The 60,948-nt window shown below is 37.0% G+C and overlaps 6 protein-coding genes across 7 annotated transcripts in view; 4 read left to right on the top strand and 2 right to left on the bottom strand.

Moving 5' to 3' along the window:
* Nucleotides 1-337: 337 nt before the first annotated feature.
* cyld2 (cylindromatosis (turban tumor syndrome) 2) lies at nt 338-6,133 on the top strand. Its single transcript, XM_082155578.1, has 13 exons — nt 338-802; nt 1,174-1,300; nt 1,580-1,824; nt 1,924-2,086; nt 2,199-2,331; nt 2,432-2,539; nt 2,710-2,789; nt 2,912-2,978; nt 3,862-3,994; nt 4,087-4,195; nt 4,317-4,435; nt 4,571-4,775; nt 5,630-6,133. The coding sequence occupies exons 1-13, from the start codon at nt 380-382 to the stop codon at nt 5,821-5,823; spliced, it is 2,106 nt and encodes a 701-aa protein (XP_082011704.1). The 5' UTR covers nt 338-379; the 3' UTR covers nt 5,824-6,133.
* A 2,320-nt stretch (nt 6,134-8,453) lies between these two features.
* Nucleotides 8,454-22,726, top strand: top1a (DNA topoisomerase Ia). The gene is made up of 21 exons (XM_082155517.1): nt 8,454-8,607; nt 9,010-9,034; nt 12,150-12,246; nt 12,483-12,603; nt 12,756-12,802; nt 13,803-13,892; nt 14,059-14,140; nt 14,240-14,337; nt 14,530-14,645; nt 15,003-15,124; nt 15,209-15,331; nt 15,422-15,609; nt 15,691-15,835; nt 16,566-16,709; nt 16,953-17,138; nt 19,491-19,559; nt 20,379-20,493; nt 20,600-20,727; nt 20,861-20,955; nt 21,065-21,214; nt 21,310-22,726. The coding sequence occupies exons 1-21, from the start codon at nt 8,575-8,577 to the stop codon at nt 21,410-21,412; spliced, it is 2,277 nt and encodes a 758-aa protein (XP_082011643.1). The 5' UTR covers nt 8,454-8,574; the 3' UTR covers nt 21,413-22,726.
* Nucleotides 21,468-34,231, bottom strand: zhx3a (zinc fingers and homeoboxes 3a). The gene is made up of 3 exons (XM_082155516.1): nt 33,996-34,231; nt 25,036-28,151; nt 21,468-24,499 (listed from the first exon to the last, which is right to left on the bottom strand). The coding sequence occupies exons 2-3, from the start codon at nt 27,987-27,989 to the stop codon at nt 24,466-24,468; spliced, it is 2,988 nt and encodes a 995-aa protein (XP_082011642.1). The 5' UTR covers nt 27,990-28,151; nt 33,996-34,231; the 3' UTR covers nt 21,468-24,465.
* A 1,792-nt stretch (nt 34,232-36,023) lies between these two features.
* fam83d (family with sequence similarity 83 member D) lies at nt 36,024-40,876 on the top strand. The gene is made up of 4 exons (XM_082155518.1): nt 36,024-37,111; nt 38,406-38,573; nt 38,712-38,836; nt 39,193-40,876. Exons 1-4 carry the CDS (start codon nt 36,638-36,640, stop codon nt 40,115-40,117), a joined length of 1,692 nt encoding a protein of 563 aa, XP_082011644.1. The 5' UTR covers nt 36,024-36,637; the 3' UTR covers nt 40,118-40,876.
* Nucleotides 40,877-56,257: 15,381 nt separating this feature from the next.
* On the bottom strand, nt 56,258-57,915 carry mafbb (v-maf avian musculoaponeurotic fibrosarcoma oncogene homolog Bb). Its single transcript, XM_082155708.1, has one exon. It carries the CDS (start codon nt 57,693-57,695, stop codon nt 56,748-56,750), a length of 948 nt encoding a protein of 315 aa, XP_082011834.1. The 5' UTR covers nt 57,696-57,915; the 3' UTR covers nt 56,258-56,747.
* Nucleotides 57,916-59,346: 1,431 nt separating this feature from the next.
* Nucleotides 59,347-60,948, top strand: part of LOC309487830 (DEP domain-containing mTOR-interacting protein) — a 3,752-nt gene continuing 2,150 nt past the window's right edge. Inside the window, exons 1-3 of one of the 2 annotated variants that reach the window (XM_082155706.1) lie at nt 59,347-59,597; nt 59,800-59,978; nt 60,141-60,264. In XM_082155706.1, the coding sequence (XP_082011832.1) occupies nt 59,515-59,597; nt 59,800-59,978; nt 60,141-60,264 (386 nt within the window). In that variant the 5' untranslated portion in view covers nt 59,347-59,514. The remainder of the gene's footprint in view (nt 59,598-59,799; nt 59,979-60,140; nt 60,265-60,948) is intronic. The other variant, XM_082155707.1, reaches the window with a different exon arrangement.

Below are 60,948 nucleotides of genomic sequence, written 5' to 3'. Positions count from 1 at the left end.
TTAGAACACTATAAAATGTTATAGATTTTATAATTATTTACTTGGTCGTTGTGATCATGCAATCTCTGTCACATTGTTATGTTTTCCTATATTTCTATATCTTATAGAGATGTATAGAGATGGAACACTTTATATGTATGGATTATTTAAAAAATCTCTCACTAATCTGATAAGTGAATGCATTTATTAGCCTATATTAATAAACCAGTGCATACCGAATCGATTTGTATTCCACTTTTTGTATTAGCGATTTCCTGTTTGGCACAGATGGATATCTTAAAGTCACATGTCAGCGATGAAATGCATGACATCACGACTGTAGATAACTAACTCCTCTGTCTTGATAAAGCGACCGCTGAACACACACTCATCATTTAACATGGAGCTGGACATGGAACGACAGGAGAGCTACTTTATTGTAGTGAGGAGAACCAAGAAGGGTTTATCTCGCGGGTCAATTTTGCGCGCGGATGCGGAGACAGCAGCAGGAGATCTCATAGGAATGGTTTATGGAGGAGGTGGCAGTGCCAGGAGCAGTGGTTCGGTGAAGAAACACGACACATACCCTCTCTCACGCCATCAAGCTCAGCTACTTTTGTTCGTTTCTCCTGCCAGCAAGAGACTGGAGCTCCTGTGCAACGTCCAGCTCTTCAGTGCAGTCTGTGACCTTACTCAGGATGATCTTGTTGTGGTCAAACACAAGAAGGATTTTCAACCATGCCTGGTCAAGAATCTGATTCAAATAGGCAAGAAGGACAAACCAGGAGTCTTGCAAATGCTGGGATTTGAGCTGGAGTTAATGGTGAGGAAAGGCATCTTTTGCTGCCGTGTTGTACCTATTAATTCATGCAAAGAAATGTGCTAAAATATTGAAATAGACTATTTAACTAAATTGTTTGAAATAAAATATTTTATTATTGTACATACAATTTTGCATATAGAGGAAATGTTTGTCTGTAGTTTTACTTTAATGGGAAAGTCCCTTATCAAAATCTGAATCAACATGACATGACTGTAACATTACATAATCTAAACATGCATTTTTCTGCTGTGACGTAAGTGTCGACCTTTTGATCACATAGATAAAATACTTGAAATGCAAAGAAAACAGTCACGTTAATGGCGTAAAGAATCCACTTGGATCTGCTGACATGCAGTTGAACTTTTTCACAGGACGCTGAGCAGGATATTTTGTCGAAGAAGACTGTCCCTCTTCCCTTCTTCAGTGCAGCTGACATTCTCCAGGTGGTTCCATCACATTCAAACACCAGGCAACCGCTGAGAATCAGCATTGATTTGGGTCAGTTACTCATCTTATTAGCCCTTAAAACATATTGAAAGTATCTAGGATATTGGATTGGGTACTTTTGTAGATTAAAAGAGAGATCCTATGACTAGACTGCGGAAAAGATTGCTATCTTAAACTGGAAAGACTGTTCCTGTCAGACTCGAAGCTTGAACAACTCATTGAACTAAATCATGCTTTATATCAATATTTAATGGTGTCATTCATATGACTTGAGGAATGTCAGGTGATGATATCTGCAATAATATGATTTACATGTTATTCCCTTTTTAGGTTTGAACAGGAAAGCAGTGTCACGCATAAATTCCATGCCAGCTCTTAACTTACGTAATGCAAAAAAAGGAAGTACCTTCTCCAACAACGATGTGTCCAACTCCATTCAGGCCTTGTCCCATTATTCTTTGGAGGTGGGGTCCATGGCAGAGGCCATATCTTTGAATGGACTGACTGTATATGGGGTGATCAGGTGGATTGGTGTTCCAGATGGAAAGAAAAATGACTGGGCAGGACTTGAGCTGGTGAGCATCTACATTTTTTCTCTCAGTACAGAGCATAATGCTGATTATGTTGTGTTTTGTGCATGCAAATGATAAAAAAAATCTCTCAAATCCTTTTAGGACAATGAAGCGAAGACTTGTTCGGATGGGACGTTTGGTACAATACGGTATTTTACCTGTGAAGGAAACAAAGCCTTGTTTGTGCCACTGACCAACTGCAAACCAGACAGTAGATTTCTGTTCATTCCAAATGAGATTCAGAAACCACTTGAACCTCCCTCAGGTGAGGCCTTTCATTCTGCTATATTATTCCACTTCTAGAAACAGAGGAATGTCAAAGGCCTCAAGAATTGTTTGTGTGTTTTTTTTTTTTAAGTACCTTTTTTTCCTCTTAGTACCACTCCTGGAAGATTTGGATGAAGATGTTCCCCCTGTTGCTGAGCAAGATGTTTTGTCTCATCTGGTGGGCAGAATGAGGGGGATCCAAGGTCACTTCAACTCTTGCTATTTAGATGCCACTCTCTTTAGGTAAGCCTCTTAAAAAACGCACGTTATGTCTGTTATTTCACGTTTCATTATTTTTGTCCGCATGTACTGATTCATTTTCTTTTATTCTCTGCTTTTACAGTCTCTTCACGTCATCCATAGCTTTCAGCAGAATTTTTAACAGATCAGCCGATAGTGAGGAAGGCATTTCACACATTTTAAGACGGGACATTGTGAACCGTTTACGCAGGTAAAAGCTCCCAAACCCCTTGATGTATGATAGTGTGATAGTACATAACAAAGCTAATGCACAGCCATATTTGTAGAGCTTGAGTAAACACTCATGCTCATGTGGGCATGTGTTTATAGTCATCAGGATACTCACAGTTCATTTCATATGACCTCTGCCTCCCTCGACAGATCGGGCTTTGTTCCAGCAGAGAGTGTGATGAAGTTTCGTAAACAGTTGGGCTGCAAATCTTTTGCTACAGAGGAGAAAGGTATTACTTGTCCCATAGCGGCTATTTACTTTTTTAATGTAGAGCTGCAAGTTTTTCATATATGGCTTAGAGGGAACGTTACTCTGATACTAAAATGAAATATTGTTACTGCTATCCTTCAGATCCAGAGGAGTTCATCACCCTACTATTAAAGCATGTTTTACACATAGAGCCATTGCTCAAAATCAGGTATGTTTCAGTTGCACTGCTTTTCCATCACTCCAGATTTGTTTATCTGAGAAACATTTTTACATTTTACTGCAATTACACAACCCTTGAATGAATATGAATGTTTTGCACACAGGTTAAAAAGTATTTTTAATATGTATTTATTAAAACATTATATTATTATACTGTATTATATTAAATTATATAATGTTTTATTTATGTTTTTGAATGTATATATACACTATGGTTCAAAAGTTTGGGGTCAGTAAGTTTTTGAAAGAAATTAATACTTTTATTCAACAAGGATGCATTAAATTGATCAAAGTGGAAATACAGTACATTTGTAATGTTACAAAAGGTGTCTATTTGAAAATAAATGCTGTTCTTTTGAGCTTTGTATCCATCAAAGAATCCTTATAAAATGTATCGTGGTTTCCACAAAAATATTATAACTGTTTTCAACATTGCTAATAATTCTTTCACAAATGGTCGCAGCAAGGGTGAGATGAGCAGGATCTGTATGCACTATGCAGCAGTCATTTTATTAAATACAAACTAAAAGAAATAAAACACTCAGAATACGCAGGAATAGCAAAATACAAACAGAACAACCATTATACTCGGACGAGATCAGACCATGAACAGAACGAACGAAAAAAAAAAAGCAAATCAGCATATTAGAAAGATTTCCACTTTTTGAAAAGTTTAATTGATTCACCAGAATGATTGACAATTAGGAGGACCAATAGTATAGGTTACCCACCAGGAAGTAAAACATCCTCCGCTATACCTTTAAGTGACTTTCAAAAACAAATTTCACTGACCAATCTCTTTTTAACGGTAGTGTACATTCTGTGTAAACAAGTTTAAACTGTATATCTTAACACCTGTGTGTTGTTTTTAGGTCACATGGAGAGTTGTCACAGGATGCCTATACGCATCAGATCATTGTAGAGAAGAATCAGCTGGGAGCCGTGCCTTCAGTTCAACAGCTGCTTGAGATGTCTTTAGTATCAAGTGATCTGAAGTTTGAAGAGGTTTGTTAATTTCTTAGACTACTCAGCCAACTACCTAGTAGATATATTGCAAACAAAAGTATGCATTATTAATCAAAACTTTTTTATTTTAGATTCCATCTTGCCTTATAGTTCAGATGCCACGATTTGGTAAGAAGTTCAAGATGTTTCCTAAAATCATTCCCTCAACGGAGCTGGACATCACTGATGTCTTACATTGTTGTGAGTTTAACAAGCATACTTCCAAATGAAATCTCCTCCTGATCATATTTGTTTAGTGGAAGCAGATATTGGATTGTTGCAGATACAATATCTCTCATGCTTCTCCTGTTTTCTCTGGCAGCTCCTCGGGAATGTTTTCTGTGTGGTCATCTAGCTGAATATGAGTGTGGCCAGTGCTTGACGGACCATAAGCTCCAGCCAGGCAAAATTAAGCAATATTGCTCTACCTGCAACACACAGGTAGTGAACCTAATGCTAAAATCTTATTTATGTACTTTGTATTCCAACAGTTCTGTGATATAATGCATTTTGCATGCTTTTTTCATCCACATGCCTTCTCCCACAAACAATCGAATATGTTTGCTCTTTCTACAGGTTCACACTCATACTTCCCGACAGGAACATACTCCTCACAAACTTACAGTTCCAGATCATCTTCCAGAAGATGCATCAGTACAGAGGCACCAGATGCAACTATTTGCAGTTCTCTGTATAAACACCAGCCATTATGTGTCTTTTGTCAAATATGGACCTGACCCACGGTCCTGGATCTTCTTTGACAGCATGGCTGACCGATGCGGTATGTCATATATGCTAGATTTCCAACATATTCAAATGTAGGTTGCGTTCGAAGCTGACAAATACTGCTTCTGCAGGCAACATACGGAAGTAGGAAGATAACCAGGCGCGTCCGAATCCAATGATCATGTCACATCCTATCTATCTACTGAGATACCTTCATCTGATCGATTTATGAAGGCAGATAGATAGATGTCGCTGCCTTTGATTTCCTACAATCCAGTGCATTCCATTCCATTAAAGTTAAGCTAAAAAATAGGGGAGTCTCTATTTACACCAAGTGCAAATAGCAGAGGCTATTTACACTAACTCCGCCCACCACTGTCTGATTGAGCCAGACAAAATGACAAAAGAAAACCCACTGCATAACATGATCAGTGGCGTGGAGAGTAAGGCCGGTGGCGTTAGCTTTTGACAAGACGAACCCGAGTTTCCCATCGCATATCAGCTCAGAGAGGTGTTTGTTTTAAATAGAAATTAAGGAACTATTCGAAAAGTGAAATTAAAGTGCATAACCTGTATTTTATAGTAGGAATAAAGTGTTTAACGGTAGGGTTAGGTGTAGGGCTTTATATGATTTATAGGATCATATACATTGATACTGTTTTATAATTTACAACAATACACTGAGGTGCAAAATAGTATCTGCCATAAGTATAAATAGCATCTAACAACTATTTACACTTAGTACAATTAGAATCAAACTACTATTTACACTTTTTATGTCATTTGCACTGGATCACTTCACTGAGGTTTCACAAGCCCCCTCCATTACTGACCAGATAAACCCAGATAAAATGCTAACATAGGTGTTTTAATTTAGTTAATTCCTAACTATCTTATTTTTATCCTTAGGTGATGATAACAATGGCTACAACATTCCCGTGATCAGGTCCTGCCCTGAGGTTGGAGACTTCCTTTGCCAGTCTGAAGAGGAGATCTCCACAGCAGATCTGAGTCAGTGCAGTGAGCTGGTGCACAGACTGCTGTGTGATTCATATATGTGTCTATATCAGAGAACAGACAATCACCCTCAGCTTCATCAATGAGCAGAGACATTTCTGATATCTTTGGACTACTGTGTCCTACTATATCTATTGTGTCATTGCATCATGAGAGTTGACACATGAAGGATACTGATGTTTTGCTTTGCTCTGCTCTGTTCTTTATCAAATTGTTCTTGTGATTTATAATGGAAGGTAATTTGTATATAAAAGAGCTCCCAGCTGTACATTAAGACAGTTTATCAGGCAGAGATATGCATTTATAAACAATCAACAATATCGTTTGATTTAATATGATAAATAGTGCCAGGATGTCATAGGCCTATGAAGGTTCAGTATGAAAAAATAAAAATATTGTTAGATAATTTAAGTTTATTTGTACTTTATTAACATATTCTATTTTTATTGAATATTATTAAAGTTGTAGGATGTTTATATTTGCATTAAAACATTGTTGTACCAATCTCACATGTCTGTATTCATTTTATCCATAGTAGATATTATGTTATACAGAGTTTGAACTCTTTCTTAACTTTTACTCTTTGGGTCATATTTGTATATGTTATGCTTCATTGTTTACAAGTATAGGTTACAGAAACGAATTACCTAAAAAAAAATGAACTAGAAAATATTAGGAATATATAAAACCTGGGAGAATTATGAGTATTGGTGGGATTTAATGTATTGTAAGGTCTAGCTGAATAGAAGTAGGGGCGATGACGCCCTCTGATGGAAACACCAGCATTGACTCTCCGATTACGATGTTTACAAAGACCCGTTCTAAACTGTGACGTCTGATTCTTAAATGAATCGTTCTTTTGAATTGATTTGCCAAACAATTGAAACGAACTTTTGATTATATTATATTATATCATAGCCTATTATATTATATTATATTATTGTAACATTAAAATATCGTTTCTGAAACAAACCAGGAAATATTATTATACTGATTTGTCGTTCATGCACAGCTGTAAGCTTAAGTTTTAAAAATAAATAAAAACCAATGTACAAAAAACAGTTTGCTTTTTGGCCCAGTTCCAGTCACACTTTATATTAAGTGGCCACTATGTACTAATATTAAAGGTATAGCGGAGGATCTTTCCAAATTTTCGATAAGACCCGCCCTCTCCACTTTTTGAAAAGTTTGATTGATTCACCAGAATGATTGACAATTAGGAAGACCAATAGTATAGGTTACCCACCAGGAAGTAAAACATCCTTCGCTATACCTTTAATACCTGCAAGACTATGAGTTCACTAAGTACATGTTGTTCTAGAAAATGTCCAGATTTACTGCTAATGATTTTGAGGTTAGGTTTAGGGTTAGGGCTAGGGTTATTACAAATATTAATTACATGCACATACTTTAAATGTTATTACCATGCAACAACATGTATGTACATAATAAGTATATTGTAGCCTATCAAATGGTTAAGTATTAGATAAGGCCACCTTATATAAGTTGTGACCCAAAATTCTGTTACTGGTCATTGTCCTTTAAATAGTTAACTGTGAAAACTATATCATATTTAAGTTATAGAATACATTTATCATGACAGTTGCCTCATGAAGATCATAAATAAGACGTGGTTGTGAAATGCGAGTCTTCGCCTTTGGACATCTGTTGTCTGGACAGAGATAGGCCTACTGCCGGTTTAAGATTAATGTGGCCATTGAGAAGCACGGCATCATACTTTTTAGTGATTACACACACACACACACACACACACACACACACACACACACACACACACACACACACACACACACACACACACTCACACACTGTCTGGTTCGCTATTTTTGTGGGGACTCTCCATAGGCGTAATGATTTTTGTACAAACTGTATTTTCTATTCCCTAACCCAAACCCTACCCCTAAACCTATACCCATCACAGAAAACGTTCTGCATTTTTACATTTTCAAAAATATATTACTTATTATGTTCATAAACCCATTCCCCTTGTGGGGACCGCTGGCTGGTCACCACAATGTAGATGAGCAGGTTTTGCTATAGCCAACTTGTGGGGACGTTTGGCCTACACACACACACACACACACACACACACACACACACACACACACACACACACACACACACACACACACACACACACACACACACACACACACACACACACAAAATGCCATTCAACAATAAGAGAGTCATTGAAACAAATACTTCTAAAATAACTGATTTGTTAAAATAACAACAACAACAAAAATCTACGAACACAGCTTCTAAAGTAAGTGTATATGGACATGTTAACTGTAAGAACTGCGATGTCGAGGCTTATTGAACTTGTTAAACCAATCAATGATGTGCCAAAGGTTTCTTGATGCCTTATTACTTTAATATTCTAGAGTTTAAAAGTAAAATAACTATGTGACAGTCAACTTCATTCCATCAGAGAAGGCTTTGTAGCTAGTATTTTGTTAATTAAATGTTAAAAATGTATTGTTTATTATTATTATTACTATTATTACAATTATCATTATTATTATTGATAATAATAATTGTTTTAACAAGCCACTCTTTACTTGGTACCACGTGGCTCTTACCACCATAGTAAATGAGGGGTGACGACACAGAGCGGAGCTGTATGGGAGGAGTCAGGGGCAGGAATAACGCCTTTTTTATCCTTTTAAACGCGTCTGACATGCGCAGTGCTGTAAATTTCGGGCTTGGTCTGTTACACAACTGTGTCTTTCTTCATTCTGCCCACAGCTCCTCGCCGGCATTTTACTTTAACAGGCTTTTAACTGTGTTATTTTATAATAAGACACATAGAAATGAGTGGGGACCATTCCCACAACGATTCCCAGGTAAAGTCTTTGTGATTTAACGTTGTCAGTTATTTTTTTTCTTTCTTGATGGTTTGTAGTCACTAGCTCGGCTGTTTAAATTCCATCCGCAGCGGCAGTTTTCCCCAAGCATGCTAAGCTAACAGGCACCAGAAGTCGGCTTTGAATGTAATAATTTTGTATTTTCAGCCCTTGCTGTCCTTTGCCGCTTTTCTTACGTTAACGTCCACTAACAAATGCTTAATTTTGGGAATAAAAACTTTAAACAGTCCCCTGGCCTCCGCAGCGGTGGTGTTTAAACGCTGTTTTATGAACAGGCTTGTTAGCTTGTGCGCTAACTCCGACTAGCATCAAGTTGAAAGTTAGCAGCCTATTGACATGGCACGGTTTAACATTAACTTATACACCACTGTTTTTCCGCAGATCGAGTCGGGATCCAGATATAATGGTGAGTGGGCCTTGTCTAATCACCACATTATGATAAAACACATACGTTTATACATTTAACGTGATCGCTCAGCAGCTTGCCTGACGGCCAGTTAGTTTTAAGGACAGAAATGGCGTCCCAGAGACTAAGTCCCCTCTCGCTCTCTGACAAGCGCCTATTGTTCACATTGAGCCCTTCTAAATCGTATTTATACTGCTTTTAAATAAACGAAAAACGGCGATTTTGAAAGAGAAAGAGGTTTTTTGTCAGTTAATGTAGCTTGATCGTTTTTAGAGTTAGAAAAATGGTCAAACGGGGCTTGTGAAAGTGAGGGTTTGGGGGTTGAGGACTTAGTCTCTGCGCCATTTTCTTTTTCTCTGTCTAGCGGTCTGAATGTAGTGAACGTTAAGTGCACATCGACATGATTATGGAGGAGAAGGTTGGAGAAACGCGTGTGACCTGTTTCGAATCCTCGCACGAAAATAAGCACTCGACCTCAAATACACTTTAATTCGATGAGATCTCATGAAAAATGGACTTTACTATTTAAGCATTAACTGCAATTATGCAGGTATTTAGTATCTATAAAACTCATCTTTTGTTATGGTGTATTGTATACTGTAATCTAATCTGCGTCAAATGAACAGTCACAACCAGATTTAATGAACTTAAATGAGCCAGTAGTGTAGGATTTAGTTTGTTTGTACCTAAACCTGGTTTCACACAACTGTCATTGGTGATATTAGTTTGGTCTTGCAGGTTCAAAACATGGCCAGTCAGAGAGACTTTTTTTTTTTTTTACTGACCTCTTTTCTTTTTTCTTTTTTTACCTCCAAAAGATCAGTGACTAATGAGAGTATTTCCTATTTCTATGCAGTTCAAAACTTTTTAGCATGACATGACAGGAAATTCCACTTAGGCACCAGACACTTGTTTCTTTTTGTGTTACGCAATGCATTATAAGAGTGCCAAATTTAGTATAGTTCTTTAGTAAATAAGTGCTTATTTAATTGACAAAAATGAAAACTCATGATTTTTAATTATTTTCATATTTCTGACACAAACACGTAAATGATAATCAGGTTTGTTATGCACTTTATTTCACAGGGCATCAGTAACATTTCTTCCACTGTCTATTATAAGTGCAATGATGTTAGTAGTTTAATGGTATAATTTTTATTCAAATATATTTTTCAAATATAATTCAAGTTTCAATCTGGATTTCAAAACAAAACTGCTGAACTTAGTCATCATGCATTTTGATTGTAGTTTGATAATTAATTTTGTATTCCATTGGGGTATAATAAATACAACAATGAGGGTGGGTTAAGGATTTCTGCCACAGCGTTTTATCCATTTTGTTTTTTTCCTTTTTTCTGCAACTCACCTAATATAAATGCTTTTTGAATATATTTTTCTTGCTACACTTAAATCCACACAGTCCATTCTTTGTGCATGATGCTTCTGGTAATCAATTTTGCTCCCCACTATAAGAGCATTTAGGATGTTTAACTGATGCACGAGCTGCCTGTTTACACCATGCCATTCCATTGAGCGTCCACCAACTGCTTGTCAGGGTTTGGGGATATATTAAAAAGCCATGCACAGCCCTGGAAACAATAAAATGAGACCGTATATTCAATAAAACAGTGACACGATGTGTAGAAATTTCTTTTTTTCTTCAAATTTTGTGTGTCTGCCCATACTTTACTACATTTGCATGCATGAGATGTACCATAAACAATGTTATATATCTGGTATCATAGTGGCAACTTTTTGAAATCACACATGAGGAATGTGTGTTGACCCATCAATCTTAGAAAATATATGTATATGTATTTTGCATTGCCCTAGCATGCACTAAATCTAATTGTCCATTGGCCGGTCATTTTAGTATATGCAGCTTTTCTTTTGCGTTTCCTTTGTTTGGTTCGCTCAATGCATTCACTTTAGTCAAAAGGCTTATTTCAGACTTCATTACTGACTGTGGATTTGCTTTTTGTAATGAAGCTTCAGCATGTAACAATTCTGCTGACAGTGAACTTGTCCACTAGAGGGAACAGTTCACAAATAAGTTCTCCCACAGTCCCAGATGTGCATGTTTTGCTGAAGGGCAAAATGGACATGGTGAATGGTTGGCCCATAGTGAGTGTTTTTAAAACATGTAATTAGCACAAAGCTAACATGTAACCCCACACTTATAGATGAATAATATGCCTGAACAGAAGTTCTAGTAAGGATGCATATCTAGAGGTAGAGGAAGGTTTGTCGCATTTGGTAATGCGCTCATGCGTACTGTAGAAGATAAAGGATTTGATTTCACGTCCTAACTGAGCACTCCTGTCCCTCTTAATGCTTGAATGCACCCTACTGTAACATGAGGTTCATTTTTTCTCTGTGCTCTTAAAGGATGACATTTAAGTTTGTTTGGATTCTGAAGCCTCGTATAATTCCCGTTCTTTCCTTTGGTCCTCGCGATAGAAAGGGAGATCGTTTTGCTTTTGCCTTTTGGGAAGCCTGTTACAAAACACCTCCAGCTTTCTCACTGTCCGATACAGTGTCAGTAGGATAATGCCTGGCTCTCTTGTTGTTACCCAATCCAGCCTACCAACCTACACATTTCCTAAAGCAATAGTCCTCTCAAAGTAAACAGTCTTAGCTGAACCCTGCAAAGAATGGCGTGTCTATAAACACCATGCATAGCTGAGAGTGAAAACTGGACACTTCACCTCAAGAGGTAAAGTGCCAAAATCTACAAGGTGTGATTAATGTGTCTGCAGTAGGTCAGCAAGGACTACCCAAAATGTGTCATGCTGTACTTATTTCAAACCATTTGTCTGTAAATGGTCTTCAGCATTTGACCATTTTCAAATGGATTTCTCATTTAGGTGTGAGCAAAATTAACCGACATGGTGTTTGCAGGTTATTCTTTGCCTCGTTTTTGTTTGTGAACACCTAAAGCACCAGAACAATTTCAGTGTAGAGGACTGTTTGATTTAATTCTTTTGAACCCTTTCTAACCCCCAGTTTTGCTTTTGAATCTGTCTTTCCTGTTCCAGGGACATACTTTTGTTGCCAGGTGTTCGTGGCCTTTTGAATGTGCTACATAATTTCTTAACAATTTCTTTGTTGGCAGATTCTCACAAACACAAAGATAAATACAAGGACAAAGAACACAGACACAAGGACCACAAGAAAGACAAAGAACGTGAGAAATCAAAGTACAGCAACAGGTATGACATCACTTTTATTCTACAGTAGATATATAGGCGGTTTATAGCCCAGTTTGCTCTTTATGGAGTGTGTTTGATAAGCAGGGCGTGGCCTTTAGTGTTCAGACCACAGGAAGGAATGTTGGCTTTACTGCAACTTCCTTTGTAAACACTATCATCTATTTGGAGCTGATTTTGTTGATGGACCAGACCATTGTGGCAATTAGATCACGACATGTTTTATTGCATTTTGGCAGCGAACACAGGGACTCCTCGGATAAAAAGCACAGAGATAAAGATAAAGAGAGGCTGAAACTCAAAGATGGATCCTCAGACAAGCAGAAGGACAAACACAAAGAGAAGAAAAAGGAGGAACGGGTGGGCAGAATCTTCTAACTTTTACATCGCAGCATTTTTATCTGACCTGAATCCTCTGGCTATGGAGGAGTTGTAAATAGTCTTTTGTGATTCACACAATTTTGAATGCTTTTATTGACCGCTTTCTCTTTTTTTTTTTTTCTCTCCTCAAGTCTTTTGATGGCAAGCCCAAAAAAGAGAGGGAGAATGGATTTGCAAGGTGAGTGAGAATCCTAAATCTGACGTAAATGATGCAACTGTAGCCATAAGAGTAGATGGTCATTTTAAAGTGGTCATCATATCACAACTTTTTTCTTTCTCCACTATTTTGACGTGACTGGTTCAGAAAAGTTTGTACTAAAATAAGCCACACAAAACAACCCTCTACAATGCGAGTAAATTACTCGCATATGCGACTAAATCTTCACAATCTTCTAGTTGTAGTGGTGGTAGTGTTATCTTAATATTAATTTCTAATATCTATTTTTATTTTATTTTTATTTTTTACAGAAACAGTGAATGACCAGCAATAGCTTAACCACCACCAGTCCTAAGTTTAGTTAAAATGACAAATATGCATTCATACATGGTTACCACGTTTTAGTTCTAATTACTAAAGTTTTATCATTAAATAGAACTTGATTATCATATCATACTATAATGCTTGATTGACTGATGTTAAGTGTACGTTGATATAATTAAAAAGCCGTGCCTTTTTACAAAGATAAGCTGATTTGGTGGAATTGTATATATTACATTAGTGTGTTTATATATTAGTATATAGTGTGTATATATATTAGTTTACAATACCAGTCTGGCAAGTAAACTAAAACATTTTCCAGCCAAGGTGTGCGTAGAGGGTTGCAAAAGATCCTACTTAAATGATCAGCAATCTTGGTATACATAAACTTCATCTGCCAATATTGGGACTTATTCAGCTGCTACATACACCAGGGTTGGCAAACTTTTTAGACCGTATTATTACTCGTGAACTTCTGTTTTGTATAATAGTATCTATACTGCTTCCTCTGAACACTGAGTTTTGTTTATCTTAAAAGATTAAAGAAAATTGTTTCTTCATATGATCCCATTAAGACCAATGGCATGGTTGTAATCACATAAATCAAAACATGAATTTATCTTGAGACAATTTAAATGGGTTCTCAGTTTTGATCACATGAGCAAGAAAACAAATAATGAGCGTCTCATCTTTTATACAGCCCTTTAATTAAGTCTGAACCCGAGAATGATGACTTCTACCTCTCTCCTAAACACGAGAAGTCTCTGAAGAGAGAACGCGATGATGACGAGTAAGTGTTCGCAGGCCATTTTAAACTGTAATCACAAATGCATTGATTCTTTGTTTATAACGTTAAGCTTTTGTGCAAATAGGAAGTGATTACATGGTAACTGAAAGGTGTTGGGTGCCAGACCATTTAAACAAACATTTTTAAATTTTTTATATTATTCCTTCAGTGCTGAGTTCAAGCCCAAAAAGATTAAAACCGAGGATGACAGAAGTGAAAAGAAGGCAAAGAAACGGAAACAGGTAGAAGAGGTATGTTTAAGGAGTTGGCTTATTTCTCCAAGTTAGACTTTCCAAGAATGTTTTTTATTTTTTTAACATTGATAATTTGAATCTTCTGTTTTGCCATAGGACATAAAGCCCAAAAAGAAGACAAAAGACAAGAAAGGAGAAGTTGCCACAGATGGCAAGAAAAAAGCAAAAAAGGAGCCAGAAGATAAGTGGAAATGGTTAGTCTCACATCCTCTCATGGTCAAGTAATTGTAGTCTGACTCTCGTCTTGAGTCTGTTTTGATTTTATTCTGAGATATGGTGCAGATCACAAATGTCCTTGTTCCGGCACTTTGCAAGGCCATTGTGGTTGACTGTATTGGGATGTTGGTTTACTACCTTCCATTTATGTGCTTTTTCATACCATTTAGGTGGGAGGAAGAGAGGTACACAGATGGCGTGAAATGGAAATTTTTGGAACACAAAGGACCCGTCTTTGCACCTCCATATGACCCTATTCCCAGCAATGTCAAGTTCTATTATGACGGTATGTCTTTTAACGACTCAATGGCAGTGTGTGAGGTGGGTAGACCATCCTGTTCTGGAGTTATTCTAATTGGATGGCCATCAAAACTGGCGGAGAAGCAGATGTTGGATTGTGTAAACTTCAAATGTTTTAAACAACTCTGTTCCTTTGAGTTTGGGTGGAGTCTTTAGCAATATACTAATGGAACAAAATCACAGTGTGTTCAAAAGTTCTTTACAATGTATATCTTCAGTAATTGGCTTTGTATTAGAAAGGTTCAGACGCTGAGGCTTTAGTAACATTGAATGATCTTGATGAAAAGATGGATTTAGCTCTTTTTGCAGCTGTCCTGAACCTGCTTTTATGGTCTGTCACCAGGTAAACATATGAAACTCAGCCCTGAGGCAGAGGAGGTGGCCACCTTTTTTGCAAAAATGTTGGACCATGAGTACACCACCAAGGATATATTTCGGAAAAACTTCTTCAAAGATTGGAGGAAGGTAATGTTGCCATGGTGTCATCCTCCCTTCTTGCTTTTTAAAAGTTGTGACTTTTATTAATCTTGCATGATCTTGTCATTTTAGGAAATGACGTCTGAAGAGAAATCCAAAATCTCAGATCTGAATAAGTGTGACTTTTCTGAAATGAGCGAATATTTCAAAGCTCAATCCGAAGCCAGGAAGGCCATGACTAAAGAAGAGAAACTGGTAAAATTAAACATCAAAATACCAAAGTAATTGTTGGTAAAATATCGGGGTGTTTTGTCTTGATTCAAACGTTCTTTCTTCCACCTTAAGAAAATTAAAGCGGAGAATGAGCGCCTTCTGCAGGAGTATGGCTTCTGTGTTATGGACAATCACAAAGAGCGCATTGCCAACTTCCGTATTGAGCCTCCAGGCTTGTTCCGTGGCAGAGGTGACCATCCCAAAATGGGAATGCTGAAGCGTCGTATCCGACCTGAGGACATTATCGTTAACTGCAGCAAGTAAGGAGCATTCATCATAGCGCAACATCAGCCCATCTGCTAAGATTATTTTTTTTTGTAATCCTATGCTTCTCATTGTAGGGACTCAAAACATCCTAAACCACCTCCCGGGACGAAGTGGAAGGAGGTGCGTCATGACAACAAGGTGACGTGGCTGGTGTCCTGGACTGAGAATATTCAAGGCTCTATCAAATACATCATGCTGAACCCCAGTTCAAGGATTAAGGTAAATTATAACAGGCATCTCATATGAATAGAATTAGGATTGCAGTAGCACTGGCTTTGATTTGGTCTATACATTTCAAAATGTATATTATACATTCAGATGTACACTACCATTGAACATTTTGCTGTATGATTTTAATTGTTTACGTTTTGGATAATTTTCTTATGCTCACCAAGTCCGCATTTATTTGCTAAAAAAAAGATAATATTGTGAAAGTTTTTCTATTCGGCAGCCATTACTCCAGTAATCAGTGCCACATGATCCTACAAGTAACATTTCTTTCCAAAGTAGAAAACTGTTGTGCTGCATAGAAACTTTTTTTTGTTTCTGAATTTTTTAATTGAAAAGAATATTCAGAAAATGCAGAACAGTATGTCTTTATGGAGCTCTTTTGAAAAAAAATTACATCTTCACTACTTTTTATCAATTTAATGCATCCTTGCTGAAATTTAAGTAAGGTTTTCAGGATGAATTTCCTTTAAAAAACAAAACCTTAGTGATCCCAAACTTTTGTGTGGTAGTATATATTGGTATAATCAGCCTTTTTTTAATTTATTGTTTAGATTGAAATTTCAGAATCAAAGATTTTAGGTTGGTTTTATTTTTAAATAGACAAAATGGTGTAGACTTCAGCCATTTTAAATATCAGACATAATGTGAAGTATTTATTGACTTATATGAATTATCGGATTATAATATCAGTGCGTCCCTTGTGTTGTGTTTCTTGCAGGGAGAGAAGGATTGGCAGAAATATGAAACAGCCCGTCGGTTGAAAAAGTGTGTGGAGCGAATCCGTTCGCAATACCGCGAAGACTGGAAATCAAAAGAGATGAGGATCAGACAACGTGCTGTTGCTCTTTACTTCATTGACAAGGTTTGCATTGCTTAGATCAATGTAACATCCTTCACTTCAAGCTCATGACCCTGAAAGCATGTGATGAATGGGTTCATTCAGATGTACTCTATAAAAGCTCTTAAAGCATTTGGTACATTTAAAAAAAAAAAATTGTCCATGGTTGTACATTTTAATGCAAGGTTTGTAATATCTTTTTGAGCTAAAAGCAGAAGTTGAAAAGCAGAACTATGTTCTACCTTTCCTTTTTTCTATGCGCTGTAGCTGGCTCTGAGAGCAGGTAATGAAAAGGAGGAAGGAGAGACCGCTGACACAGTGGGCTGCTGCTCACTTAGAGTGGAACATCTATCTCTCCATCAAGAGATGGACGGCCAGGAGTTTGTCGTGGAGTTCGACTTCCTCGGTAAAGACTCCATTAGATACTACAACAAAGTCCCGGTTGAGAAGAGGGTAAGTGTTTTTTTTATATTTTTTATTTATTTATTTTCTCTCCCGTTCTTCTTTCTATTACATTTTCTACATTCCGAACAATGCTTTAAGGCATCATAGGTACACATCTGAAGGCAAATTTTTGGTGAACCATAAGGCAGCATCACATGTATCCTTCACATATAAAGTGAGCTTTTTGTACCCTATAAGAATCTATCTATCCTAAACGTTGATTTATAAGTTCTTGAAAAGATTATGCAGAGGGTCTTTTGTGGTGTGCAGTTTGCTGATGTAGGGCGTTCCAAATCAGTCACTTGTAAGGTTTTTTCAGTTAGGATGCTGCCTGAGGCATCTCATTAGGTTTTTGGTACTCAGCTAATATATCCAAAACTCTGCAGCCTGTACCCTTACACCAAAAAGTCCACTCGTATCATTCTTCAGCAACTTCACCGGTTACTAAACGCATGCAATAAAGTTCTAATTACAGTTTTTAATCAGGGTTTCCGCGGAGTCATAAAAAGTCATAAAACGTCTTAAATTTAATAATCAGAATTTTAGGCCATAAAAAGTCATAAAAACGTCCGGATTTTCCATACAAGGTCATAAATTTCATTTAGCCACGTCTTAAATTGATATGCTCGTTCATTCGTTGGTTCTACCATTGCTTTTTCCCCCTGAAAATGCGCTGGCGGCATAATGTTAAATGCACAGGTTAAATGCGCCAAAAGCGGAACGCTCATTTGAAACGCGCGCCACACGAACCATTTACCCGCTCGGCTCCAAGTCCAAACGGCAGCGCAGCGCGAGCTCAATAGAACTGATGCGTTTACTCTGATCGTCTCGGTCACAAGATCCAGTGAGAAGTGCTTGAATTCAGCGAAGAACACACTGTCTCAGTGATTTAAACCAGTTTAAAGGCAGATTGAACAGCGCTGACCAACAGGAGAAACTCTGCACAACGATACAGTCTGAAGGCTTTTCCGTCTACAATCTCCCATCATTTATCATGGATTTACTGTAACGTTAGCCTAGTAATATTAACTGCACCATGTGGGATATACATATTGAATTTTATTATATTATTAGTGCTGATAATGTATTAAAGGACTAATGGAATATTTACAGTATTTAATAATGTATTTAGGCTACTGTTTTTCATACATTTCCTGAAGATATGTGCCATCAAAGTTAGGCAACACAAACCTGTTTCAAGACTTGGCCCCTATTAGCACATGCAGAAACTAAGTAATTATTTTCCCAATAAAGATATTTATTTTGTTAAGGACAAATGACAAATGTTTGAATGTCCTACCTCAGATTTGTGAAATGTTCACCTGTTTTAGCAAGTGTTTGTCATTATATTTTCTGACAATAAAGAGTAAAGTTAGTTTAAAACCACAATTAAAGCTCTGGTTTCTACAACTTTCACTTAGAAGCAACAGTCTGCCTTTAAACTTGAAAGAAATAAAGATTTGACATTTATCGTGATAATTATCGATATTGACTAATATAAAACAATTATCGTGATAATTGTTTTTGGCCATATTGCCCAGCCCTAACTGAAATCTCCCGGTCTATCACAATGGGAAAGTGTACATTTAACGAGCCATGGCTCAAAGATGGTGTGTTTAGTAGTTGGCTCAAGCCTGTTGCAAATAATCAGTATCAAGCATATTGCACACTGGGTAAGAAGGCGTTGGAGCTGTCTTTAGGCATTTAAATAATACATCTTGTTACTTTCAATGAAAGTCAATTAAAAAAAAAACTTTTGAAAGGAATTTTAATGATTTTTCGTAATTCGTGTAGGTCATAAATTTCAATCATAATGGTCATAAAAAGGTCTTAAAAAGTCTTAAATTTGACTGACCAAACCCTGCAGAAACCCTGTTAATGCTCGTCATGGGATATTGAACTGAATTGATTCATTTTAATGCCGTTGTGCACACTTTGAACCTCCGTTGCCAAGATATTAACTAAGTTTTGATTGTCCTTCATGGGCATTAGATGCTTCTAGGTGCCTATAGACTTGGGAGTGCTTTCCTTCAGCATCTGTGAAGTTTTGTCCCCCCATATTTGAATTGTTAAACCAATGTTGATTGCTTCTCATACTGCAGTCATCAATTCATGCCAGTTACTCTTTCCAATCCACTTTTTTGTATTTTGTTGTCTAACAAAAAAAAAAAAAAAAACTTTTGACAGTCTTTTGTACATCGCAAGTGTCCTTGGGTTTGTGAAAGGCGCTTTATAAATCAAATGTGTGCTTCACCAATTTACTGTGCCATGTTCAAATGAAAACTCCTTATCTGAGTGCTATTGATTAGCAGTTGTGTGTTGGTTCTGCCTTTTGTGAAAATCTCATTTAAAATGTTACAGGTTTTCAAAAATCTCCAGCTGTTCATGGAGGACAAGGAGCCGGAGGATGATCTCTTCGATCGTCTCAATGTAAGCGGCCTTTTTCACCAGTCTGTTTATTGCTTAGAATACCAAGTGAAATGCTTATGCTAAATGCATCAAATGAAAGGTTTAGTTCACCCAAAAATGAAAATTCTGTTAATAATTACTCGCCCTCATGTTGTTCCAACCCCGTAAGACTTTCATTCATCTTCGGAACACAAATTAGGATATTTCTGATGAAATCTGAGAGCTGTCTCACTCCTTCATAGGCTGCTAGGTAATCTAGGTAATCGATATCCAGAAAAGTTAGTAAAGACATCGTTAAAATAGTCCAAGTGACTACAGTGGCTCAACCTTAAATTTATCAAGCGACGAGAATACTTTTTGTGCGCAAAAATAATGACTTTATTCAACTATTCATTTTCTTCTGTGTGGGCCTCTGAGTGAGTTCATGTAGTGTAACAGCGCAGCGCTTCTGGGTTGTACATCAGAACGTAGGCTCACACAGAAAAAATAGTTAGTCATTATTTTTGTTTGTTTTTTTGCGCACAAAAAGTATTCTCGTCACTTGATAAACTTAAGATTGAGCCACTGTAGTCACTTGGACTATTTTAACTGTTTTTACTAACTTTTCTGGGATGGCAGATATAGATTACCTTGCAGCCTATGAAGGAGTGAGCCAGCTCTCAGATTTCATCAAAAATATCTTAATTTGTGTTCCGAAGATGAACGAAAGTCTTACGGGGTTGGAACAACATGAGGGTGAGTAATTACTGACAGAATTTTCATTTTTGCGTGAACCCTTCTTAAACCCTAACCCTTTAAGACCAACATCCTTAATTGTAAAATGACTTTCCTCTATTGCAGACATCGATTTTGAACAAGCATCTTCAGGAGTTGATGGATGGCCTTACGGCTAAAGTGTTCCGTACTTACAACGCCTCCATCACACTGCAGCAGCAGCTGAGCGAACTCACAAACTGTAAGTTCCATTCACTGTAGATAAAGAATTAGATTAGGGTGAGTTACCAGAAATGGAGTCCGTTATGTACAAGATGTGACTTAAGTTTATTATTAATTGTTTTTAGCGGAAGAAAATGTTCCTGCGAAAATCCTCTCCTACAATCGGGCCAACCGAGCAGTAGCCATCCTGTGTAACCACCAGAGGGCACCACCCAAGACGTTTGAGAAGTCCATGCAAAATCTTCAGACAAAGGTATGAGACGTTTGTGACCTTGTCCTCGTTGTCTTTAGGCTGGTATTTTTCTGGTATTTTTTTTGTTAGTGCAGGGTCTGTTGGACCATCTAAATGTTTGCCTTTCCTGCATTCACTTGTTCATTAAAACCAGATTGACGCAAAGAAGGAACAGCTTGCTGATGCTAAAAGAGAACTGAAAAGTGCCAAGGCTGACGCCAAAGTACGCAGAGATGAGAAATCCAAGAAGTGAGTGTCAAAATATTTGCTTGAAGGGCGCCCAACTGAATTTGGCCCCTCTTTGTGCGTTTGTATGTGATTGTATGCTGCTTTAATGTTGATGGTTTTGGCAACCCAGGGCCGTGGAGACCAAGAAGAAAGCTGTGCAGAGGGTCGAGGAGCAGCTGATGAAGCTGGAGGTACAAGCCACTGACCGGGAGGAAAACAAGCAGATTGCCCTGGGTACCTCCAAGCTCAACTACCTGGACCCACGCATCTCAGTAGCTTGGTGAGATGACGTTTTCGTAGGTTGTGCAGTAAAAGTCTTGAGGATTTATGCCCCTTTTTAATTTTGACGTCTTGTTTCTTTTTATTTCCTTCCAGGTGCAAGAAGTTTGATATCCCCATAGAAAAGATCTACAACAAAACTCAGCGTGAGAAATTTGCCTGGGCTATTGACATGGCTGAAAAAGACTTTGAATTTTAAATCCTCTTTGCGATTTTACTTTTCCCTCCACCCCATTCTTTTTTTTTTTTTAATAATTCTTTTAGTCTAAGTGATTTCCGGCAGGATGTGAAACGAGCATAGTGTCGAGAGGAGGCCTAAATGCCATGGGTAACTGATTTTGATTTTTATTTTTTTAGGCTGTGACCTGTAATCTTGTAGGTTTTATTGGGTCGTTCTTTTAAGAATGAAGTATGGAGAGTCTGTACACAAGGTTGTATGGTCTTTAAGCCATGAACTGGAAAATCAGCGGCTGACCTATTGAACACTTTTACTGTCTCACTCCCCTTCCATCTCTGGACAAAGGGGCCCAAGGATGTCTGAACTATGAACTTGCGTGGTCCGATAGCTACTGTATTCAACTACAAATTGCTTTGTGGATCATTTCATTTTTAGTTTTGCTGTATTTTTAGCCCTCCTGTATTAATAATGAATTCTATATTTTAATAGAAGATAAAAAAAAAAAAATCAAAGAATTGCTTAAGTACACCCACACGCCTTTTTAGGAGAAGAAATGTGTACACCAGGTGTGATATTTTATGGGAAATATGACCATGTAAAGCTGTGTGTTTGAGTGAGTGTTACATGAACTGTTCACTTTTAAACTGGAGTTGGAACTCTTGTGTAAACTATATCCAGACCACAAAGTAGGATGCTTGGATGAGCTACAGGGGATTACAGCTTCAACTATTATTTCCTTAAACATGCAGAATGTGAATTGCTCTTTTTTTTGTTTTTTAACAGCGTATATATCAGGGTCTTGTTTCCGGTGTAAATGTGAACCAATTTCCCCCACCCAACACACACACACACACACTTTTTTGTCTCCAGTATCCTACAGATTGTCTTCATGGCTTTGAGTCTCCATCTGGTTTTAACTTAATGTGTAATGACTGTTTCCATAAGATAAAAAAAGATAAAAAACCTGTATCTGTTACTTGAAGATATCACTATTAGGATGTATTATTTCAGGGTATGGCAAAAGGGTTTTTTTTTTTTTTGCTGAAGGGTATGTGAGGGAAATCAACTTTGCCAAAAACAAAAGTCTGTGTTCTGATTTTAAGCTGTTTTATTTTGTAATTGTTTTAAGATTTAAGGATAGACTTATTTTAACATTAACTTGAACAGAATCATTATTTTGTTTTCCACTCCAGTCTGGAAAGAAATGTTAGTGACAGCCATGTAACTTTTTCCAACTTATCAAGCTCATGCCATAACCTCTGATCATGTTTTTTTGTTTTGTTTTTTGTTTTGCTCATTTGTAGGTTATTTAAAAAATAAAACCCTACAACATGATTTATACGTTGTTTTCAAAGAAACTCGCTTGGTTTTAGCTTTTTTAAATCTCTTCTAAAATCTGAACATCGTTTCATCGACGGGTAAGATCTTGCGAGAACTCAATGCTTTAAGATGTTTTCTGCTTCGAATAATGGGTTGAAGAACTTCCTGTGTTCCCAGAACCGCGTGAAACGAGCACCAAGTCTTGCTTTGAGAACAGGCCTCAGGAAGAACTCGGAGGGGGAGCGTAAAAAGACCCAGCCTGTTTGTCTTGGAAGAACGGCCTGTATGATGTATTAGCCAAGCTGTAGTCTTAGGCAAGGTTTCATTCCTTTTGAAAAGTGCACCGGGGACCTCTCTGTGACTCTTGTGCTCCGCAAAGTATTCTAATCATTTGTTCCCTCGGTTTCTTCTCAGATGGCTTCATCTCCCGCTTCAACGTTAATGAAACCGATTGAAGCGACAGCTGTGTTGGTCATTTTCATGTGCTTCATTTTAGCCCAAGAAAGCGGCAATTAACGTAAATCCTACCAATTGTGCATTTGCATTACTACATTGGAACTTTTGTTGGAATAGACCTTTGCCAAGTCATTGTGTATAACTTTCAATGGCATGAAATGCATTCAAGACGCCAGTTCTTAAATTTGACATTCTCCATTTATTACCAAAAGATTTGTAATGTGTAGAAAGGATAACACTCCAGTGCACTGTGTTCTTTTAGACAGACCTGCACAATGGGAACGGACGGGAAGGTAATACTGTTAAGTCCAGATATTATCTTTACGCGTTAACTTTTAAAAGAGAAACCACGTTTGATACAAATGCAAATAATAAGGGATGAAAAGCACCTGTTATTCATTTTGGATGGTCTGAACTTAGCAGCATATAAATGATGCATAATGTGTGTGAATATATACTATATATATTTATATTTATATCGTAGCCCAACTCAAAACACAGGGAATATCCAGTTAGCAGAGCACTTGATTTGACTGTCTGTGAGAACTGTAATACCCCTCAGATTCTAAGCACAACATTTTAAACTTTCTCCACCATAAATTAACATTTCTTCTTTTTCTTTTTTTTTAAGCTTTTCACATATATAATAGTCTTGCTAATGCTTATTAAAAAAAAAAACACCTCCGAAGATATAGCAGCAGTTCTGTTGGGATTTCAAACCCCCAATTTATACACACATCAACACAGTTGCTGAAAAGCTTGTTTGTGCAGCCAGTCATAGAAATAGAAAGGTGACGTTTAAGGCAATGTCTGGCCAATTCGTTGTGTGTGCAGACAGACACCACTAAAGCGAGTTATAGTGCATGATTTGTCACTAACTGCTCGATGTTGTGTGGAAAAATAAGCCATGGAGAACTTATTTGATCTGGACATGAAGGAAAACTGGTTGGAATATCCCAACAAATATCATAAAACCCAAGGCATTGCAGAAGTGCTGATCATCTGACATATTACAAAGTATCACAATATCTAACTGACATTCCTAACGTCCAGTACACCCTCGATAGTGCAGTTTCAAGCATATACATCATAGTTTCCTACACAGAATTTACCTAAATCAAATCAGACCTACATTTGGAGCGGCTACTCTCTGGATTGGCCGTCTTCCAAAAACTCAAGTCCATTGACCATCACAAATTGTACAATCTCATCTGCTGTCATATTTAAAGAAAACAAGAAATGTAATGTCCAGGATGAATATGGGATCCTCTGCCTTTTCATCTTGCGGAGTGAAGTCCTTAAACTTTCAGAAGCTCGCCTCTCAGACAGTCCCTGTAGAAAAAAAAAAAAAAAGTGTTAAGACCAGCCCAAACACAACGAACAGTATCACACCATGAACTCCACAAGAGAGCCGAGATTCCAGCACTTTGCTACACACAATTTTCATTATTTATTCACGTTAAGACACACTTTGAGTAACTCTATAATTCATAAGCTCTGCCTTCACTAACACCAAAAATAGCTTTTTAAATAAAGCACATAAACGTTCGTGCCAGTGACTAATTCAAAATACTGTATCAAAAATCAGTTGATCAAAAAGCCAAATGCTGTTAATATGCACATAATTTAATTCACATTTCCCAATTAAACTAATTTTAAAATTTGTGTTACTTTGATTACCTTAAACAAAGTAATGTGATGTGACAATCCAAGAGTAGTAGACAGCAGTTGAAGACTCAGTCAGTCTCAACAAGTCAGTTGCTAGAAAAACTACAATGGGTCTCTTGGGAAAATGCTCCAAATTAGCTTTTTTTATTTTTCTTAAAAATAAACTGATTAATGGTCCATCAATAGTCTGCAGCTATTACCTTGATTGACTGTCTTGCGCTTGATGCCCCCTCAAACTCTGGTTGCCCATTGGTTGCTGATGCTCCTCATCCTTTATCTCCCAGTAATCTTGTTCTCCCGCTGTTGATTTGTCTAATTCCGCCATAGCCTCTTTTGATTTTTTCTTTATCGGCAGCATTGGAGTTTCAGAATCTAGACTCTGAAAAATACTTTTCTGCTCCGGGCGCAGATCAAGTTTAACTTGCTCTGTTTCAAGCCCCACAAGGATATCTGATTGATGTGGTTCGGTGTTACCTATATCAGATATACGCTCTTCAGCCTCCACCGGTATGTGCTGATAGCTTTCGTGCCATTCTGAAGAGTCGTTTTTATGGCTGGGACCACTGTCATTGATCAAGTTTTCCAACGGCTTGCTGATTAGCTGCTTGCTGTTGGTCTTGTACAAACTATCTTCATTGTTCAACGCTATTACGTTTATCTTCATTGGGCTCACGCTTGACTCTTCAGGATAGTCGCTGTTTCTTTCCCATTGGTCCACTTCTTGTATGTATTGACGTAAAAGCGGCATGCCTTGTTTAGCCTTGTTAGTGTTATCATTTGTGAAGCTATGTAGTGTGTTAACAAGGTTGTTATGCTCGTTCTTGTCAGACTTGTAAAATGTATTTGTAATTCCGCTGTGCTGTTCAGAAACCCTTCCTTCGTTTTCTTTTTGTGTTATGTTTCTGTGCAACCTTTCTTTATCAAAATTTGATTGCTTGGAGTCTTTGTCTAAGGCAGGTAAGTGCTTGGGGTCATGTTCCTTGTAGTGAATGGCAGTAAAGTCTGTGGACTGGACCTGAGGTGCTCCCAGCAGGATTTCTGGAGGATGTTGCTCCTGAGGAGCAGAAAGGGATGGAGAGGAGTGCTGATTCTGTTCTTCCAGAAGATGCGAACTTGCTGCAGGGTTAATTTGGAGGGAGCTCTGGGACATGTTACTAAACGGTCCCCCCAAAGCAGACTGGGAGTCTGTAAAAGCACGTACATGGTATAGTTGACCTTGGGGAGCAAGAAACTGCTTTTGTTCTGGGAATGAGTTTTGGATAAAGCTTTTTCTCAGAGTGCCTGGTTGCTCAGGTAATACCTTGCCCTTTCCAAGGGATGGGTCTATGAGACTTCCAGGCTTTGGGACCAGGCTATGGGTAAGGGGTGGTATGAACTCTTTAGTTCGTATGTTGCTGCTGCTGCTACAAATGGCACTAGTGTCAGAGTTGCTTTTGCTGGTGTGATCTAAGATATTTCCCTCCTTTTTAGTGCAAATAGTACTGTGGCTGGTGCTTTTATAAGTGCTTCCATTGTTATATTTGCTGGTGGTGGCGAAGCTGCTGTTACTGCTTTCTTTTGCATTACTGGATACTTTCTGTTGGCCATAAATGGAAGTTGGACTGAAGTGAGATTTGCTGGTGCAATTTGTGTTCCTGTCATTGACTTGACAATCAATTTTCCTGACTATGTTCGTCAGATTCATAATGCTGCCCTCACTGTAACTGCTGTTTTGACTCTTGGGAGTGCCAGGCAAGCAGCTAATGTTAGTCTTGATGGACGAGCTGAAGCCAGTCTCACCTTTTCCAGTGTGTCCATGATTGCTCACGCTACCTCCTCGGCTTGCAATGTTGCAGTTCTCAGCTGTCCGACAAGATAATTCATTTCCAGTTTCCTTAGTGATGACAGCATGATGGATATTTACCTGTGGCGCCTGGACCACTGAATGCTGCTGCTGCTTAAGGGATGTGGCATGGGTCACACTAGGCTGGCTGACTATGACCCCTCCTTTCCAACCCATTATACTTCCCTTTGGTATCTGTTGTATATAGTTAGAACTCAAAGAAGCGGACTGGACAGAAACACAGTGTTGAGAAATGTGGTGAGGCGACTGATTCTGTGACGTTTTCGGTGTGGCTTGGAATACAGTGTTGAACATTTTTCTACGTGTGTCCTCGATTTCCTCAGGAGACCAACTGATACCTTGCTTTAGCCTTTGGGCCGTGAACCAGAGCTTGATCTGCTCCTCCGGGAAGCCAGAGACCACTGTCAAGTAACAGAGCTCTGCTTTGGTAGGGTAAGGAAACTTACCAAATGACGTCTTAAGAAAACTGCTTAAATCCATGGCTGGATCATAGGTGGGGATGCTACTTAGAGGGATCATGACCTTTGGGAGATCAATGTTTGAATCAGGTGACAACGGATTAGAGTTCCACAGAGGACCACGGTTACGCATTCCTGGTATTCCATGTGTGTTTGGGATTTTATGGACCGGAGGGGCAATAGTGCCACAGATGATATCTGATGTTGTTAGGGGTAAGGTCCTTACTGAAGTGCCATTGGTTACAGTTGCAGGCTTTTCGCTGCTAGGGACGGCCCGATGTACCTCAACAGTATGGGAGACGACAATTTTTTTGTGCCCCCCTTTGGTCATTTTCATTATGGGTGTCTTGGTAATGGATATTCCAGATTCACTGAAATCCTCTTCTGTAAACAGGGTTTGCTCCACTGTGATAGCCCCATCTCTTTTGGTAACCTGCAAGGATACTCTCTTGTGCGTGGTATGGAGTTCTGGATGTGATTTTGCATTATGTAAAGCAAGACCTTCAAACTTCACTGCTGAAACCTTGCAAGACAGGCAGTAAAAGTTTGGTTGAGCATGAAAGTCCATGTGACAGTTGTCCATATGGTGTAGAAACAGGTTCAAGTCTCCGGACTCAAAGCAGCACAAAGGGCAGCTATATGTTCCCCTTTCCCAGCATGAAGTCTTCGGTTCAGCTTTCAAGAGATCATGGAATCGTTGTGTATCCTCATCTTTTGAAGAGATACTGAGAATGCTGTCTTCGGGTATTGTGGGTAAGAGCTCAGGTAAGCATCCTAGTATGATGTCCTCCCGCAAGTGCTTGTTTTTTGATGGAATCATACAGGGAACGGTGGATTTCCTCTTGCTGGCCATAGTGTAGGATTGTGCAGATGAGTAAAGAGTCAGAAACAAATACTGGAATTGTATGAAGTTGAGGTGTCATCAGCCAGCCGTGATGAACCAGCAATTGGTAAAATCTTCAGCTATCAGGACTTCCCATTGTAAAAGGGAGCAAAGTAACAACTCCCTGTGAACCTAAGGAGACAAAACATGACGTTTTTATATAAAACACTAATACAAAATAGAAATTAATGTCAGCATGGAATATGCATCACAATATTTGTCCTAAATGAGAGACAGTTTATTAAAATGATCTCACCAACCACTGTTAAATGTTGATTATAATAAAATCACTAATATGAAGTAAAAACTATTTTTCTCTTTGCCTAGTAGAGGTAAATACAGTTCCTTATTAAGAGCAGAAACATTTTACTGATGCGCTGAAATAAAATCAGTTTTTTTAATGCGCAAAGAAAATGAACAAAATGTACTTTTAAGAAGTTTTTCATTATAAGGGATCTAAAATAAACAGATAGCAAGCAAGATACCGTTTCTTGTTATAAATAAACTCCAAAAATGTTTGTTTCCAAAAATGTGAGTTTATATTCCTGCATAGCGAATCAAACCCAGTTCTACATATGTTCTCACACACACACACACACACACACACACACACACACACACACACACACACACACACACACACACACACACACACACACACACACACTTAAAATCTTTTTGCTGCACTTTTCCACACACAACACACTTTGGGCAGTGTGGGAGCATTTCAGGATAAAGTTCATATGTGATTCAAATTTTTCTGCCAATTGTTTTAAAAAATAAATAAATATCTTGTAAAGATTCTTACATCTACAATACTGTATGTAGTCAACTTTGAAACTTAAAATATAGAAAATTTGAAACATCAATATAAATTAATGTGCATTACTGTAAACCTATAAAAAAATTATAATGGCGCTATAGATTGATGAGAGTATGTGTTGTCTCCATCTTGGAAGCTGATAGCAGAGCACATAAATTAGTTTATCTTGTTTGAGCAGTTCCAATACTTCAGCTAAAAACTAGCTGGTGAATAAATCTAGAAGGCTAATATAATACTTGATTTTCCGTGCGTTATGCATCTGCAAAAGATTCTAATTAAGCCACCCAAAACTTCTGTTTGGGGTTTAGCTCTAAATTTCCTTGACCTTCTCTTTCATCAGACTACAAATACATTTTGGATGAAAACAATGTGGTGTCCATGTGTATATATATTTTTTTCAATATGGCCAGCTGTTTAAAAAAAAGAAGAAGGGTAAAACCATTCAGAAGTAAAAACATTGCCCAAAATACACAGTGCTCCCAGACATGGCACTGGCAGTGACGTACTCTTTTGCAACTGACTCTTTTATTTCTCATGACGGCTGCCTTCCTGCCAGAAAAATAAATAAATAAATACAAATAAAACTAGGTCACCAGCAACTTATGCTGTAATCCTGGTTCCTGCATCCAGACGTGGGCATTTACTGTATGTTCAGCCTGCTTATGAGTGCATGATACTCAGATTTCATCAATGGATGTTAACCCCTGACATGAATCAGGGTTACTGAAATTGCACCAGACGGCTCTGAATGGAAACTTTACAAGAAGTTGCGTAATAATATTAACAATGTTCATAAGTGTGTGTGTAATTTTATTTTGAAAAAACTTGATTTGTTAATAAAATATTGTGCAACATAACTTACACACAAGATTTATATTTGTAATAAAGTTATAGAGGTCTAGCTGAGTTAAAATCATGTGGAGTTTGTCTGAACGAATGAGGGCACCTACAATTCTTTCAGATGGTAACAAAAATCTGCTCTCCAGATTCATCTATTATAAACCATAAAAGCTAGTTAACTACCACAGACATATTAATATCTAGATGAAGCTTTGAACGACTAGCCTGATTAGCACCGGACAAGTAGGAGATGGTTCAAAAATGTTATATAAAAAACAGGTCACCCTTCAAAGAATGGGATGCTTTATCTGGCAACCGAGACGTGCGATTAGACACAGGACAAGAGGTTTCCAGACAGTGAGCTATTGAAAAGAGAACTCAGAAAGAGAGGCCTCGTGTTTCAGCACCGGGGTGAACCAGTCTCACACAAAACAGTCTATCCTGCTACTGTGTGTCTCAGTACTTTCGTAGCTTTAGCGGCGAAACCGGAGGCCTTTTTATCCCGGCAACCTGTGGAGTCAAGGCATGCAGTAGATTTGGTTGAAAATTAGCACAACAACACTGACCTACATTTACGTCTTTGAACCGTTTGAAACTAAAATATTACATCATGTTATATGTTTCACATTTAATAAGTCTGGCTCTGCTTAAACATTTTAGATAGTGATGCACAGTATTAAATGCAGTGTGAGGGCAAAGGCCTGGCAATACGGGCCTTACATAATAAAGATCCTCTCTCTCATTATTGATTAAAGGCCGAAGCATCCCAGACTGGACGTCCTTTATTACGTAGGACTACGCTGAATAAGCCTGCGAAGATATCAATAGATTCTCAGCATGAACATCTTTATAAGGCAGCTGTAATAAAATCGAAATTTTTCTATGCAGCAACAAAAATTATTTTCTCATGATAAGGGGTTTAAAATAAACAGTCACATTATTTAAAGCTGCGAGTATGTTTGTATTCTTACATTCAATATTGCACCTAGTTCTCTTTTATTTGATAATTTGCTCACACACACCCACACCCCCCTAAATCCTCTTCTTTTTGGTGTACTCCTCCACACACACTTCAGGCAGTAAGGGAGCATTTTAGGATAAAGTTCATCTGCGGTTCACATTTTTCCTCCTGTTCTGCTTTAACAATTCTGTAAATATCTTGCATTGACTGTTAATCTGAGTGTCGACCATATGTAGTAAAGTCATTGCTGTGTATATATATCCTAATATCCCTCTTCAAATTCAATGAAAATATTGGCTGAAGATTTGTGCGAGTAACGTGCACTGATTAAACCTTTGCTTTTAGCTCTGAATTTTCGTGAGCTTCTCTTTCATCAGACTATAAATACATTTTGGGTAAAAACAATGTGGTGTCCATGTGTATATATTTTTTTTCCAATGGTTCCAGCTGTCTTTTAAATAAAGGAGGAAACCATTCAGGAATTAAAAAAAAAAAAAAAAACTGAAATGACGGCCCAAAATACACAGTGCACCCAGACACGACCATGACGTCCTCTTTTATTTCTTAGACTGGATCTGCTTTATTACACGAGGCTGATCTGAATAAGCCCATAAAGATTTCAGTCAATTTTAGCATGAACATCTTTCATAAGTGCTGCATGAATGTGACTTTTGTTTAACGCCAAGAAGCCATAACAAAGGTCAGTGAGCACATGCTGTAATAATTATATTTCTATAAGTACAAGAAAAAAAAACGGGTCATCATAAGAGTCTGTCGTGACCATTTTTCTTCATTCTACACAATGGTGCTCCCATTTACGAGGGAAACATGACACTGAGCCGGAAGCCATATGCAGTGCCCTCAATGCTTGCATGCCATTGAAAAATTTCCTGAATGTGTGTGCCAGTACTTAAGATGGGCATGTGACTACATGCCATCATTGTCCGATGCTGTTTGCGAGATATACCAGTGATGGCGTCAAACACGTCCATATTAATTATGTAGAGACTGAAGCACCGCTGAGGCATCCTACAGTTCACCTTCATTATAGGATGCGACTCATTAGCAAAATGCCACCAACACAGGCGTTTTTACCATCAGCTATTTCTGGGATGCCTGTGTTTATGTTTAAATCCAGTCAATGAACCTTATGCGAGTAGTACTACAGAAAGCTGGGTGCCATCAGAAGTGCCCGCTTTGCCCCCCTTACCTCGGTGACTGCTGCACGGACTCTTGGGAGGCCAGTCTGCGCTGCCACTCATGTGTTAACATTGCCATAGCAACCCCTCTCCTTTCACTTTCCTTGCCCACAACACACAGAGGGGACTAAATCCTCTATTCTTCACCAAAAAAACACACACACTTGGGGGACATTTTTTGTAGCCCTCCAACCCAAGAGAAACAAAACTCCAAATATTTTATTTGACTGTGCTATTTGTTTATGCCAATATACAAATTGGAAACAAATGAGGATCCATCCCTTTTTCCGCTCTGTAATCATGGCAGTTTTTTTCCCCCCACTAACAGAGCACCCCGGAATTTTACAAAAGGCGGTATTTGCGTTTTCAGAATTACTTTGCCAGTCTTGTGACACAAAAATCTGTCATTAAAGGCACGGAAAAGATTCAGAAATCGTAAGCCTTCAAATAGGAGAGAAATAATCATTGACGTGATGTGCCGAGTTTGATCACCGGTGCAACGCACTCATTAGTTACAAAAAAGAAAGATGGCGGAGCACCATGAATTGTACTGAGTCAAGTGCCAGGTCTCGGCAAATGCCAGACTCCTCCATACAAAACCGCGCTGGAACAGCTGAAATACTTGTATGGCCGACACTCCGCCGTTAAGCCAAAAGTTTGTCTCAAAAAGTACTGAGGTTAATACAGGCTTTACGGGGAGGTTTTGGGGATATACTCCTATTGTGGAGCTCATTTCTGTCTGTTACTCCACGACATTCATCCACTCTTTAGATTTACAAATTTAATAAGGTAATGTGAGATATCACAGAAGGACATTTTTGTTATTACATGCACAGTGAGCTTTTCATTATAAATAATTTAATCATTTTGACTGCTTTTCTAGCACGGATAGAGGACATAGAGCCTCCATAATTATAATTCTGCTTAGAAAAATCCAGTTGGCATTAGACAGACAATTCTCTTCTCTTAATTCAAAGAATATTACATAAACCGGCAGCTTTTACTGGAAATCAACATACAATAAAGTGCACACACAAGCGACTTAACATTTAGTCCTTCATTTTGTGCCGTCATGCTGTTCTAACTGGACACAATAAGAACAGAGCAAAGTGTGCATGTATGTACAAATCACATTTTTCTTTGAGTATTTTTTTTTTTTTTGTTACAAATACTTTGGGAAGGTCACGTTCTAAATGGTTTACTGTTCTAATTGCTCAAAATCAGGATGAAAGGCAATATTGCTCTGCCTGATTACAACACTGCAGACCAGAACACTATTCCCACAAGGGAACAGACGTTCACCCAAAAACACAAGGACCTATAGATAGCATGCATACTATAGCCTACTTATAATCCATTTTACAATGTTATTCTGCATGCTAACTTTAAAAAGTAGTGTACTTCAGCAGAAAGTGATGTGTATTGAACAGATGCTTGCGGAAGAGAGTTGAGATGAAATGCCATGAGAGCATATCATTCTAAATAATGATTTATTATGTGTGGTATCGGAGCCAGGGTTATGATCTGGAGTTAAATCTGAGTTTGAGTACATTCTGTACCCATTAACAGTTGATAGCGCGTGCTTATCCAGATCTGCGCCAGCTTTAAACTACAGGAACCCCCCGAAGCGTTCGTCATAGTAAAGATCACTTTTGGAAATCGATTATGCGCCAATATTTCCGTGCTCCTCGCCGGTGATCAATCCGAGTCACGGGTCCCATTTTGACCCCCGTTTGAAGTAGGAATCTGACGCGTGACGCTCCGAAATGAACAGACTATAGTAACATCACACAGGCACGTTGTAGCGTGCGAATAATTAAATTGAAAGCAGACGAGAACACTGAGTAACAAACTGTAACAAACTGGTAAGTTAACCCTTTCGCTTCATATTGAGGCAGTAGTAACCTCCATCCGGCTAGACGTTTTTATCGGGAGTTTGAGTGTATAGCGCGGCGCAATATTTTGGCTATTACCAAAATTTTTAACTAAGCACTCCCATCTACTGTCGCCATTTTATACATAGAGGCGACTTCACGCGCCGCATATGAGTAGAATAACAAGGCACGCTTATCTATACTAGAACTACTTTTGACGACTGTTCGCGTCACCTAAATAAATCGCTTTCACTTCTTTGAAAAGTCAAAGTTCCCTACCTTTTCGTCGGCTCTGGTGACTGCGAATGGAAATCCGTTATTGATAAAGAAATGAATAACATTTAGGTTTCGCTCCGCTCCGGGTCTCGGGGGAACAGGAGGGGCCGAGACCTCTCCTCAGATGAACCCTGTGAACTAACGTGAACCCGTCGGGTCACCGCGATAAGGAGCATCTACTGCTTTATGGCACACTGATTATGTGCCCGGCTGACATGGGCGCTGCTGGAGTGGCGAGAAGGGAAAGAAATGCACGCCAGGCGCTCTCAAATAAGGGCACGTGATTAAAGCGCGTCACCCAAACCCAAAATCCTGATCCTACCCCTCTCTGTTCTAGGACGGGCTGAGCAGACACACTGAAGGGAGTGACTCATGCGCAAATGTCTAATATAGCCAGAAATATGGAGCAGCGCTTTCGGTCAGTAGGTCGTATAAGGACGAGGGGGGAAACCAACCTACTATACCGATCATGAGCATGTGCCTACTACATAAAGGCTACTACAAACGCATGTTTGGAACAACCGTATGAAGAGAAAATACGAAATGTTGCGCGCAGTATTACAATAGAAGAAAAAACCCCAGAATAGATTAGAATCTCTATAGCCACATGACCAAACTAGAAATTATTGCGCTACATGCAATGTATATTAAATGTATTAGGATAGCCTACATATTATTAGAATAGAATAGAATCTCTATAGCCACAAAACCAAACTGGAAATTGTTGTGCAACATGCAATACATATTATAGTTGGAATAGAATAGAATAGAATAGAATAGAATAGAATAGAATAGAATAGAATAGAATAGAATAGAATATGATATCCATTGCCACACAACCTCGGAGAAATGAATGTGCGACATGTAACAGAATACATATTATTATTGGTATTATCAATAAAATAGAATGGGAAAGTCTCTATTTCCACACAACCATGATTTTGTGCAACATACAATTAAATACATATTATAAATAGGCCTATATCAATATTAACCTATTATTATTATTAGAACGGAATAAGAGACTCTGTTGCCACAATAACCAATTATTATTTATGTTGCTATCTTGGAGTAATAATCACCAGAAATATTTATACACACTTTTTATTACCAGTGATAATAAATATGCACAGCTGCATGCAAATGCATGCATTGGTTCTGCCATATTTACCACTGAGACAGTTTCAGAAACACTGATTACAATGTAGCCTATTTTGGGAGGGTCATATAAGGTGAAAGTAAATCTGAGAGTTCCCATACTGTTGTGCTCTCTGAACTGATAACAACTAGTCAACCATGAGTGCAACAAACACCAGCCTGTCTATTATCAACAGGTTGTGTGATACTCAGTCCTTGTATGTGGGCACATAAAATACGTAACGTTTCAAAGTCTTTACTTTTCTTTTCTTAGGACGCGGTGGTAGACCTGCTATCCAGGGGCTCCCCCTCACGCCACACTGGCAATTACACCTTTAGACGTGCAGCTTTTTTGACAGTACAGGCAGAGATGAATCTGATTGGATAAAGCACGAAAACACCTACTGTCCATTACGAGACGGTTGCCATGCGGTTTGGGCTTTTCCTTCATTAAGGCCTCGGCTCGAACTTTGTATTTTATTTTTCAGTGTGAATGCATTATCTTTATAAATATTATATAGAGGACACTGGGGTTAGTTGTCACAATTACTATTTACGTTTTTTTTGCCAAAAAATCTAATGGCATAAATGTGTTTTCTCTAGCACTGGTTTTCTTTGTTGATTTTAAACACCTAATTCAAAAAATCTTAAATTATTAATTTTTTTAATGAATTTTTGTTAAAAAAAAAAAGAATTTCTTTACAATAAAATTTTTGCTCATAAGCCTGTTTATTATCAGACTGACAACTTCCTCAATATAGTGATAACCCTTTTGACAAAAAGTCAAAATGTGTTAAACTATTTTTCATGCAATGTGTGTGTGTGTGTGTGTGTGTGTGTGTGTGTGTGTGTGTGTGTGTGTGACAACTTGCCCCATTCTGCTCTATGTTGTAAGGCCGGGAAACTGCAATATTACACACCAACTGTTATATATTGTAGCTTTATAGGCTACTTTTTAAAATGACCGATCATTGGATTATTTATTAATGATAACATTATTATTGTTAAAATGTATAATAAAGCATGAAATATATTCAGTAATAACACTGCTGAATAGCCTATCTAAATTTTAAAGTTAAAATAACGAGTTACTTTAACAATGAGAGTTATGGATGAGGGCTAGCAATTTAGAGGGCTGCCATAATCTCAGCTGATTTTATATTAACTGTTTATATGGAGTATCATTACCTGTATTTTATGAGGCCATTTAGTTTCCCAACACCACACCATCGTGAATCTTTCACGTTCAACGGGGAGAATCACACACACGCCGCCTTTGTTTGCCTCCGAATTCAAACTCTTGGCCAATAGGCGCAGGGCAGATTGTCCAATGGCGTTCTTACTTGGCGGACACGTGACGCAACAACTCGACTGGCAACAATGTAGCGACCAATGGCTGTCTGGCGGTGGGATGGGTCCTCTCCTCTCTGAAAGTACAGGATACAGGTGTCCGTGACAGAGTGTATTATTCAATTTAGGAAACGTTAGTGATTGATAAACTTTCAGTTATGGCTTTATCCCAGTGTCTTGAAGATTCGCCGGGCTGGCGGGCACCGAGGACAGGCCAGGATCTAAACGTTAAAGAACTTTACAATGAGAGACACCGACTCGCTCTGGAGGAGCTGGTCGCTGGTGGAGTCGATTCCTTTATGGGATTCCTGCAGAAAGAGAGAATCCCTAACTTTCTCTCCGACGACGAGATCAGGCGGATTTCTCGCGCTTCTGTTGTGCCCAAATCACTCTCTTCGATCGGAGACGATTCTCATTTGGACCAATCTGGCACACTGGACTGCTCATCTGTCACTTATTTCCCCGAGGTTTCTGATATTGAGCCCCCAGTTTTAGAGATGGGCTGGCCAGCGTTCACTACAGGGTCGTTCCGGGGAGTAACGCGTGCAGTCGCCTACTTCCAGCCGTGTTATGGAGAGTGCATTTATAGCTGCAAAGAAGCGGCCAGGAGGATGATAAAAAATGCAAAGGAGGTATTGCTTGGCCCGTACTGTTAAAAAAGTTGTATATGAGGCACCAAGATACTGTTACTTAATTCATCTGTAGCAATAATTCATCTGTTCTTACTTGTGCTATGACAAGCTTTAACATTTAATCATTAAAACTATGAAGTAGCCTATATATTTAGTTTTACTAGTAAGCCTATTCATTCTGAAATTACTAGTAGGCCTATATAATCAAATAGTGACTACTATCATTCTAAATTGCACTATTCATTAGATTATAGTAGCCTACTTATTCCAAAAGAGACTATCAATTATTATTTTTACTAGGCTACTAGTTATATCCCAATAGTGACATGTAACTTTTCCAATGTAACTGGTAACAGATTTTAATTTAAATTTACCAAATTTAATTCTGAACAGATCTGTGGTTCACATATAAACTTTTGCAACTCTTAGCCTATATGTTCCAATTGTTGCTGGGACCTATTTTATATTACTAGTTAATATTTAGTTACTATTACATTTTTCTTAGTTCTTATTGAATATGCACTAGTACTAGTTGTGTACTTACTAAAAACAATGGTAGCTAATGAATAGCCACTGGTGAAATGGAAAAAGAAGATTGTCTCTGTTTGAATGATTAATTAAAAACATATACTAGTAATTTATAAGGAATGTACAAATGTATTGTCATAACATGTCTTTATTTTTTACTTATTGTAAATAAGTTGGGAAATTCATTTGTTCTCAGATTTCCCTGCTTAAACTTTTAAGATGATTTAAAAAATTATATATATATATATATATATATATATATATATATATATATATATATATATATATATATAAACAAGCCATAAAAAATAAAAAAAAACTTATTTCAGTTGTTTTAGTCAAAGATCAGTTTTTCAGGTAATGGAAGAGTAAGTTTGTGCTCTGGATCTTAAGTGTGGAATGGGAAGAATGTGCCGAAGCGTCTATCACACTGAACTGTTACCTCTAGGGGTCTGAACCTGGAGGTGCCACAACAGGCTCTTCAGTCCTTGAACTGAAGGGGGTTTTGAGCTGAATGTATTGAGGTTATACCTCCAGGCAGTCTGGATCTGTTCCAGCTTGCATGTACTTAAAGGCCAAATGTAATAAAAAAATCATCAAGGTGTGTAGCCAGCGGCTGTTCAGTCATGACAATCATACGAATGAGCTAGAACATCGAGTTCACTGATGCGGAAGCTCTAAGCTGTAATTTCAGTCCATGTTTAGCCAAAAAGAATAATAATGCTTTGTTAATGTCTCATTAATCATGAGTGATTTTTATCCTTAGGTGATTGCCATTGTGACAGACTCCTTGACAGACCTGGACATCTTCCATGACCTGCAGGAAGCTTGCACACGCCGCAGAGTTCCTGTCTATATTCTTTTAGACCAGTCTTCTGTCCACCCATTCTTACAGATGTGTAAAAACCTTCGTGTACAGCTTGATGAACTGCTGGTATGAGTTGACAACTTAAAGCTATGTCACTTTGAAATGTCATTATTATCTGTTAAATATTAATATTAATATTGTTGTTTTCATATTTAATATATTTAGTATTTTTGTACTACTTTTTTTTATTTTAATTTTTTTTAGCAAATGAAAGTACGGACCATAACAGGCTCTACCTACTACATGAGATCAGGTGCTCGGATCACTGGAAAAGTTCATGAGCGTTTCATGCTGATTGATGGGAACAGAGTGGCTACAGGTTCATATAGGTATTAGGACCCAACATCTTAAAGGGATATTTCACCTAAATGTGAAAATTACATGTTGTTCCAAACATGTATGACTTTCTTTCTTCTGTGCAACACAAAACAAGATATTTGTAATATATTTAAGAAACGTCTCAGTGTTGAAAGTCAGTGACTTTGACTTTCTTTGTATTGTTCAAAATATTTTCTGTTTTCATTTTGTGTGGGTGTGACATTTGTGCAAATGTACAATGATTATAAAGAAACGATCATGAAACATTTTGCAGAAAATTATTACAGTTTAACTTTGCAAATGCCAGACAATCAGTACATAATAGTCTTGACTAAACGTTTATTTTGGCACTTTCTTTTATCTACAGGTTTAACTGGACAGATGGCAAACTCAACAGCAGCAACCTTATTGAGTTATCTGGCCAGATAACTGAGAAATTTGATGAAGAGTTCCGCATCCTCTATGCTCAGTCCCTACCACTGCCACCGAATACAAGAGCTCCCTCTAGTGCCAGAAGCAGCGTTTTATATGACCATCTTGTCCTCAAACCACCTGGAACGCCTCCCTCCTTCTTGGCACGAACAACAAAGCCTCAACCAGAATGTCTGACGAGCACTCCAGCCAGACTTCATACCCCAGAGATCCAACAGATGAATAAAGACATTGAAGATCGAGACAGAAAGAGTAACCCAGTTTCTGATACTTCCACTGTAGGTGAAGACTGGATCGAGCAAGAACTCGGAGAGGAAGCGCTCACCTCGGATGACCGTCCTCGTTTGCCGGCAACGAATGTTACTGCTCAGACTCAGACAGTCGATGTGATGATCTCTCTCCCTGTACCTTCCTGCCACATCTCAACACAAACGACCTGCCACACCGTAGACACGAGTGTGCAAACATGCACCGACAACAACAAGCCTCAGAGCTCAAGCCCTAAATCGCAAACCTTGTCCAGCAGCAACCAGATCAACCCCAGTGCGTCATCCTCTTGCAGCCTTCAGGAGGTGGACTGTCACCCACCTGTCTGTCTCGCCCCACAAGACGCCAACCTGAGGGAATGCTTCCTCAAGATCACTAAAGAACGACAGCACCACTACAGCTCCATTCGCTCCAAACTCGACCACATGGTGACACTGCTCTCTCACAAGAGGGAACTAGTGGACCTCACCAACCTGGCGCTGAGGCCCGGCCTGCACAGAGGACGCAAAGGTCAGCAGGAGGGCAGGCAGGTTCACGGTACACATGACAATGTTATTATGGGAACATGGCCCAGGTCGAGATGTCTGCAGTAACATGAACTCAGGAGAACAGCGCTGGTGGTGGGTGTATTGGTGTTAGTCTGCTGTTTTAGTACTGCACTTTAAAAAAAATCAGAACAAAACATATTTTGAATGATGTTATGTGAGAATGCAGTGTACAAGTGACAAATGTGCAAAGATACTGTTTTTTTTTACTTAATCTTAATTCTACTTATTTTTCAGGATGAGGGAATTATTAGCAGTCTTTAAATACTGTAGTCAAATAAATCAAAGTACTTTTCTTTTCAGTGCTATTTTGAAATCAATTTAGTAAATGTCTGTATTTGGTTGTCTCTGTTTCTTTCGGCGTTGTTTGTTTAAAGTTGTGAAGTTATGAAATGACTTTTTTGAACACTATTACTGTTATATTCATATATAAAAAAAAAAACAGTCACTCATGGATGTGTTTGATGTGTTTTGACTCTTGGATGATGTTAGTGAAAGGACTGAATCAAAGCCGTTTTGCTAAATTGGAGACTTGATAGTTTTACTATGCTTGAGGCAGTTGAATATTTATTTCACCAAGGACACAGATAAAACAAAAGTTAAATTATTTATGATTGCCTCATATTAATAAAACAACAAATTAACAATTGTTTATTGAAGATTTTTGTGGGGTTTTGGAACTTATTTATAAATGCTCAATTAGTATAGTATATTACATTCAGCTTTAATATATATATTTTTAAATATGTACTTTGCAATATAGAGAATTTATAATATACACTACCATTCAAAAGTTTGAGGTCAGCAAGATTTTTTGAAAGAAATTAAAGGGCTCCTATAATGCCCTTTTCACAAGATGTATAATAAGTCTCTGATGTCCCCAGAGTGTGTATGTGAAGTTTTAGCTCAAAATACCCCACAGATATTTTTTTAATAGCATGTTAAAATTGCACTTTTTGAGGGTGAGCAAAAACGCAGTTATTATGTGTCCCTTTAAATGCAAATGAGCTGCTGCTCCCGGCAAAGAAGGCGGAGTTTCAAGAGCTCCTGTTTTAGCTTCTGATTACCTCACACAGACACACACTGAAAATTGAAAAAACTTTTAGCCTTTTATGTTCAAACCGGAGTTGGACAAAGATGGAAAGACTCAAGAAAAAGTGACAACAGAATGCAACAGGACATTTCTGAATGGTTAGCTGATGAATTTATATAACTGATGTGGAGTTAACTATCTTGCAGTCATTAATTAGCATATTATGTTATGATAATCTACATAAATCGCTTCCAGGGGGTGGGATTTATGTAAATTTTAGGGTTAGTGATGTCACTAACCCATGAAGAAGCTCATTGTAGTCCCTACCAAGCGTTTGTTGTAGGCTAGTCCTTAAAAAGCGATTTTCGTAAAAGAAAATATCTCCCTTTTCTTTGAGTTACAACAATGTTGTTTATGCTCAAACAGCAACATTACACACTAACTAAATTAAAAAAAAGTTAAATCATAATCAACCACCACTTTAATACTTTTATTCAGAAATAATGCATCAATTGAATCAAAAGTGAGGCATTTATAATGTTTATAATGAATGGTAGGCTAGTGTATATTAAAAACAATTTTTTTAAATATAACTTACCTTCCATGCCTTTGTTAACTGAATGGTGAGGGTTGGGTTATGTTTTCTAAATATGTGTAGGCCTAAATGCTTCCTCAGAAAAACCCTTGATCTGATTGATGAGAGTGAATTCAGGAAAAGTGGGCCATTCATCTCAATGAAGAAAAAAACTTCTGGATTTTAAATGAGTGATGTAAAATGAATGAATAACGTGATTTCTGCACTATTTCTTGGTACTGAAATATAGACTATATAAAAAACAGTAACCCTTATTTTAGATCAGCAACTGTGTGTTCACAATGTTCACAGAAAGAGGAATTCTGGGAAGTCTGTCCTCATATAATACCAGCAATAGTCCTCTGATAACTGAAGAGGGCGCTATCATCTTGCACCTTGCCAGTAGACTTCAGGAGCTTGGTGTATTGGATAACGTTGTGGGGAAATGTATACATAAAATCTAAGTCATACTCTAAAATCACTTTGGATGCAAGACAATGGTTTACTGATAAACAAATCAGAGGAGAGAAGGTTTGGTTATTTCACAAATAAGGCACACACACACAACTGTTCAAAAGTTTCTTAAGAAAGAATTTTTTCTAAAGAAATGTATACATTTATTCTATTTTTACTATACTTTTATTGAATTAAACTGATAAAGCCATTAAATATATTTATAATGTTACTGTTAAAAATGATTTCTTAAATTATTAAAATAATGTTCAAATATTTGCTGTTCTTTTAAACTATCAATTCATCAAAGAATCCCAAAAAAAAAAAAAAAAAAACTTGCACACACTTCAACTAATAATAAGAAAGGTTTCTTGAGCACCAAATGTTAAGGATCATGTACTGAGGATTGGAATAATGGTCTCTGAAGATTCAATATTGAATAATATTACTGTTTTCACTGTATTTTTTGTTTTTAAAAAAATGCACTCTTCACTGGGACTCTACTTATTCTTATCTTAATCTTACTGACCTCAACTTTCGAATGGTACTTTATATTTATGTTTTTCCCACACAGGACCAGTCTCTTATTGATTACTGGATCATTTGGAAGATTTATGCATACTGCCTCATAGCCTAAGTGCCAACATATTGACGAATGACCCTCTTAGATGTGTGTTGTTTACTGTAAATCTGCAGTGATTGTATATAATGGATTGTTTATGTGAATTGTAATGACATTTTAGAATGTAAAAGTGCATTTTAAAAATGAATAAACAGGACATAAATATTTTCAACATGAAATTCAAGCAACGAAGACCTGAATTAATACTCAAAACAAATTAACATTCAGATGCTGTTTAATACCTTCAATTATCATACTTTCAAAAGCCCCCCCTGAGGTTTACTATTAATAGCTTGATTAAACAGAACAACAAGTAATTGTTGGCGGTTAATTTTTTATCTTGTTTTCATGAGTGTTTTGAGCCACATCCGCCCCCTCAGGTACCGCTCAACGACTGTCCAATGATCGCAGCCTTAATCACTATTGTTATACAGTTCACACTTAATCAGAACACTTACAAAGTCTTTTTCTCTGCCTAAACCCAGCCATGTGTAGGCCCATAATTCAATAACTGTTCAAAATGAGATGAATCTATAAATTACAAATTTAATTATAATCATCTGTGCATTACAGTGGCATCTAAAGTTCCTACTTTTATGGATGATCTTTATTTGAACATCTAGCCTATACTGATAGGGTTGATTTTAAAGAAATTGTTCAACCAAAAACGAATTTACATTTTCCAAAATGGGGTATGACTTGCCTTTTTTTCTGTGGAATATAAAAGAAGATATTTTCACAAACTGTTTTTGCCCGTATAATGAAAGTCGAAATAGCATTGGACCCCATTGACTTTCATTGTGGAGACAAAAAAACACAGAGACATTTTTCTAAATAAATTTTTGTTTGTGTTAAGAAATAAAGCCAGGCTTGGAACAACATGAGGGTGAATGGTAACACTTTACAATAAGGTCTCATTTATTAACATTAGTTAATGCATTAACTAACGTGAACTGACAATGAGCAGTGTATTTTTACAGCATTAATTAACCTTTGTTAATGTTTGTTTATAAAAATGTTCTTGTTCATGTTAGTTCACAGTGCATTAACTAATGTTAACAGACACATCTTTCGATTGTGATAATGTATTAGTAAATGTATGCCATTTACTAAGATAAAAGTGTTAGTTCAACCAAAAATTTAAATTCTGAAAGTAATTACTCACCCTCATGTTGTTCCAACCCTGTAAGACTTTCGTTCATCTTCGGAACACAAATTAAGATATTTTTGATTAAATCTGAGAGCTGGCTCACTCCTCCATAGGCTTCTATGTTACTGAAACTTGCCGGCCCAGAAAGTTAGTAAAGACATTGTTAAAATAGTCCAAGTGACAGTGGCTCAACCTTAAGTTTATCAGGCGACGAGAATACTTTTTGTGCGCAAAAACAAACAAAAATAATGACTTTATTCAACTATTCATTTTCTTCTGTGTGGGCCTCTGACGTGAGTTCATGTAGTGTACTGAGCATGGATAGATATGCCCACAGAAATGGATGCAAGAAACTTATGGCAAGAATTTTGCTTGGTGGAAAACTTTGCCCTAGATAAGTGTTGAAAGTGTTGTATGCTATTGGCAATTCTCTTACCGTTCTAAGGGGATATGGTGCTAATTTGGCAACACATGGGTGTAAATCCATCCCTAATACAGGTATGTGTCATCCCAATTAAACTAGACTCGCAGGTGGAGACCTTTTGTTACCCGTCTGCCCATGTCAGCTCTTCTGCCCCCTCATTGGGCTCTGGTAAACATCTGACTTTCCATCAAGAGGAGACTAGAACAGTCACCATCTGGAGGAGGGTGTTTGGCCCGAGGATACAAAACAATGACATGAAAATACAAGTCAGGGGAAAACAATGTGATGACGCGTGCCAAAACGGCCCGGCCACGTCTTTTTGTAGTTTACAGGAGAGATTTCGGTTTCAGCGCCCCCGCTCCTATTTTTGTCCTTCAAATGATGATGACACACGGTTGTTTTCAATCCCTGTGGATCCGGCGGAGCGCAGCATGTTTGAGTTGTTGATGGCCTGTGTAAACTTTTCTGCTCGTTCCCTGGTGTGACATGTTCTTGCCCTTCGTTTCGTATCTGCTCCTAGTACTTTTAGAGCTCGCTGGTTCATTTCAGACTGTTCCTTTGGCCAAAAAGAGCAGAGATAAATAATACGAGAGCTATTCGTCAGTGTTAGCTTCATGACCTTGATTCACACACTCTCAGCACACGAGTAATACAAGCCACATTATAGTAACTGCTGTCAGTGAAGGTAACCACTGCTACTTCTAGATGTGTGTGTCAGCACCACTGCCGAACCGTGCTATTAATAGAAGGCACAGTGTGTCTCAGGTGAAAGCAGTCTTTGTGTCCTGTGGTCTTTGCTGTGTGGGCTGTGCGTGTGGCTCGGGGAAGGTGACAGGTGCAGATCTGTGTTGTGGCCAGCTCATCTGTTTTACACTTTTGTCCTTTTAATGCAGAAACAGTGCAGAGAGTATTTTGGCTAGTACAGGAGGAAAAGTTCTATATATTAGGGACGCACAATATATGCACGATGTACCATATCAGTCAATATTATAGATATTTTCTAACCAACAATAATCTTATCATATACCAACAATAAATCGGATGGATTCATACATAACAGATAAAAAAACCACGCATTTTTCAATTTATCGGTCTCAGCTGATTTCCCCTATTCTTATATTTAGATGACCTATTTCTCACATTTATATACTACTAATAAATCTGATGCATTCATACAAAAAAAGTATGCTCAGTATAATGGTATCATACTGCTTATTGGTCAATATTACTTTTTTTCCAGTAGGCCTATCAGACAATATTTATTTAGTTGTGGATATTTAATATTCATGTTCTCCTATTTTTACATTTAGTTTACCTCTGCTGTCATCTAATGTTGACTTAAAGTTAATCTTTAAAACACTAATAATTGAATAACACTGTTAAATGTAATCTTTAGCAAATCTCATAATGAATACCCGTATATTACAATGTCGTGATGCTAAAATTCACTGAATTTACTTTTTAGTGTTTTATTTTTATTTCATTTCGAATTTTAATAGGAGTCATTTATCGGTTATCTGCCATAACATGAATATAATTCTTGGCTTATAATATTTTTTATATCTGAGCATCCCTAATAAAATACAGCAAAATAGCATATTAAAAAGTTAAATAGTGAAATACAAAACTGCATTACTGAAACACTATCCATAGGCAGTTATGGCTCATGACCACAAGTTTCGGTTTAAATTTCAATAAAGATTAAGGTAAATCAAGAATCTTTTATCTTTTTTAAATATATTAAGATCAAAAAATCTGATTTCATGCGGTTAAAGAGATGCCTGAGAGGAGAGCGCTGTTGAAAACAGATAAGGCCCCTTTCTGCTTCACTCGCTCACCCTCATCCAACGTTTCCTGCTGCCTCATAGAGTCTTTATCTCAACCCATCTCCCAACTCTGATACACCGCAAACCCTCTCACTCTCTCGGTTTAACCAGTCGCAGTCGAGGAGGCGTGCTTGCTCTACCAGCTCTCTTTCCATCTGTCTCATCAGTTTAAGACAGAGTGTGAAGTTACAGCTGATCCTAAGAGCTGTTAACGCTTTTCTAAAACATCCACTATAGCTGTGACCAAATAAACAGTTGACAAAAATATTCACTTTTAAGATAAGGAAAATCCTTCTATGTTCATCACATTTCAACTTACTTAAATGAATGGGTGGGAAAGTAGTTGCTGGTGCTTGGGTAACATGTGTACTCTTGGTCATTGATCATCACCTTCTCAGTGCCTGTTTCACAGACTCTCCATCCACTTGGTTGCACCATGCAAATTGATTTCATATGGATTTTGTGATGTAATCTATTAGCTGCTCATGTGTCTGCTAAAGGCTTTTAAATGATCAGACGGATTGAGCTGTCGGCCGAATGAGGTCAAGAATAATGGCCTGTAATAAACTGAAAAGAGACTGAAAATGAAACAAAGGAGGTTAAAAAAAAATTACCGAGAAAGGAAACGGGGAAGGTCTAGTTGATTTAGATGATTTATATTGCATAAAATAAAGCTTGTTTTCAGAGTTTATATTTTGAATTACAGGTCTATTGACATTTTTTCTTTCATTTTAAGCATAAATAGTCTTGTCTTGTGTTTAAAAGCAATTTGCCAATGGGGTAAAACTACATTCAAAATATATTCCCTTATTATCTTTTTTTGTTTTGGGTAACACTTTATTTTGATAGTCCTGCATTCCAATTGCTTTGGGCCTTATAAGTCTTATTTTTAGGGTGGCCAAGGTCAATGATCCTTCGTGGTTATCTAATGTTTTAAATTTAAAAAATGATACTAAGATGAATTTCTTATGTAAAATGGTAATATCGTTGTATAACAACAAAGACGCAGCAACTGCGATCACATTATTAAAGAGCCAGCAAAATTGTGTTTTATTCTGGCTGACCTTTTGCAAAATTTATAATATTTATTCTTTAAGCTCAAAATCAGTTTCAAATCACACTTTGGATTCTTCAGCCAAAAAGCTTTTTGATTAAAGCAGACAACTATGCATTTATAAACATTTACTGTCCTTTTAACAGCCCAGGGGGTTACATTGCATGTTTGAAAGATTGAGAACTTAATGCAATCATGAAACAATTAGTCAAAAGCACTTGTGTGAACGCTGTCTGAATTATGCAGATGGTGCAGATCTGTATTTCTCCTGTGAGGTGCTATGAACTTGAATTAAACTCAAGGGTATGGCCTGCTCTCCAAACCGGCTGGCCAAAAGAACAAAACAAATCAGGGTGACGTCTTCTACACGTGCTGACGTTTATCATGCTATTCACTGGCAGTAATGTGTTTAGACGCATGTCAGGACCACTGTTGTTGGGATGGAGGGGGATGGGAGACTTATCTGGTACTGCTAGATCAGCACAACTTTGATTTCATTGATTGAGTCGACTGCAGAGGACATCTTAACAGTCATGTTACACAAAGAAAGGAATGTAGCTTACATTTTCTGCTATACGTCTATATAAACATCAAGCTCTTCTTAAATAACAATACATTTAAAGCATATGTTTAATCTTAAATTACCTTAATGACACTATAATATAATATAATATAATATAATATAATATAATTAATGTAATGTAATGTAATATAATATAACTGAGAGAAAAATAGGCTAAATTTACGATTTATGTGTTTGAATTACATATAACATTTTCACCCATTTTGATTACACAGTTTTAAAATAAACAAACTAATAAAATGAATGTGATGAATATTTGTCAGTCATATAATGAAATGGGCAATATTTCTGTAATAGTACTAATAAACTTAATGTTTTAAATACACAATAACCAGGTTTATATATTTATCATCAATAAATCTAATTTGTTTCAATCTCATACATTTTAATAAGTGAATATTGCTTGTCCCAAAGCATGTTCATTCTTTTTCAATGAATACATTTAATTGTTTTCACAATGAACCGATTAATGCTGATTCTAAACCATTTGGTGAAAAAAAATGCATTTTTAAAATATCATTATTATTTAAAAAACAAAACAAATATGCAAATAGTTTATATACTATACCACGATTTTTTTGAGTGCAAAAATCGTCCCTGTTTCATTTATGTATGACTGGCAAATATGCATCGCATTAAAGTTTATTAGTTTGTTTATGTTAAAATGGTTTGCAATTCTAAATATTGTACATAAAATATGACATAACATGACACAACATAACATATAATATATGACCATTTGATTCTTAATACCATTGCCAAATAATAAAGACAAAATTAATCAAGTCTAAATAGCCTCATTTAAAAACAAAAGGTTTTTTTTTATAGTTTTTTTTTTTAAACATAGTATTTATTTTAGTTTCTTTTTTCAATGTATCTCATTATTACCTTAGTGGAGTGATGACAAGCATATTTAAAATGAATTAAATCTGAGTGAATGCCTAAAAGTGTTGATATTTCCCTAAATTGAATAGGCCTATATAAAAACGAATCTTGAAAATCCTGGCACTGCATTACACATGGAGACTTCCATGGAACACCCTGTTGGCCAATGTCAAGTGCTTTTGTAATTACTTATGACTCATTATGGAAGCAAAGATAAAAAAAGACTGTGTATCTGTGTCGTTTTTAAGTGTTTTAAGTAGCTCATTTGATTTCTGTCAGATCATCAGTACGAGTTATTATGTATACAGCAACAGACATCACAGAACATCATAATCCTGTGACTGACAAACTTGCAGTTTTCTCACACCACAGAAAGACTTTCTGCAGACTCAGTGCTTTGTTTATCGGCGGTATTTATACACTTCTTCTTTATGGTGGCTTGACAGCAGGGAGTGGCACGCTACTGTTCTCAGTATCACAGTTTGCTGTGGAGGTGACGGAGTGGATCTTTTCCCATACTAGTAGTATATTTCTTTCTGTCTCCATAACAGAAAGAACTAAATGCTTGTTTACACTGCCGTGAGATGGATATTTGCATGAATTTTGTTAGTAAAACCACCAGCAGTTACAGTGAAAGGGGTCTGTTTTTTTTTCATTGCATCTGTCTTCACACTTATGCACAGACAATAAAGGCACAAATGTGTCAAATGTGAATGAGGTTGTCCCTGCTGACCATGAAATTCTATGCATGTACATTTTAAGAAGTTCCATGCCTATAGATTTCAAAAGCTGTCTCATTGCATTGTACAACCAGCCTTTTGGTTTATAAAGACGGATGAGCCGCTGATGCAGAAACAGATCAAATAGTTTGTCACTTAAGGCCGGGGACTGAGATGCCAGATCCACTCTCGCTTGGCTCCTGTGGGAAGGTGGGTTTCTTCACCTTTCCATCAGGTATGAAAACAAGGTCAGAGAGCAAGGAAGAGGAGAAACACTGACTGGATGACTGCATGGGGACGGAGCATTTGCCTGTTTCTCAGGGTGTTTCTTCAAAATGGGCACTTTTGGCTCAGTGGATTTTTAGAAAATAAATTCTTAAGTTCATTTGTTTTACCGACATTGGATATATATATATATATATATATATATATATATATATATTTAAATCTTTCATAAAGCAAGGGCACATTAAGAGACAGCAAAGACTTTTAGATTGTTGCAAAATTATTTCTGTTTGAAATAAATGCTGCTCTTTTTTTTATCATGTTTCCCACAAAAAATGTTAAGCAGCACAACTGTTTTCCACATTGATAATAATAAGAATGTTTCTTAAGCAATAAATCAGCATATTAGAATGATTTCTGAGGGATCATGTGACACTGACGACTGGAGTAATGGCTGCTGAAAATTCAGCTTTTCCATCATAAATTATATTTAAAAAAATATTAAAGTAGAAAACAGTTATTATAAATTATAATATCCTTTCATATTTCTGTATTTTAAATGCAGCCATGGTGAGCATAAGCATTTAAAGGGATAACAGCCTAACAACCAGTTGATGGACCCCATTGACTTCCATAGTAGGAAAAAAAAATACTATGGAAGTCAATGGGGTCCATCAACTGTTTGGTTACAGACATTTTTCAAAATATCTTCTTTTGTGTTCAGCAGAAAAAAGAAATTCATACAGGTTTGAAACAACTTGAGGGTGAGTAAATGATGACAGAATTTTCATTTTTGGGTGAACTATCCCTTTAAAACTTATTTCAAAAACATCATAAAAATCTTACTAACCACAAACTTTTGAACAGTAGTGTATATGTATTGTGTTTGATAGTATTCTGTGGTAGAAATGGCATTTTATAATTTTTTTGAATAAAATGGCCTGCTAAAGCTAATTTCATTGCAAGCATTTTATGTATTGCATATACAACTAAATATTTTCACACATTTGCTCTAACAAAATTATATTTATTGGAATGACACACAAAATATATCTTCTGTATATATATCTCAGTAATATTTTAGATTCTAGTTTTTATTTAAAACAATTGTTATTTAAAAAAAAAAATTCCCAGTTTGATTTTCATTTTAGTTAAAAATGTCTTTTTAAAAAAACCATTTTTATTTCAGTTTTAGTTATTATAGCCTATCACGTTAAAATAAATAAATATTATAAATGTTGCCTAATATTTGGCAACTAGTTAAAATAAAGTAAGTTTAGGTTTTTGTATATATTTCCTCTTTTTTTTTAAGTAGGCTAATGCATTTTTTTTTTTTTTTTTTTTTTTTAGTTAACTATAATAACCCTGCTATATCTTTTACAGCTCATATTTGATTGCATGCATGCTTATTACTGACCAAGCACTCAATAAAAATAAAAAAATAAAATAAAAACTTGATTAAGACCCACATTTTTGAGGTATAGTGATAATTTGTGTAGAAACTTATACAAATCATTTTTAAACAATAAATATTGAAATGTTAAGATTATCATAGTTTTAATTAAAATAAAATAGATATAAATAACAATTAAATCTATGCAGGTATTTAGAATTTAGCAAAAATGAAAGCATGCTAAAAAAACGTTTCCAAGGGAGTTTTAATATAACAGAAAAGAAAAGAAATTAGCCTGTAGTTAAAGAAACACCCATCAAAAACTCAGCTTTGTTTGATTATATGGTTTTGCGTATTGTGGTATCTATTACAAAAAATGTATACATCATGCAGTCTGTTTCGAGAAACAATAACGCAGATAAATGTTTGTGGTTCCCATTTGTAGCTGTGAAATGTTACCTCAAATTAACACATTACTTCCCCATTCTGTTGAAGCACATAAGCCAGAGTGAGAGCGTCAAATGCCCTTGGTGGTGAAAGTGCTGACAAGCCAGTTAGACATGAGATGGCGAGGCCTGATAACACTGTTTGAAGCCTGATCCCTATTTGCCACCTGTGGGAAAGCTCGTCTTCTCTGTCCCCCATGTTCTTTTGCCATCATGGTCCTGTCACACTATACAAGCTGGTTTCAAGATCAGCAGACAAACTTGATATTGAGGAGACAAAAAGCCAAACGCTGAGAGGATTCATTATTTGCAGGGTCATTATCATATGAAAACCATATGAAAATCCATTACTTGAAATCAAATAAACATTAACTAAAATAAAAAACTAAACTAAACTAAACTAAAATAAAATAAAGTTAAGCAAAGACAAAGTTTCTCATTTTCGTTTAGTACTAAAACAACTAAAAACACTACATGACATTTTTTTTTTAAAATGACAAATTAAAATGAAAACAGAAAATATAAAAATAAAATCTAATTCAAAATATTTACTAAAACTATAAAAGTACACTGATAAAAATGATTCTGTGGTGAAGTAAAGAAATTAAAGTGTAAATATCAACGTTAGAAAATTAAGTAAAACCTACTCAACTTTCTGATACTGGTGTTCCCATCATGCACTGGGGCAGGAATAATTAATAAGGTTGCATTTTTTCACTATCATTGCTTTTGTTGTTAAGTATAACTTGCTGTTTTATGACATGGAGTTCATTTTATACTCAAAATGACATGTTCATACTGATCCATGATCCAACGAATGTTACCGTTATTGTGTATTGTGTACACAATACTGTTACCGTTACTGTGTATTGTGTACACTTTGGATGTGCCAGTTTTACACAATACAATTAAAAAGATTACTGCTATATCTGTAATGTGTATATCTACCCATTTGCTTTATGGCATACGAGGAACCACTGTCATTTATTCCATTATTCTATGAATTACATCCTACATTTGACCCATACATTACATTCAGATGAAGACATATTTAAAGTCTGTATTCTATGAAAAAACGCCTGTCTTTAATTCCATGAACAATCGTGACACATCTCTGAGCTGATTGGGTAATTGAACTGCCAGCGAAGCACTGCAAATCTATAAAAGCTCTACGTTTACTTTTAGCATCTAGTTTGGCTCCAGGTTCTGGTTCTTCAGAAGACATCAGCTGGACACGTCTATCTTTCTGATTTGTGTGCTGAAATATTCAGGATGCAGTCTTTGCGGCTCCAGACTTACGGCCTTGAACTTTTTGTCAACTCAGTGCTCGTGAAATGTTCAGCCTTTGAGTTTGTGGCTTTAAAATAAAAGAGTGCACATGAGGCTTTAACAAAAGCATGACCCACTGAGCTTTTATGGCCGGTTTAATCCTGTACTTTAGCCAGGCTGAAAGGCAAGTGTATCAGTGGCAGAGGTTTGAGAGGGAGAAGGAAGTGACAGTGTGGGAGGAAGCCTGAATTCTCTAGTGGGTCATGTGTATGTTGTGTGCTCATGAAGTGCTGTCATCAGTTCTGACGCACAAGAGACCATAGCATCTGCTTATCTGAGGTTTTCTTCGATAGAAATGTACAAGACACTTGCATAAATCTAAGTTTCCACTTGTATACTTATTGCAAAACCTATAAGAATGCATGCAGTAAAATACACAAAATGCTGGTCTAGTTCACACTGAAAATTCGGTCATTATTATTTCAGCCTCATGTCATTCCAAAAGTGTATGACTTACTTGTTTTTGTCCTTACCATGAAAGTTAGGGGTCTAAAACAACATTGGACCCCATTGACTTTCATCAAAAAATCTTTCTTTTTTTTTTTTTTTTTTTTTTTTTGACGAACGAAAAAGTCTACTCGGAAGTGAGTAGAATGTTAATTAAATCTATCCTTTTAATCTTCAGGTTTGAGGTTTGATATCCAGCAATACACTGCTGCATATTGTTGTAGTAAAATCAGTTCCTAGAACTTACCGAAACTGAGACGATTCATTGATTTAAAGTGCTTGTGAACGGTAAATCAAAAAGAATCACAACACCCCCACTAGCTGTCATTGCTCCAAACGCAGAAACAAGTGGACATCCTGAGCGGAAACCACTAACCCCACCGCCGCATTGCATTCCTTCACTTCATCTCCCCTCACTCTTGAACAAAGTCACTTGACCAGACCCCTATTTAGGAAGTGAAAGAGGAAGCTCCATATATCCCCATCCATCCTCACTGCCACACGGCTGCTGCTGTTCACGTGAGGGGTGAGAGATAGAGGACATTGGTATTATCCACACTAAAAAACAGCCTGAAAGCAGGAACAGACCAGTTCTGACCAGCCAAGTTCTGCTTGAGAGATCAGGCACTTTTGACTCAGTGTTCGGCCAGAGGATTTTACTTGGGCACTGAACTATAACTGCAGGTGGACGAATGTACAAAAAAAGAAAGAAAAAGAAACACTAGAACTCAAAATGTTCTATGGCGCAACTTAGTTCTCATTTTAATATGATTAATCAATATTATAACATAATTTTTTATATAAAATTAGAAATGTAAATTATATAAAAATATTTAAATGTAATACATATAATGTATCTTAATTTAAAATGATAATTAAAATAAATATAGGTTACATTATACAGTTGTAAATTAAACTATAAATGTATATTACATCAAATGTATAAATATATTTATTACATTTTTACATTTAATATGCATTTATATTATTATTTATAATTGTATAATATATATTTATTTCATTTATAATTGTAATATTATATACAGTATAATGTATATTATATTAAAATTACAAATGAAATAAATATATACAATTATAAATAAAAATGAATAATATAAATGAATGCTAGAATGTAAAATGTTCTACAAGGCAAAGTAATTCTAATTTTAATATAATTAATCAATATCATTAAATATTATTCATTATTATATATTTGATCAATTATATGTATATATATATATATATATATATATATATATTAAAATGATCACTATATTAAAATGATCACTGTATTAAACTAATATTATATTTAATATTATGCAATTATAAATGTATATGTAATAAACAATGTATATTATATTAAAATTATAAATGAAATAAATATATATTTATTTTATCATATTGCTGTGACATAAAATTGATAACATAAATACAACTATAAATTGTATAAAATTATAAATGTAATAATAATCAATAAACAAAATAAAAATAAAAAATTCTGCCAAATAATATAGTTTTAAACTATAAAGTTGTTTACAGTTCCCGAACAATGTAGCAAGCAGACAAATGTATACACAATAATAATGGTCATAGGTGTGCATTTATGTGCACGGCTCATCCGATCAAATCACAACTACCCGTTTTACAACCTACGTTTACAAGTAAAAAAGCCACTGTTTTTGCGCTTTTGCTTGTTCTTGGTCTCTTCCTGCCTCAGTATTTCAGTGACCCTCTGATGCCACAGAGAAGCAGACACCTTGGGTAGAGTGCTGACTCAATGGACCGAAGGCAGAGTGGGGGAAGGAGGGGACTGGAGGGCTCAGACATTAGCCACAATATCTCATGCGCAGGGAGAGAGGTTGTTAGTGACTGCACTGCGTATGCCTCACGAGTCTCACTACAAGAAGAGCACCGTATAGAAAAACAAAACGCCAATGATATAGAATTACCTATATAAAAAAGTGCTTGTCATATAAATGCAACCCGAGGAATGATGATTACTGTGAAACATCCACAGCAGACATTACAGAACAAAAAACTGATTTGAGTGAAAGTCAGTCATGATGAGTGAATCGCTGAAGTCTTAGTCACATTATTCCAATTTGTATTGATCAGAGTCCACAATGCTTTCAATCATTCTCGCTTATGAAGACAAGCTCACCCTAAATGAGATGAGAAAGAGACCATAAATCTGTTGCTTCGTGAAAAACTGCTTTTGCACCTGTGACCCTGTATTGCACAGGTGGCACGTCATTACAAAAAGGTCAATCTTGCACTAACTGTTAAGGAGCAGTTGACAACAAGGTCGAGGGTTAAAGGCTGTTTTGCCACACATGTTGTTTGGATCCCGAGAAAAGGAGAGTTGAGTAAACAAAAAAAGAACAAGATCTATTTATGTCAGTGTTGTGAAAGTGCATCAGCACTGCTGCTTTATTCCATTTACTTTTATTAACAAAGTGTGCAGTTCGAATTTGCCTAGTTTAGATTTGCATATTTAAATCCTTTTAATTCATTACCAAAAGTGCAAACGTTCTAAACTACACATGGTTCGTCATTTAGGGTTTAGATTACTCATTGTTCTTGTAAAGTTAGTCATAATGGGCTGTTATTGGAGTTATATAGTAGTACAACCATTACATACAAGAGAAATGAAGCGACAGTTCGGATGGATGGCCTTTGCTTTCCTCTTAAGGAGAGGTTAGAGGGCTAAACTTATTTCCACCTTGGTACAATCAGTGCCGTGCAGCTCTTCTCCGAGTCTCTCGAGTCATTAGAAACACAGTTGTCTCAGGAAACAGCCGCTAAGCAAGGTCAAAGGTTGCTGCAAGTAGACATACCTGCGTTCTGTTTTTTTTATGCTCACATGATATTTTATGTGTGTGTGTGCTGATGCATTTGTGTGTGTTTCAGGTCAATCTGTGTTGACTTTTTATGAACAATGTGGTTGATGGGTTACATATAAAACATCCCTTCGCATGAGGTTGGCCTACACACAAAAGTAAGAAAGATTAGGGAACTCGAATACTTTTTTTTTTTGCTTCAAAAATTTATTCTGGAGGTAACAATGCAAATCACAATCTTTTACTCTTCAAAAGTTTCAAGGAACAATTCTTGAAAATGGTACAACTGATTAATGAAACAAATGAAAGATATAGAAAATGTTCAAACAAACAAAAATACCAGTGCAATGCATCTATTGCCAAAAGGGTCAAATGTCATTTGCATAGCTGAGATGGCTGTTGTGAAAACTCAAAGATAAAAGATACATTATCAAAACCAGCTTGACATGTCAGAGATAAGGTCGAGTGAAAATATAAAATACTGAATAAGAGAATTAAAACTTTCTCCTCCTGACAAAAACTAAACAAAAACAACAACCATAAGATGGTTTGCTGGTCTTCCAGCTGGTTTTAGAGGGGTTTTAAAGGGGTTTGGGGCATCAGACCAGCAAACAATCTTATTCTGGTTTAAGATGTTTTTATCAGAAACTTTAGAAATCCTCAATACATTTTGAACTACCGCAAAAACTCGGGCGATGATGGATTTTCACAAGAGGGTCCGTTACTCTGGCAGTTCATTCCGACAGCTAGCCTCTCGCATTTGAGTTTATATGCGTCCCTCTCGCGCACCAGCCGATTGAGCTCGTGCTTCAGCTGCTCCACTTGCGTCGCGAGGTTCGTCTTCTCGTGCTCCAGTGTGTGTTTCTGCTGAACGCGTTTGTGCCGGCACGACTGAGCGTACCCGCGGTTCTTCAAGGTGCGGCGTTTCTGCTTCAGGCGGATAATATCGTCCTTGCTCATGCCGCGGAGGTGTCGGTTGAGCTCGCGCACAGACATGGACACCAACTGCTGGTCGGAGAAGCGGCTCTCCGCGCGCTCGCTGCGCCTGTGGTGCGTCTGATGGTGGGACTTCAGGTGCGTCGCGCCTTGAGATGAGCAGTCGATATGCTGCATTAACTGATCCATGCTTTTGCCATGCGCAAAGCCGGGATTGTGGCCGAGCTCGGTGTACTGCTGCTGATGATACTGATGCACACTCGGCGCGTGGAACTGCCCCATGCTCCTGTATCCCTCCATCTCTGCCTGGTGGAGCTGAGGCGGGTGTGCATGCATGAGATTCGCACTTAAGGCTTCCCGGACATCCTCGGGTGTTAGTTCAAGACAGTGTGGATCTGCATGCTGTGGATAAGTCCCCGTGCTCAGGGTCCAGTAGAGATCGTCAGCACTGCTTCTCTGTCCACTCGGGCTGAAGCTCGGCGATGAAGGCACGGAGCTGCACGGGGTGCTCACGGGTGTGCTGGACACGGAGCCTGGCACGTGTAGACCGCACTGCTGGATAAAAGAGCGCTCTGGTCCCAAAGCTGCAGTCTCCTTCTTCACGTCAAACCTCATGTCAAAGTCACCGTAGTCCATATTCAGCTGATTTTTTGCCAGCTCCAGAAGACCATGATGCTCCGCCGTCATGATTTCTGCTGATGTTTCGATGAAGTGAACAACTTATTACTGTGGTTTAGGTTGCATTAAGGTTCTGAAAACACCACTTAGGCTATACAATCGAGCTGGATGTGAAGACACCGCTTTCAACCACCCTCCTGAACAATTTAGCCAACGGAAAGTTAGCAGGTTTTCGCCTTTAGGTCTCAGATGGTCTCTCGTTGACCAGCGCAGGATGTATGTTGAAAAGAAAGTAAATCACTCTGCTTTAAAAGCAGCCGCGCAGCGAGACCACGCCCTCTTTCCTATCACAGCTGTCACTCTCACCAAAACACGTCCAAGTTACATTTACCTCAAATCAAAAGGAAAAAAAAACAAGAAGTTGTATTTTGTTCAACGAAAAAGAAACCTATTATTAAGGTTAGTATACTTTTTATTTTCAAGTTTTTCAGGGTTGATTCTCAGTATGATTCTCACTGTAAAAGGCTTATTGTTTTTTATTATATTTAAATAAGTAGACTAAGTCAAAGGCAGAAGCTACTACCACAGTACACTTTCCAGTATACTGATCTGACAGTCACAAGCATTACAGTATTGTTGTACAGTTTTGGTGACTGTAGGCCTATATTCCACAGTTCCTATAATTGTTATTAAATTAGCCTACATAGGCCTAATGTTAATAGGCCTACATTTGAGCTAAAATCTGATTGTCATTGTAAAATGTATACTGGCTTGTGAAACGGAAGGACACACAATCCCTTAAAGTTGGCCTCTCCAGCAACTGTGACCAATAATAATAAAAAGAGAGCACAGTCTACACAAGACCATCAGGGTAGCACATGACACTAAATTAAGGCTATAAGCATAAACTAAATAACATAAAATGCAACATAAAAATGTAGGCTACTCCAATGTACATGACAGATAACAAAAATAAAATCTTTCTTAAATGCCATTTCCCCTATTCATTGTAGCTTATAAAAAAAAATCCCCATAACTTTAACAAGTGTATTACATTTTTATTGCTATGTCTATTGCTGTTTAATTTAACAGGTTTTCACTGTTGTATTTTTAGTGTATCATAATAAAAATAATAAAAAATCTGCATTGCAGTAATGAGAATGCAAAAAAATTAAGATGATTTAAGCGTGCGATACCTGGACGTGTTTCAGTTTTGTGAGATTCACGCTGCCAGTGAAAAACTAAACAAAAAACTGTATAACTCCTCTCCCCTCAGTAATGTAAGACAGTGCAACTATAATCCTGTACTGAAAATAAAGTTTAAACACCTAACTGGAAGCAATTTTGAGATGAGCCAATATAAGTTAAGATGGTATTTGGACCCAATGATAAGCCCAGGTTAGAAGATCCTCAGAAAACTGCAGAATGATGGTGTATGTTTCTCTGTTAACTCTTTTACTGACACCATGTGGCCATTGTGAGAAACGGCTGAGATGTTTTCCAAAATGTGATACGTAGGTAATTTTTACATTTACAAAATTTACAGTTAAGACAACATCAGTCAGTGCATCTGCTTTTAAATGTATTATCTGGAGAAGGTTGGCTGTAAAATCACCCTAAACTTGGGAAAATATTTAAAGTTCTTGTGACAAGGATATAGAGAGAGAAAGAGAGAGAAAGAGAGAGAGAGAGAGAGAGAGAGAGAGAGAGAGAGAGAGAGAGAGAGAGAGAGAGAGAGAGAGAGAGAGAGAGACTGTATATTTGTATACACAACATTTCAAAGCATTGAAAAACTGGTGCCTCGGTTCACTGTATATTTAGTAAACACAAAAGCACCAATAAAGCGAAGAAAACAAGTGCACAAAAGCAGAGCCTTGACAGAACATTCATGGAGCTACTGGGAAACATTCAAAGTACAATGATGACAAGACACCAAAAAGCTGAGGTAATGATTGCCGGAGAACAGCTAAGGTACGCTATATATTCACAAAGCTCAGTCCCAGGAGGACATTTACACAGTTATAAATCTCACCTGCAAGACTTTATTATATATTGATTATTTGTTGAATATTGAAACATTATTCTGTTATACAGTAGCCTAATATTCTTATTTTTATTTATTCTTTTTTTTTTTTTTTACAAAATAACGATTCTAATAATTTGTGTTTTGAAGATTACGACTACATGACAGCAAGTTGATTAAGGACCACAGACACCATTTGCGAACGTACCCGAATTGTTTTGTGGCTCAGGAGTTAATTGATTGGCTGATTGCTCATAAAGAAGTGCCTGATCGAGAAACTGCTGTCCAGCTCATGCAGTACCTCATGGACCATGATATCATTCATCACGGTAGAACATTATTTACTGTACACCAAATAACAAAGAACATGATACAGAAAGGTCATTTCTGCTTTCTGTGTTGTCTCATATTAGGACCCATTTATTTGACTCTTTGTGTTTGAATTAACAGATTGTATCAATGTATACTTTACAATTTTCTCATCTTAATAGTGTGTGATAAGTGGCCCGTGTTCAAAGATGCCAAATACTTGTACAGATTCAGAAAAGATGATGGCACATTTCCTTTCAACGTAGAAGTTCAGATCTTCATGCGTGGACAGAGGCTGTATGAACAGTAAGACATTTTCACAGGAAGTAAAAAAAAAAATCTTAAATATTAATTTAGCTTTAAATTGCAGTCATTCCTCATTAACACTATACATAATATACTTTCCACCCAGTCCATTATGTTGCCAATAGTTTTCAAGACCTTCAGTCTGTTCTGAATTGGTATATCTTTTTTATTTATTTTTTGATAACATTTTACAAAGAACATTTGTTAATACATTAGTTTACTAAAAAAAGTTTGGGGTCAGTAAGGTTTTCTTTGAAAGACAATAATACTTTTATTCAGCAAGGATGATTAAATTGCTCAAAAGGGACAGTAAAGGCATTAATAATGTAATAAAATATTTCTATTTCAAGTAGGCTAAATGCTTTTTAAAATTTTCTATTCATCAAAGAATCCTGAAAAAATGTATCACTGCTTCCCAAAAATATTAAGCAGCGCAATTGTTTAGCACCAAATCAGCATATTAATGATTCCTGAAAATCCAGCTTTGCCATCACAGGAATAAAATACAAATTATATTCAAATAGAATTATAGAGTTATTTTAATTTGTAATAATATCTCACAATATTACTCTTTTATGGTATTTTTGATCAAATAAAAGCAGCATTGGTGGGCGTATAGAATTTACCGACCCCAAACGTTTGAATGGTTGTGTAGAAGTAAATGTATAAATAAACATTAACCTA

This window comes from Leuciscus leuciscus (assembly GCF_965113295.1).
Source record: "Leuciscus leuciscus genome assembly, chromosome: 23".
NCBI classification, from domain to species: Eukaryota; Metazoa; Chordata; class Actinopteri; order Cypriniformes; family Leuciscidae; genus Leuciscus; species Leuciscus leuciscus.
This window is presented reverse-complemented; position numbering and strand designations above follow the sequence as displayed.

Bases quoted from the DNA above. Each gene is read 5' to 3' on its own strand.
- fam83d (XM_082155518.1), top strand. From the start codon at position 36,638: ATGGCTTTATCCCAGTGTCTTGAAGATTCGCCGGGCTGGCGGGCACCG. The intron at 37,112-38,405 runs GTATTGCTTGGC...TTTTATCCTTAG, and splicing joins TGATAAAAAATGCAAAGGAG to GTGATTGCCATTGTGACAGA. The intron at 38,574-38,711 runs GTATGAGTTGAC...AATTTTTTTTAG, and splicing joins TACAGCTTGATGAACTGCTG to CAAATGAAAGTACGGACCAT.
- zhx3a (XM_082155516.1), bottom strand. From the start codon at position 27,989: ATGGCCAGCAAGAGGAAATCCACCGTTCCCTGTATGATTCCATCAAAA. The intron at 24,500-25,035 runs GTAATAGCTGCA...TTTTTTCTACAG, and splicing joins GCGCAAGACAGTCAATCAAG to GGACTGTCTGAGAGGCGAGC.
- top1a (XM_082155517.1), top strand. From the start codon at position 8,575: ATGAGTGGGGACCATTCCCACAACGATTCCCAG. The intron at 16,710-16,952 runs GTTTGCATTGCT...TATGCGCTGTAG, and splicing joins CTCTTTACTTCATTGACAAG to CTGGCTCTGAGAGCAGGTAA. The intron at 20,956-21,064 runs GTGAGTGTCAAA...TTGGCAACCCAG, and splicing joins AGAGATGAGAAATCCAAGAA to GGCCGTGGAGACCAAGAAGA.
- cyld2 (XM_082155578.1), top strand. From the start codon at position 380: ATGGAGCTGGACATGGAACGACAGGAGAGCTACTTTATTGTAGTGAGG. The intron at 2,087-2,198 runs GTGAGGCCTTTC...TTTTCCTCTTAG, and splicing joins ACCACTTGAACCTCCCTCAG to TACCACTCCTGGAAGATTTG. The intron at 3,995-4,086 runs GTTTGTTAATTT...TTTTTATTTTAG, and splicing joins GTGATCTGAAGTTTGAAGAG to ATTCCATCTTGCCTTATAGT.
- mafbb (XM_082155708.1), bottom strand. From the start codon at position 57,695: ATGACGGCGGAGCATCATGGTCTTCTGGAGCTGGCAAAAAATCAGCTG.